The sequence below is a fragment of the Jaculus jaculus genome, chromosome 3 (genome assembly GCF_020740685.1).
Source record: "Jaculus jaculus isolate mJacJac1 chromosome 3, mJacJac1.mat.Y.cur, whole genome shotgun sequence".
Lineage (NCBI taxonomy): Eukaryota > Metazoa > Chordata > Mammalia > Rodentia > Dipodidae > Jaculus > Jaculus jaculus.
The window spans coordinates 2501-58311 of record NC_059104.1 but is presented as its reverse complement, the minus strand read 5'-3'; the positions used below and the strand labels follow the sequence as shown (position 1 = coordinate 58311).

Sequence of the window (55811 nt, the reverse complement as noted above, 5' to 3'; positions counted from 1 at the left end):
CATAGCAAGGAAACATTAGATCAGAGCAAAACTGAAACTCAACAGAGAAAAATATAAATCCTACAGCTCCATGTCCAGCATGTGTGGTACCTGATGGAACCAGTTTGTCTCCAAAGAGCTTAGGAGCCCTGCCCCTCAAGCTCTGCTGCCTGAAAGATATATAGCCATCCTTTTGTGCTGGCTCCATTTTGTACGTGCAACTTTCTGTGGCTGATGTCCCATGCTTTTGGCATCTCTACCATCTTGCTTTACAACTTAGGCTCCACCTTTACATCTTCACCCAGTAGCCTTTTAGGGACTCTGACCCTATGACACATTTCCTGCCCTTGGTGGCCCTATGAAACCATGGAAAGAAGACTCCATGGACCCCTCAATCTTGTATCCTTTATACCCACAAAACCATTACCACATGGATGACACTGCCAAGTTTTGCTGCCAGCTTGGATGAAACCTAGGTTTCTTGGACCACAGTTGTATGAGCCTCTGTCATCCAGGCCAAGTGTGGGATGAGAAGCGAGCCCCTTTAATGACATTCCCAGCTCAAGCACTCTTGTTTTATTAAATAAATTTGGATTTTTCACAAGCTGGGGGACTTCCATGAGTCTTTCAGGGCACCTTTTTCTGTTATCTCAGTGCAATGCAGGCGATTATCTTTAATGGTACTAATCTCTTTAACAAGTATACATGCTTTCTCAGCACCAACCTTGTTTGTAACTTTAAACTTCCTCTTTTCTACCGTCAGACAACATAGGACTTTGTTCTTCTTGTTCCTCTCTCACACTATAGACCTAAATCAGCAGTGAGTAGCAACTATATACAGCCTGAATATATCCTGTCTTGATATTTCTCCCATCAAGCAAATTAGGCTATTACTTTTGAATTCAGCTTCACTCAAGTTCTCAAGACAGAAGCAGAATGTGGTCAGATTCCTTGCCAGATATATCATGTAAATGGCTTCTAATTCAGTTCCCTTGTTTCTCTCTGAAACCTCATGAACCAGACCTCCACTGTCCACCTTTTTCTCAGCCTTTTGGTCCTCCAAACCACCACCAGAATGGCCCATTAAGCTCTGTTTACAGCATCCTAGGGCTTTTCTAACTCAAAGTTCCAAACTCTTTCATATTCTCTCTGCAAACCAGTTTCAATGACCTATGAACCACATGGTCAGGTTTATAACAATAAAGGCCCACTTCTTTTTATTTTATTTTTTTTTGGTTTTTCGAGGTAGGGTCTCAATCTAGCCCAGGCTGATCTGGAATTCACTATGGAGTCTCAGGGTGGCCTTGAACTCACAGCAGTCCTCCTACTTCTGCCTCCCGAGTGCTGGGATTAAAGGTGTGTGCCACCACGCCCGGCAAAGGCCCACTTCTTAGTATTACTTATTTTTATTATTGTTGTGACCAAATACCTGATTTTTAAAAAAGGTACTTAAGGGAGAAAAGTTTATTTTGGCTTATAATTTGAGGGAGTACAATCCATCATGATGTGGGGAAGGCATAGTGGCAGGGATAGTACAAAGCTGGTCACATTGCATCCACAGTTAGGAAACCAAGAGAGATGAATACAGATGCTCAGCTCACTTTCTCCTCTTTATTCTGTCTGGGATCTTAGCCCTTAAAAATGTTACTACCCACATTTAGGGTGGGTCTTCCTATTTCAGTTAACCTAATCAAGAAACTCCCTCATAGACATGCTCAGTTTTGCTTTCATGGTAATTCTAAATCTCATCAAACTTTCATGGTAATTCTAAATCCTATCAAGTTAATAAAATTAACTGCCATAGTGATGTTAGAATGAATTATATGCTGCTTTCCTTATCTAACCATGACACCCAAAGACTACGTAATGTTCTCTTATCCAAAACCTCAGCAACTTTGAAAACACATTATTGCAATTAAATGGGCTCCATAGTAGGCTGGAAAATGCCTCTAAATAATATCCACATGAAAATCACCAAAATCTATTAAAAAAAAAAAAGGACTAAGTAATCTGAGGGTACTGAGATGAGAAGATGTCCAAGGCTTGTACACAGAAACTGCTATTTTCAGTTTCATGTTTCCTCACAAGGGGAGACAGGCAAAAGGATGTGGCATTGTGCACATGGAGCAGAGAAGCTTGTGATACAGTCACAGTTGCAACAGTTTTTTGTTGTTCAGAACCCTGAATCTGTTCCTACACACAGCAGGTCTTAAAAATGCCTATTTTGCCAGGCATAGTGGCACATGCCTTTAATCCCAGTACTTGGGAGGCAGAGGTAGGAGGGTTGCTGTGAGTTTGAGGCCACCCTGAGACTATATAGTGAACTCCACGTCAGCCTGGACTACAGCAAAACTCTACCTGGAAAAAAAAAAAAAAAGAAAGAAAGAAAGAAAAGAAAAAATTGTCCTACTTTATGAATTGACCAAGGTATTCACTAGAACATTCCTGGTGATATCCCTGGATGAACAAGAACTCTGACCCCATGGTCACTAGGGAGGAATCCTTAGCACCACAGATAGAAGCTCCTCTGCCCTGAGGCTTTTTAGCACCTTCCACAGACTTCTGGTCAGGTCTCCCTGATCTACAACAACCCACATCTGGGCATATTCTCAGCTCCCTCATGATCCCCACTCAGGCCCCTAACTCAAAAAAACAAGAGTGGAAAGGAAAAGCTATGGGTACCAGGGACAACTTGTAGTTACTACAGACACCAACAGAATTCCCTCTTTTTGTCAGTCCAATACTTGCTGTGCTATTGCTTGTCCAGCAGGAAGTCTCTGTGGGATCCCCTCAGTTCTCTTGGAAGGGTTATTTCTTTTTTTTTTTTTTTTTTTTTGTTATATATATATGTATTTTTTTTTCAATGTGATCAATCTTTTTATTTTTTAATTTTTATTAACATTTTCCATGATTATAAAATATATCCCATGGTAATTCCCTCCCTCCCCAACCCCACACTTTCCCATTTGAAATTCCATTCTCCATCATATTGTCTCCCCATTACAATCATTGTAATTACATATATACAATATCAACCTATTAAGTATCCTCCTCCAGAAGGGTTATTTCTTGTTCCACATGGAGAGAAATGATCCATGACTTCCAGATTACCCTCTCAAAGAAGCACAGTCAGCTGAGTATAGACCTAGGGGCCTACTATGAAGGTCACAGAGTAAGAGCCTCTGAAACAAGTCCACAAGTAGCCTGGCCCAGCTGGGTCCCAGTTTGTGATTGGCCTGGCATGCCAAAAACCTCAGTAGCCCAAATAAATAATATTGTAACACTGTTTTTTAAAACTTCAAATGCAGGACTAGAGAGATGGCCTAGCAGTTAATGCACTTGCCTGTGAAGCCTAAGGACCCAGATTTGATTCTCTAGTACCCATGTAAGCCAGATGCACAAGGTGCATTTGCAGTGGCTAGAGGTCCTGGTGCACCCATTCTCTCTCTCTCTCTCTCAAGTAAATAAATATTTAAAAAAAAAAAAAACTTAGGGCTGAAAAAGTGGCTTAGCAGTTAAAGATGCTTCTTTGCAAAGCCTGATGACCTGTGTTCAGTTCCCCAGTACCCATGTAAAACCAGACATACAAATTGGCACAAGTGTTTGGAGTTTTTTTCAGTGCCAGGAGGCCTTAGTATGCCCATACTTATTTTCTCTCTCTCTCTCCCTTAAATAAGTAAATAATAAATTTGTTTATTTTGAAATATGTACTGTGACAGGCAACTATTACATACTTTTGTGTTTTAATGACAATTAGAAATAATGAATATTTAGCTGAATGCCAAATATGTATAAGTGAGAAACATTTGGTGAATATAGTTTTAGCTATTTTAATGAACACTGCACAATAGTATTTTAATAACTACTTCTTAGAAACGAGTAATCTCCAATTTGTACTTTCAATGGATATGTAGTTCCATGATACCCTCTGGCTGCTGAAAGCAATCCTGTCTGGAACAAATCCCATTACTGCTGGTAAGTAAATGCTGAGTGAGGATTGTTACAGGAAGAATCAGAAGTGAAGAGGGTAGCAGAGTGTTGGTGATATCACAAGTCACCAGGAAATGGTAAGTGGAGGCTTCCACATGCCCAACCCTCCACCTTGAGAACTAGGTTAAATTTGCTGGCTATACTAGAGATATCCCATGCTGGCACAAATTGTGTTTACAGACATACTCAGGATAAGAAAATCCCTGTGAGAGGAGGGACCACTCATCAGAACTGTTGGGGTGGCTTCTTGGTTTTCCCCTACTAGAGTTAAGCCTCTTTTGAGTTAATGCTAAGAAAATATGTAGGGACTACCTGCTGATAGAGCACAGAGCTCTGAGCCTGCCCTGGGCATGTGATGCACCTGGTTCTGTTTCAGTCCACTTTCTTACTGAGTCTGGAGAGACAGAAAGAATTAGGCCTTCTTTCCTGCACAATGGAATTTGTACTATATGACAAAAAAGCCCAATGGTGAGACACAGCACTGCATCAGAGCCACCAGTTAAAATTGCCTAGTCACTTTCTCTTAATCACCTTTCATCCCTGCCCTCATGTTTTGCAGAGAGATACTCCCCAAAAAGTCAGTTACAGGAATGGAGAGTTACTCAGTGGTTAAGGTGCTTGCCTGCAACAACCCAGGTTTGTTTCCCTAGTACCTATATGAAGCCAGATGCACAAAGTGATGCATGAATCTGGAGGTCATTCACAAAAGCTGGAGGCCCTAGTATGCCCACTCTCTGTATCTCTTCTCTCTATGTCTCTGTTTGCAAATAAATAAAAATATTTTTTAAAAGCCAGGTGTGGTGGCACACACCTTTAATCCTAGCACTTGGGAGGCAGAGGTAGGAGGATTGCTGTGAGTTTGAGGCCAGCCTGAGGTTACAGAGTGAATTCTAGGTCAGCCTGGGCTAGAGTGAAACCTTACCTTGAAAAACAAAAAAAGAGAAGTTGACTAAGATAAAGTCTTCCTCCTGGATTAGGAAATATTGCCTAGACTAGTTACCTAGCTTCTTGGTCCTTGCTTCTGTGGTTATAGCATAAATTGCATTGGTTCCATATCTGTGGAGTCAGATACTAACCACTCCCTGGAATGCAAACATCAGAACAGGACTCCAATCAGTAGTTTAACTAAGTCTTTTGCATGTGTATCTTTTGCATGTGTATATGCATGGTGTTCATGCATATGTGTATGCATGTGGAAGGAAGTTGATGTTGGGTCTCTTATTCTAGTGTACTCCACATTGCTTATTGAGATAGATAGCGTTTCTCACTGAATCTAGCACTTACTGATTCTGCTAGTCTACCTAGCCAATTTGCTCTGGGGATCTGCCAATCTCTACTTCTCAAGTATTGGATTTATAGGCTTATACCACCATGCCCAGTTATTTACATGGGTTTTGCAGATCTGAACTTGGGTTCTCATACTTATGCATCAAGCACTTTACTGACTGACTTGTTTCTCCAGCCCCAACTAAGGAATTTAATTGAATGGAATTCCTCTAGCTTGTTGATAAGTTAAAAAAAAAAAAAAAGTCATATAGTCCCAGTTTTTCTTTTGTTTGTTTGTTTTTCTTTTCAAGACAGGGTCTCATGTAATCCAGGCAGGCCTTGAACTTGTTATTTAACTAAGGATGACCATGAACTTCTACCTCTACCTCCCAAGTGCTTGGACTACAATCATTTTCTGTTGTACATTGTCATGTATTCTACCAACTGAACTACATCTTCAGCCCCCTAAATTTTTACTCTTCACTTATTATTTCTACTAGTAAGTATTTTATGACTACAATTCAATCAAAGCATAAGATAAGCCAGGCATGGTGGTGCACGCCTTTAATGACAATACTTGGGAGGGAGAGACAGGAGGATTGCCATGAGTTTGAGGCCACCCTAAGACTACATAGTGATTTCCAGGTCAGCCTGGGCTAGAGTGAGATCCTCCCTCTAAAATAAAAAAATAAAAAAAGCATAAGGTAATAATGGTGCCTAACTTACTCAGGGTGCTTAGCTCATTGGATGTTGTTTGCTATGTTCACAATGCTTTGTGCTCTCTTATGCAAGAGCAACCTTATGGTTGAGATGTCACAGTGCTTCCCATCTTACATCCAAATTCACATTCACACATGTGCACACATACCCAGAAAATGATGGAGGCAAGTTCACAAGGCTGTTTTAACTTAACAGTCACAGCTTTTAAAAACCAAATGTTTCCCTCAAGCATTAAAACTGTAAGTCCTTACCATTTCTAGGGCCTTACCTCAGTCCTAATGATAGCCAGGTGGTGCAAGTCCTTGCTGGGAGAGGGTGTCTGGCAACAGACCTCATACAGAATGTCAGGGCTCAGAGAAGTCATAGGCCCCTGTTAGTTCCACAGTCACTAGCAGTTTCCAAGGACAGTCCGTTTCTATGTTTATATTCCTGCTGTGTTGTGACCAGGAGTGACATTCTTGGGGTAGCTTGCATGAAGGACAGTGCCCTCTACTGCCCCTTCACAAGAGTTCAACAGTGTTGTTGAGAGGAGGATTGGTTTCAAAGTCATAGTAAGCTAGGCACACACAGAAAGTTCAGCTCTATCTGATGGTGAAAAGGGCTCCTGGGAACCTTTTACCTATCATTACTTTATTCAGCCAGTACTGACTGAGCACCTGTTATAAGCCAGGACACAAAAGAGTGGCTTATAGCCAAATGAAGGGATAAATAACTAAGTGAAGGTAAATACATGAAAGCTAGTATTATTTTTATAACTCTATATTTTATAATGTATATATTTTTGCATCTTGGATTAAGTCAATGCTTGGATTTTCTAGCTAGCTGGGTATTCTTAGCTGTATCAATTGATTTGATGTTATATATTTTCAAGGTAGGAGCTTAAGGTGTTAGGTGTGGCTCTTAAGACTCACAGAGCATCTACAAAGGTGCTCCTAGAGGTTGAGTTTCCCTGCTATGGGAGTATTCAAGTAGGCTGGGTGGAATAAAATACAGGTAGATTCTAAAAGTTAACTAAACACTGTACCCATTCAATCAAAAACAGCCCCAAGTATGTATGCCAGAATAGTTATTATAACAACCAGATCCTCTATCAACATAGAGATTAAGATTTCTGGTCTTTTGAGGGATCCAAGTCAGCTTGTGACCAAGTGAGACCCTTCCCTGGTGCAATCCCAGTTACCTTGGATGATTTTGGTCTCAGTCAAGTTGCTGCCTGGTCGTCAGGCTGCTGTTCTGATTTCTGGAGGTAGGCACTGGCTTTTCCTGTGGGGAAAACCAAGCCTGGTAACTGTGGCCCTGCAGATTAGCACCCCTGCTCCTGGAACTGTTGCTGCTAAAGCTGCCTCTGCTGCGTCTGTCAGCAGCTGAAGCTGCTGCTGCTGGGCCCACCGCTGCTGTTGCCTCTGCTGCTGCTGCTGAAGCTGCAGCTACTGGGTCCACTGCTGCTGCCTCTGAAGCTGCTGCTGCTGGGTCTGCCACTGCTGCCACTACTGGATCTGCTGCTGCTGGGGCCACTGTTACCAGTGCCGGAGCTGCTGATGTTGCTGCCGAACTCTGCTCCTGCTTGGGTCCCACTGTCGGCCCAAGTTGGTGTGGCAGGGTCCCGGGACCGCTGCTCTGTTTGCTGGAGCTGGGCTCAGGTGGTGGGGGAGGGGAGGGAGCCGCAGCTGCTCTGGTTCTCTCGCTGTTCCACGTGTTCTTCTACCTCATGGTCTGCTCCTCTGTTGCTCACTGCCACTCTCTCCCTTCACGTTTCCTGAGTTGCGGAGAGCGCCCGTGTGAGTGGAAGCTCCTGCACCTGGCTTTTCCTGCAGCTGGAGCCGAGCCTGGCAGCTTTCTGGTGCGCCGCCGCCACCGTGGTTGGCGGAGCTGCTGGGGCCACTTTTGCCGGCCTGTGCGGGCTCTGGATGCTCTGGATCTCTTCTACTTCTCCGCTGCTGCTTCAATTTCCTATACACCTCACTTTTAGTAAAAGTGTGTATTTTGCTGGGTTTTTTTGGTCTTTTTTCCCCCTAGGCTGCTTTGGCGTGGTACCTACGCTGCCATCTTAACCGGAAGTCTAACTCTATATTTTATTAACAGGCTTAATTTGCCGCGGACTGACTCTCGGGGAGATCAGGACCGAGGGAGAACAAGGGCGAAGGCTCAAGGAGAACTCGGGATTTGGCGAGGAAATGACAGACAGACACACTCTAAGTTGAATATGCTGCTGCGATTTACTAAAGTTTTCATTAAGGTTTTATACAGATTGAACAAGTGATCTTAAGAATTATTAATCTAAACAATCTTAAGTATTGTTCTACTCTACGCATACGTGTAGTGTTTATCAGGCAGGAAATGTACCCATTTTCTGAGAAGCATGTCTCGCACCATTGACCACAACATTATACGAACAGAAACTAGGGTAAAAGGTGTAAGGTGAATAACAGGTTACTTATTTCTTATACCCCAAGGACTGTATAAACACCAAGGCTTACGCTTCCTTGCTAAGCGTTCCCATAAATGGAAGAGAATGCCATAGCCTCCTTTTTTCTTCATAATTCACCCATCTATTACCGAATTCATCATATCCTCCCTCATAGGGGAGTGGAACTAAGTAGATTCCAGCTCTAGGAGTCCACCATCTGCCCTTGATCAAGTACTGAATATATCCCCCAGGAAGTTTCCTGGTAGGAATGCCTAAGTTTTATAACTCCTTATCTGTAGAACTGTCATGTTTCTAATGAACATTACCGATTAACATTTCTACTTTCACTTTCTCAGGATCAGTATTGTTCTAAAACATCATAAGCTGTTTCTACTCTACACCATCTAAAAACTGTTCTAGAGTTAATTTTTTATTCCTAGTAGAGTTATACATTTCCTCCATTGCCCTAATCATAGGAGGGGCACATTTAATACTCAAATTGTTTCTTGTACTCTGATTGCGTGCATGATTACTAATAAGTGTTGAATTAGCTGTTCTTAGACAAACAGCTAGAAGAAAGCAGGAAAGAAACAGAGCGCAGAAAACAGCACATTGGCGCCAGCAATCGGGTCTTTGTGACTTCTTATGGGCAGCAGGAACCATTACAGAAACTGACTGCCAAGGGGTCACCGGGGGCATCCCTCCGAGGAGTGCTGGCCCTCTGTCTTCAGCTCTCTTCCAGTGTAGAAGCATCTCTGCTTGCTACACAGGCGAGGTCGCCGTGGACGTAGCATTAATTCACTTTTATTTTTCTATATAAAAACCCTACGTGATATCCACAGCTGGAGCCTAGGTCTTCTGCACTGAGATTTCACAAGATGTCTATGGATTCCTGGTAGGGAGACTTGGTGATAAGTCTCTTTCCAGAGGCCAGGGGTCAGATAGATGTAGATCTTGGAGATAGCACCAAAGGTGGCCTTAGCAAAGTTGCCCAGGGTGGCAGTGTAGCACCTGGCTGAAGTGTAGCAAACATCAATACCAGTCATCAGCATCAGCTTCTTGGGCACAAGGACAGAGATAATACCAGTGCCCCTGTCACCTTACAGGGGACTAGAGGGGACTATGTAGGGCTTGCCCTTTTATTCCCCTAGTAGCTTCTTCAGACAGGACATGGAAAGCTTAGCCAAGATTATGGACCCTCTGATGGCAGTGGTTACCTCCTTGGAGCACTTAACACCCAGATCAATGACCACTGAAGTTCCCAATGGTGACAAAATAATTGAACCTAGTCAACTGTCCAGTGCCCAGATCTTCAAAACCTCATCCTTAAAGAACATCCCCAAGAAGAAGTCAATAAGCTTAGACTCCTTGATGGACAGAGAGAACAGGTAGAGTCCAGAGATTTGATCTTCATGTCCTTGACCAGGTGGCACTGCTTGGTAACAGGGATCCACTCCTTGTCTTTGGCTTTGCCTCCATGAGCCTGGGGCCTGACCATAGCCATGAAGCCCTCTGGGCCCTCCTGCTGCACCAGTATCATGGGCCATTTGGTATTTTCCCTAGAAGAAGTATAACACCATTTTTGTTTGCTACAGAATTTAAGAAATTGATACACTTAAGAACAATTATTTGGGGGTTGGAGAGGTGGCTCAGTGGTTAAAGGTGCTTGCTTGCAAAACCTAGCAGCCCAGATTTGATTTCCCAGTACCCACATAAAGCCAGATACACAAAGTGGCACATGTATCTGGAGTTAGTTTGCACTGGTAGGAGGCTCTGGCATGCCCATTCTCTCTCCCTCTTTTTCTCATTCTCTCCTTATCATCAATAAAATATAATCAATAATAAAAATTATTTTTTTCAAAAAAAATCAATTGTCTAAAAGTTGTAACTTTAACACACACACATTTGGTTTTCTACATAATTGTAGTGATTCTAATGTAAAATGTACTCCACAGCCTCATATGTCTGTGATTAATGTAATTGCTCATATTTAATCCAAGCTGATGGAACCTTTGGGAGCTGGAGTCTTGCTGGAGGAGGTGTATCACTGGGGATGGGCCTTGAGATTTTATAGTTCAGCCCAGCTTGCCAATGCTAGCCAGCTCACTTTTGCTGCTTCCTCCCTGCTGATATGTGATAATATGAACCACTTTCCTGCTCATGCTTTACTTTCCTACCATGATAAAACTTCCCTTTGAAACTGTAAGCTGGAAATAAATCCTTTCCTTCCAAAAGCTGATTTTGGTTCCATATTTTGTCCCAGAAATGAGAAGGTAACTGCAAAAGATGTGTTCTTGAGTTCAGTTGACAAGTATATTTTCTATTTTGGGTTTTCAAGGTAAGATCTCACTCTAGCCCTGGCAGACCTGGAATCCAATTCCACTCTGCAGTCTCTGGGTAGTCTTGAACTCACTGAGATCCTCCTCCCTCATCCTCCATAGTGCTGAGATTAAAGGTGTGTGCCACCATACCTAGCTGACAAGTAATTTTTTTTTTAATTGAAACCCCATTTTTTTTCTTCTATGTTCCTCAGGATTATTGGTCTGTAGTTTCCTTTTTTGTTCTTCTCTATCTGGATTTGCTATCAATGTAATTCTGGCTTAGTAGAAAAAATTTGGAAGCATTCTTTACTTTCTTTTTTTTTTTTTGAGGGTGGTGGGTTTGATGTAGGGTCTCACTCTAGCCCAAGCTGACCTGGAACTTACTGTGTACTCCCAGGGTGGCCTCAAATTCATAGCAAACCTCTTAACTCTGCCTCACAAATGCTGGGATTAAAGGCATGTACCACGAAGTGTGGCATATAAAACAAAATTTTGTGGAACAAAATGGAGATTTTGATAAGTTTTTCTTTAAAGGTCTGGTAGAAATCTGCTATGTATCCATGTGGACACAGACTTTAAAAGAAAATATGAACATTTAAAAGTTGCTACTTCAGGGCTGGAGAGATGGCTTAGCAGTTAAGCGCTTGCCTGTGAAGCCTAAGGACCCCGGTTCAAGGCTTGATTCCCCAGGACCCACGTTAGCCAGATGCACAAGGGGGCGCACGCGTCTGGAGTTCGTTTGCAGTGGCTGGAGGCCCTGGCAGGCCCATTCTCTCTTTATATTTCCCTTTTCTCTCTCTCTGTCTGTTGCTCTGAAATAAATAAAAAAATTATTTAAAAAATTGCTACTTCAGGGGCTGGAGAGATGGCTTAGCGTTTAAGTGCTTGCCTATGAAGCCTGAGGACCCCAGTTTGAGGATCCATTCGCGAGGGCCCACGTAAGCCAGGTGCACAAGGGGGCGCCAGCATCTGAAGTTCATCTGCAGAGGCTGGAGGCCCTGGCGCATCCATTCTCATCCTCTCTCTCTCCCTCTCCCTCTTCCTCTTTCTCTGTCTGTTGCTCTCAAATAAATAAATAAAAATAAATAAATTGCTACTTCAAGTTTGTTGCTTGTAATAGATCTGTTTAAATTATCTATCTTATCTTGAATTAACTTTGGTAGACCATGTATATCTGGAAACTCATCCATTTATTTTAGATTTTCCAACTTAGTGGAATATATTAAAGTATGTCTTTGTGATTTTCTCTGTTTCATTGGTATCTGTTGTAATAACTTCCCTTTCATTTCTAATCTTATTAATATGTGTCTTCTCTTTTTCTTTTGGATAATTTGTCTAAGGGGTTGTCAATCTCATTTATATTTTCCTTTTTTTTTAATTTTTATTAGCATTTTCCATGATTATAAAAAAAATCCCATGGTAATTCCCTCCCTTCCCCCCACACTTTCCCCGTTGAAATTCCATTCTCATTTATATTTTCAAAGAACCACCTCTTTGTTTCATAAATTCATTTTACTTTTTTGTTTCTATTTAATTGGTTTCTGACCTTATTTTAATTATAATTGTCTGTCTACTAATTTTGGGGTTGGTTTGTTCTTGTTGTATTTGGCTCTGCAGGTCCCACATAAGCCAGAGGCACAAGGTGACACAAGCACACAGGTCACACATGCGGACAAGATGGCACACACATCTGGAGTTCAATTACAGTGGCTAGAAGCCCTGACATGCCAGTTCTCTCTCTCTCTCATAAAAATATTACCAAAAAAAAAACCCAGCTATATTGATGGGCCTACCTTTATATGTGACTTGGTCCTTCTATCTTCCAGCTTTCAATGTATGTTCTTTGGTTTTTATATTAAGTGTTTTCATTGTTAAATGCCATGAGATAGTTTCTCCTGATTCTGTCCACTTTGTGTTTTATGTGCTTTTTGTACCTAGATGGGCCTTTCTCCCAAGATTTGGGGATTTTCTTCCATGTTTCTGTTTGTATTGAAAATATTTTCAATGCCTTTGGTGTGGACTTATTCTATGCCAGTAATTTGAAGATTTTATCTTTTTATTATGTCCCATACATGTTGTCTGTTCCACTCATACACTAAAAAATTTATCATTTGAAGTGGGCATGGTGGCACACACCTTTAATCCCAGCAAATGGGAGGCAGAGGTTGGAGGATTGCCATGAGATTGAGGCCAACCTGAGATTACATAGTGAATTCTAGGTCAGGTTGGGCTAGAGCAAGACTCTTACCTTTGAGAATATATATATAATTTGGGCTGGATAAATGGCTTAAGGTTAAGGCATTTACCTGTGAAGCCTAAGGACCCAGGTTCAATTCCCCAGTACCCATGTGTTGCAGTCAGCTTCACATTGCTGGCAGAAAGCACCCAACCGAAAGCAGCTTGTGGAAGGAAAGGGTTTATTTTGGCTTACAAACTTGAGGGGAAACTAATGGCATGACTAGAGGCTGGACATCACCTCCTGGCCAACATCAGGTGGACAATAGCAGCAGGACAGTGTGCCAAATACTGGCAAGGGGAAGCTGGCTGTAACACCTATAAGTCCACCTACAACAAAATACTGCCTCCAAGAGGCTCTAATTCCCAAATTGCCACCAGCTGGGGGCCTAGCATTTAGAACACATAAATTTATGGGGAACACCTGAATTAACCCACCACATTCTATCCCTGGCCCCTATAAACTGATAACTATACATGATGTAAAATGTAATGTAGTCTTTCTAGCTTTAAAAGCCCCCATACTTTTTTTTTTTAACTGACCCGTAATATCAAAAAGAAAACCCACAAAAACCTATAAAGGCACAGAATAAATATTCACACTGCAAAATATGGTATTGGGCATAGCAAAGAAATGTTGAGCCAATACAAAATTTAAAACAAACAGGGAAAACATCAAATTCTGTAGCTCCAAGTCTGATAACTCTAACCAGTGATAAGTCTCCAAGTCTGATAATTCTAACCAGTGACAAGTCTCTAGAGTTCCAATTCCATCCGTCCAGCTAGGCTGCTCATAGCCCCATGTATACTCCATCTCATGTCAGCTGCTCTCCTTGGCAACCATCCCATAGTCCTGGCATCTCCACTGGGTCTCCGCTGCAACCCACAGTTCATCCTCATGGCTCCATCAGACCTCCATGTAGGTAATCCAACAAGCCTGCTTCACACTGCCCATGGTCATTTCCAAAAAAAACAAAACCATGGTGCATATTCAATGATCCCCTCTCTCCTGCATTTGTTACACTCCATAGTACTAGGTGGGATACCAATTTGTTAATCCAGGAAGGAATAAAGCAGGCTTTAAAGAACAGAACACTCCTTCAGAATTCAGGTCTCTTCAAAAGAGTCTGTATTCTTCCTGTTGTCCCAGTGCAGATCATCTGGCCCAATCTCAATCGTTGTAATCTCTCAAACAATTACAGCAGAACTGGAAATAGCTTCTGCTCAAAGATTTCATTTCTTTCTGTGCCATATCCATCTGCTCATACCAGTCCATTTCTACACAATGCAACTCTACACAAGTTCTCAGGACAAGTGCATAACAGCAAGCCTCTGAGTACTTGATGACCCACCAAAGATTAGTGGTAAGATCCTACTGCTGAAGACACCAAATGCAGCTGACACATAAAATGGAATGACATGGCTGGAAGCTGGAAGAGAGTCAGTCCCCAGATAGTCAGTGCGTCTAGTGCCAGAAGGTGCTACATGGGTAACTGAGGGAAAATGACCAATATCTGTGCAAGCAATGCATGGTCTAACATACTTAGCAGCAATAACCTGTCATGATGCTCACACAAGTGCAATAGTGGCACACAGCCATGGTGGGAAACCAACTGCTATGGATTTGGCTAACTGATCCCTTCAGTGGAACGGGATTCATAGCTGGAGCTGGGAAACAAGTCAGAACCATATCCAAACATGAGCCCGCTCTCCATTATCAAGCTACCAGCAATCGTGAGCTACAAGAGGACCTACACCTATTAAATTCTCTATGAAAAAATAAGGGTTATCCCATTTGTCTGGTGCTAACTTTACTCTCTGTTGGAGAATATGCTTGTCTTTTTCAAATAAACACAGATCATAAGGAGAGAACCACCCCATCATACCTCAAAAGGGCCCCAGCTGAAACTAAGAATAATTGGTGAAACAAGCAAGGGTGCTGTTTTCTTGGTGAACCAGGTACCAATACAAGGGTGAAGGAGACTGACACAGAAAACAATCAACTCCTACCAAATCAAATATCCAGAGACCCAGAGGCCCCCAACACCTCATCACTGAAGCAGACCAAAAATGAAATCGCCGGGCGTGGTGGTGCACGCCTTTAATCCCAGCACTTGGGAGGCAGAGGTAGGAGGATCACCTTGAGTTCGAGGCCACCCTGAGACTACATAGTGAATTCCAGGTCAGCCTGGGCTAGAGTGAAACCCTACCTCGAAAAACAAAAAAAAACAAAAAACAAAAAACAACAAAAATGAAACCAACATGGCTCAGGGAAATTTTGCAGAAGAGGGGGCATAAAGAATGTCAGAGCCAACTGTTGGGTCATGATACACAGAGACATTTCTCCTACCCATAACTGTGGGCTAACTCCACAATGCATAATCCATATACCTCAACAAGGAGGGGCGAGGGGGTGGGGGTAGGACATGGATGAGGCTAACAATGGTACCAAATTGACTGTATTCACTGAGTATAAAACTAATTAATAAAAAAATTAAAAATGTCTTTAGCCCAGTCTGGACAAAGTTCTTTCTTCCCCTCTTAAGCTAAACCTCACAGTCCATAGTTCTTACTGCATTCAGGCCTTTCAACTCTGACTAGAATGATCCATTTACCTTGCTCTTGGTACCAATTTTACTCTTGCAATCAGCTTCATGTTGCTGGCAGAAAGCACCTGACTAAAAATAGCTTGTGGGAGGAAAGGATTTATTTTAGCTTACAAACTTTAGGGGAAACTCTGTGATGGAAGGGAAAACTGATGGCATGAGTGGACATAACCTCCTTGCCAACATCAGGTGGAAAGCAGGAGACTGTGCCAAATACTGGCAAGGGGAAGCTGGCTATAAAACCCATAAGCCTGCCCCCAACAATAAACTGCCTCCAGAGGCTTCAATTCCCAAATTGCCACCACTTGGGGACCTAGCATTTACTCCTCTATATTGAATTCTATTTTCATATCCTGAATTGTCTGTGTTTTATTTAGTTGTTTGTGTTATGTCAGACTTCATTAAGTAGTTTATTTTTATCCTCTTTGAATTTTTTGAGCATATTTATAATAGTTATTTTGAACTTTTTGTCTTAAGTCATCTAAGTTGTCATTGGGGGCCATAACTATGGGACTGGTGATTTTGGGAGAAGTTATATTGTCTTGCTGGTTCATATTGCTTGTATTTTTTTAAAATTTTGTTTATTTATTTATTTGAGAGCAACAGACACAGCGAGAAAGAGGCAGAGCGAGAGAGAGAGAGAATAGGCGCACCAGGGCCTCCGGCCACTGCAAACGAACTCCAGACGCGTGCGCCCCCTCGTGCATCTAGCTAACGTGGGTCCTGGGGAATCGAGCCTCAAACTGGGGTCCTTAGGCTTCACAGGCAAGCGCTTAACCGCTAAGCCATTTCTCCAGCCCTGCTTGTATTTTTTATTTTGCCATCTAGAATCTGTTTGTTGTTTGTGGATTTTGTTATGTGTTTCTGGTCCACTTGTATTGAGTGGGTGTTTAGATCTCTTACTGATACCCTGGCCTTGCTAGTTTTAGATCAGCTGAGTGATGCTTGCAGTTCAATCTTGGGAACCACTCATTATTGATTGATGAAGTGAGATACCTGAAGTTATCTGAGCTTGTCTAGCGAAAGCCCCAACTCCTGAATTCACTCTCTGTTCAAGTTGATAGAGAAGAGAGTGGATGGCCCAGATTGGTAGGGGTATAGCCTGTGACCTGAGGGGTGGGTGGTACTCTGTACTTGTTCTGGGAGATTGGGAGTTTGTGGGGGATGACCTGGGAAGCAATCAGATTCGCTTGAGTGGGCCATTAGCTGGCTCCGAGGGGGTAGTGGTGATGTGTCCTCTGACATGGGGAATGAGCTCTGTATGTTTTCTGAGATGCTAGAGGTTGGATTGTAACATGATGGTGGTGACAGTATGGCCTGTGACCTGGGAAGCATGTGGGGTGTGCAATTGGGTGGTAGTAGTGTGTATGTCACCCATTTCTAAAGAAATAAAATAATCATAATAGAATAGTATTAACAATTGTATGTTCTGAATTGTATGTCAATTGTGTGTTCTGAATGCTAGATTCCCAGCTGATGGAGATTTGGGAATCTCCTAGAGGCAGTATATTGTTGGGGGTGGGCTTATGGGTATTGTGGTAGTTTGAATAGAATAGATGGCCCCCAATATATTCAGTTGTTTATTTGTTTGTAGTTTGCATCTTTAGCTACCTGGCTGGAGGCAATGTCACTGGGTGGCTCTTAAGTTGTGGTGGTGGGTTTCAGGCTTCAATCTAAAGATATGCAAAGTATGCCTAGCTGGAGTTCCTGAAGTGTGCTGTGTGGCTTTTGACCTTTTGGCTGGTACCTCTCTCTCTGTCTGCTTGGGCCTGTGAAGGCAGGCCAGATTCTTCTGCCATTATGGAACTTCCCCTGGATCTGTAACCTTCAATAAATATCCCTTCCTCCATAACTGTGCCTGGTCTGAAAGTTCATCTCAGTGAACCTGAAGTTGTCTGCTATAGGTATTATACCCAGTTGCCCCTTGCCAGTGATTGGCATAGTATCCTGTTGCTGCTGCTCACCTTATGTTGGCCAGGGGTGATATCCACCCTCTTCTCATGCCATCATTTCCCCCTGCCATCATGGAGCTTCCCCTCAAGTCTGTAAGCCAAAATAAACCCTTTTTTTCCACAGGCTTCTCTTGGTTGGGTGATTTCTGCCAGAAATGTGAACCTGACTGCAACAGGGGTCAACCCCTTGAATCTACAAACCAATCAGGTCTTCCCCTTATATACCTGAGTCAGAGGAAAGAATACACTTTCAATTGACTATTAAGGCTTGTCCATGCTTAACTCTGCTCTCTCTCTGCCCTGTGATCTCTGCCTGGATCTTCATTGTTTCTTGGCCTAGGAAGTTTTCTGCTTACCATCTATCTGCTTTATGCTGTGGATAACTTCTCACTTTATTAATTTATTTATTTATGAAAGAGAGAGGGAGAGAGAATTGGTGTGCCACGGCATGTAACTGGATTACTTGGGTCCTGAGGAATTGAACCTGAGTCTTTTGGCTTTGCAGGCAAGTGACTTAACCACTAAGCCATCTCTCTATCTCATTTCTCACTTTAATTACATGCGTGATTTCTCTCCAATCTTTGAGTCGGCTACCTGTATAACTTCTCTAATTTATAGTAACTATGGGTGTAATTCTCTTTACTACTCATTTCTCATCTGAATTTCCTGGTCTCTGCTTTGGTATTCTCTCCTATTCTTAAACCATCACAATTTACTCTTAACTTTCTTCCATAGGGAGGCTCAGGGTGGATGCTTTCTAAACAAGTGTGTGTTTCTTCTAAATCTCCTGACATAAGCTCCAAGGTTCTGTCTTCCACATGCTTGTGGCTCCTGCTCCAGGTTCTTCAGAGACCCTAATTTCTTTTAAATAAACACAATTTGTGATTATTCCCTAAATAAACTCAATAATTGATAATTTATCCTTCTTGAATCCATTTTTATCAATTCTTTCTTAAAATAGGATAGGGACTCAAAATTGGGCCTCATAAATTTGGGAGACCCCCCTAATGAATCCCAAAGTCTTGAATCACCAAAACCATTCAATGGGGGAAAATAGTCTTTTCAAAAAAAAGGTGCTGGGAAAACTGTATAGCCACATGTAAAAGAGTGAAGTTGAACCCTTACCTACCATCATAAAACTTGATTCAGAGTGGATCAAAGAGATAAAGGGCTGGAAAGATGGCTTAGTGGTTAAGGTGCTTGCCTATGAACCCTAAGGACTCAGGTTCTATTCCTCAGTTCCCACATAAGCTAGATGTGCAAGGTGGCATATGCATCTGAAGCAGTGGCTGGAGATCCTGGCACCCCCATATTCATTCTTGCCCTCCCCCCTCTCATAAATAAATAAGAAAGTTTTTTTTAAAAAGGGTTAAAGGTATTATCAGGAAAAGGGTAAAGCTTTAGATTAGATCTGAGAATAAGTGTGTATGACTCCACAAGTACAGGAAAATAAATAAAACTGGCAGATTCAGGGCTGGAGAGATGGCTCAGCAGTTAAAGCACTAACCTGCAAAACTTAAGGGCTTGAGTTCAATTCCCCAGTACCCACATAATGCCAGGTATACAAGGTGGCATGTGTGTCTGGAGTTTTCAGTGGCTAGAGGTCCTGGCATACCCATTCTCTATCTTTCTCTCAAATAAATAAACACACAAATCAAATATTTTTTAATGGCAGATTTGTGTTTAAAGTGCTCTCTTAACAAGCCAGGCCATGTGGATCTGTAATCCCAGCACTTAAGAGGGCAGAAAGTCAACACCTTACAAACTGAGCTAGGCAAGCTGAATTGGTGAGCTCTGGGTTTAGATACCTTGTTTCAAAAAGGTGGAGAACAGTAGAGGAAGACACCCAACTTTGACCTCTAGCCTTCACATGCACAGGCCCACACCCATACAAAGATGTAAATAACTGTATAAAGTACTGTAAGCAAACCAGATTCACAATGTATCTGTAGTGGAAAAGAGGCTAGACTGATGCACTAAGTCACTGTAAGAGTTTAGTGCTGAAGAGCTGAACTTATCTCTCTCAGAAGCTAAAGGAATCCTGTCTGGGGGGACCCAGGGGGACCATAAGAGGGAAAGACTAAACTAAACTAAACTAAATTAAACTAAAATAGAGCTCCTGGTTAGGGTGACCCAACTACATGATTCATATGTATGTTAATTCATCTGTTTTTACAAATTGTTTTGAATCATAGAGACTGCACAAACTAACTGCTTCCCCTTTGCTCACTCACCTCTTCCCTCTGCTATGAAAACTATAAAATGAAAGTAAAAATCTCAGTTTAACAAGTCACTATGGGGAGCAATCCCAACTTCAGTCCTGGGGAAATAAACTCTACTTTCACTCATGCTGGCATTGGAGTGATCTTTTCCGAAAAGTTCCCCAACATTTTAAGCATTCAAACCAGAGCACATACATTTCTATTGGAATTTGTCTTATTTTTATTATGGGCATCTTGCCAACGGGCTCCCCAAGACTGTATGCAGCAGACTCCTAAATAAATAAATAAAATTACTGGGCTGGAGAGATGGCTCAGGTGTTAAGGTGCTTGCCTGAAAACCCTAATAACTAGTTCAACTCCCCAATGTCCACATAAAGTCGGATGCACAAAGTGGTACATGCATCTGGAGTTCATTTACAACGGCTCAAGGCCCTGGGCGTACATTCTCTCTAAATATATATCTATGTATCTCTCTCTCTATATATTTTAATTATTCATAAAAAAGGGGAAAATGGGGGAGATGAAAAGAAAGGAAGACGTGGAGACTGTAGCAAAAGTCCACAAGAGTTGAGTAACCCCTTAGGAAACACAGAGGAGCTCCCAACGCAGAACGTTCGTGGTCAGGCGCCAAAGGGTAAGCCGGAAGGATTTACGAGGTACTTCCGGGGCGGGCGCGCAGCACTTCCGGGCAGGCGCTGCTTCCAGTCGCCATTCCGGGAGGCGGCACCGGAGCCTCGGCGTTTCCCGCGGCGGGTCCTAGTTCCGCTCTCCACTCTGATGCTGGACGGTGAGGAGTGCCACCCGGGAGGCGCGCGGCCTCGGTCTAGAGGTCCGCGGATGCCGCGGGCCCGTTCGCCTTTTGCGTCAGTGCCCTGCCTGCGGCACTTAGCTCCCGGCGTCGCTGTTTAAAAGTCGGCCGGGCGGCTCGCAGGATGGGAGGGGCAACTGCGGACGGTGCACTGCCGAGTTGGGGCCGGGGTCCAGTGTCTCCCGCGGGCCGGAACGCTGGGGTGCGGGACGTTGGAGCGCTGGCTCCTTGCGGTGGTAATGTAGACCGGTGCGGGCCTAGTGGATCCTCCAAGTTTAAAATTCCAGTCACCTTGTGACCCAGGAATTACACCATACAAATTTGTATTTGTTTCATTGAGGACTCTCTGTTCAGTTCCTTAGCCCGCTTTTGGATTGGGTGATTCCTTCCACCGCATGTTAGTGATAGTTATAATGAACAAGATGTCAAGTTCCTACAGTCTAGTCGCAGTCTGAATGCTTGTCAGAGAAACGTGGGTGAGATGGTAAGGGTGCGAAGGGTCAAAGTCTACACTTAGCATAATTCCATACTGTACTTTGTAATGTGAAGTTAGACAGTGACACCATCTACTACAGGCTTTAGTTCTGTTTCAGTAAAGTTACTGTGTCCAGGTGTATTAGACTGGATCTATCATCATTGGAGGAGTCACTATGGTTAAAGAAAGACACAGTATTCTATTACAGGGGTCAGAATTGCACAGTTTTTGGTTACCTTTTTACTGTTTGTTTTTTTTTAAGGGTCAGCGTGTGTCCTACTCTAGGCTGTTTTCTGTGACTTATTCAAAAAACCATGTAACTGCTTGTCCTTTGAAGACCATTTTTGAGGTGTCTTGCAAGACAGCTGGTAAGTTTTTCAGGGAAAGCTGATGATTTTTGTTTCTTACCGACTCTGAACACATTTGTCCAGAATGTATAAGGTATTATTGTGGTAGTATTTTCTTTACGTGTGCTGTTTGCCTTTGGTACTTCTCATTTTTGCTGCCAAGCACGGTGATGCATGCTTGTATTTACTCCTATCACTTGGGTGACTGAGACTGTAGGAATGCTATGAGTTTGAGGCCAACCTGGGCTACACAGCCAAGACTCTGTCTCAAAAGAAAAAAAAAAAAAGCTGCTTAATTTTTAATGTTTAGGAAAATATTTTATGATTAAGATATTTAAAAGAGAGAGAGAGAGGGCTTAGTGGTTAAGGCACTTGCTTGCAAAGCTAAAGGACCCTGGTTCAATTCCCCAGGACACAGATAAAGCAGATGCACAAGGTGGCACATGTGTCTGGAGTTGGTTTGCAATGGCTAGAGGCCCTGGCATGCCTATTCTCTCTCTTCCGGCCCCCAGCCCACCCCCATCTCCAAAATAAAATAATAATAAAAAAGTTGGGCTGGAGAGATGGCTTAGTAGTTAAGATGCTTGCCTGCGAAGCTTGAGGATCCATATTCAACTCTCCAGGTCCCGCATAAAGCAGATGCACTAGGTGACACACATGGGCACAGAGTGGTGTGTACATCTGGAGTTTTTTTTTTTTTTTTTTTTTTTTTTTTTTTGGTTTTTCGAGGTAGGGTCTCACTCTGGTCCAGGCTGACCTGGAATTAACTCTGTCATCTCAGGGTGGCCTTGAACTCATGGCAATCCTCCTACCTCTGCCTCCCGAGTGCTGGGATTAAAGGCGTGCACCACCACGCCCGGCTCTGTCTGGAGTTTTGTTAGAGTGGGTGGAGGCCCTATCATGCCAATTCTCTCCCCCTCTCCCCAGTACTCATGTAAAAACAAATGCACAAAGTGGTACATGCATCTAGAGATCGTTTACAGTGTGGCAGGAGACCCTGGTGTGCCCGTTCTCTTTGTGTCTGCTTCTTTCTCTCCCTTTCCATCTCTTATAAAGGTGATATATTTGGTATTAAAAATTTGGCTAGTTTTTTAAAATTTATTTTATTATTATTATTTTATTTATTAGAGAGAGAGAGAGAGACAGATAGAGAATGTGTGCATCAGAGCTTTCAGCCACTGTAAACAAACTCCAGATGCATATGCCACCTTGTGCATCTGGCTTACATGGGTCCTGGAGAATTGAACCTGGGTCCTTTGGCTTTGCAGGCAAGCACCTTAGTCACTAAGCCATCTCTCCACCCTAGGCTACTTTTCTACCTCTTTTTTGTTGTTGTTTGTTTTTTTAAGGTAGGCACTCATTCTAGCCCAGACTGACCTGGAACTCACTCTGTAGTTACAGGCTGGTCTTGAACTCATGGCGCTCTTCCTACTTCTGCTTCCCAAATGCTGGGATAAAGGTGTGCACCACCACACCCAGCATTTTCTACCTCTTTGTGCCAGGTGGATTAAAGATGAATAGTGTGGCTGGTGGAATAGCTCATTTGTGAAGCACTTAACTAGCATATACAAGGCTTTGTGTTCAATTCCTAGGACCCCAAAACTCCTAGCAACTAAAACATTGTCAGCAAACCAAAGAATACAAATGTTAGAACAGAATGAAATGTCCCAGTATGGTGACATATGCCTTTAATCCCAGCACTCAGGAGGCTGAGGTAGGAGGATCACTGTGAGTTCAAGGTCAGCCTGGGCTACACAGTGAGTTCCAGGTCAGCCTAGGCTAGAGTGAAACCCTATCTCACAAAAACGACAACAACAACAAAAAAATTAACTTGGAAAGTAGAGGTAGGAGGGTCACCGTGAGCTAGAGGCCACCCTGGGACTACATTGTGAATTCCAGGTCAGCCTGGACTAGAGCAAGATCCTGCCTAGAAGTGCAAAAAACAAGAAAAGAAAAATGGACAAGAAAATGAACTAGTACCTCATTTTTTTCAAAAGACAAAGCTAAGAAGGGAAATTATTCAGTCTTTCTCAAGAAGAAAAGCACATTAAAGCCATACATGGTGATATATAACTGTAATCCTAGCATCCAAGAGACTGAAGCAGGAATGATTGCTCTGCATTTGAGGCCAGCCTGCGTTAAAAAGTGGATTCCAGGCCAGCCAGAGCTACGCCCCCAATAGCAACAACAACAAAACTTTAAACATTAGTAGTTAACACCTAAGTTTAGCAAGGATTTGGAATTTATCCAGTTGTGTTTGGGAGTTTTCTTCTTATACACCATTGGTATGTAGTATAATAATTGCAAATGCAAATACCCAGTGAACCAAGTAAGCTACTTCTAGAAAGCTCCCTGCAGAAGTACTCTCACACACAGTACGAGGGAATTTTGTGCTTAATCTATATGTAACAATGCCCTAGAATAATTTTTTTTCAAATTTTTATTAACAACTTCCATGATTATTAAAAAAATATCCCATAGTAATACCCTCCCACCCCCCACTTTCTCCTTTGAAACTCCATTCTCCATCATATTCCTTCCCCATCTCAATCAGTCTCTCCCTTAATTTTGATGTCATGATCTTTTCCTCCTGTTATGATAGTCTTGTGTAGGTAGTATCAGGCACTATGAAGTCATGGATATCGAGGCCAATTTTTTTGTCTGGAGGGAGCATATTGTAAGGAGTCCTACCTTTCCTTTGGCTCTTATTTTCTTTCCGCCACCTCTTCCGCATTAGACCCTGAGCCTTGCAAGGTGTGATGGAGATATTACAGTATTGAGCACTGCAGTCACTTCTTTCCAGCACCATGATACCTTCTGAGTCTTCCCAAGGTCACTGCCACCTGAAAAGAGAAGATTCTCTATGACAAAAGTGAGAGTAGCATTAATATAAGGGTATGAACATTAAGAGAAGTGCTTACTGGGCAGTTTGATAAGCATAGTATATACATTTAGCCAGACAACAGCAGATGTTACACCCCTAGGGCTCATGACTATCCCCGTTTTAAGTTTTTAGCATCATAAATGTATTCCCTCCCATGGAGTGGGCCTCCAATCCAATTAGAGGGCAGTTGGTTTCCACTATGATAGATGTGCCACTATTGCACCCATTGGCTCATTTGGCCTGGCTGGCCAAATATAAGGCTTGCAGTGTCCACTGTTGAGTATCTTCACTGGTGATTTCTCTCCCATTGAACTGCATGCAGAATGCCTTCTTCCAGCTTTCTGTCAGCTGGTCTACATGGAGGAGGTTATTGGCTCAGTTCCAGCAGGATTTCTCAGTGGCCTTGCAGCCCAAGTATGTGGAATCTTCAGCAATAGGGTCTTACCATCTATTCCTGGTGGGAAACCAAGGGCCTTGGCAATGGCCTATAATGTTTTGGGGGCATCAGGGATCTCCCTGGCCAACAACTCACTGGAAGATATCCCATCTCTGACACTGAAAATTTTCAAGCAGTGATCTACAGCTCCTGAGTGTTCCATTGTCCAAAAACGTCAGATTCCATATTTATTTATATCCTGTTAGATTTTGATTAGCCCTCCCTCCACCTTTCCTATACTCGATCTCTTCTCCTGACCTCACTTTAGGCCTTTTCACCCCCATTAATCTACCTAGAATAATTCTTATAGCAGATAATCAAATATTTCTAGTATGAGCTATTTATGTAAACTGAAATGGATTTGTATAGCTAGAACATTTTCTCAGTGACACTGGGTTTGGTGAAGAAAACGCATAAAATTTTAAAAAGTCCTTTGTTTTGACATCTGTGTTCTAGCTTCAAGGCTGCCCTCTTTCTGAGTCACTTTTTTTTTTTTTTTCTTGGTTTTTGGAGGTAGGGTCTCACTGTAGCTCAGGCTGACCTGGAATTCATTATGTAGTCTCAGGGTGGCCGAAAACTCATGGCGATCCTCCTACCTTTGCCTCCTGAGTGCTGGGATTAAAGGCATGTACCACCATGCCCAGCTGATTAGAGTCACTTTAAAAAAAAATTATTTGAGAGAGAGGGATGGAGGGATAGTGAGCATGCCAGGGCCTCCAGCCACTGCAGATGAACTCCAGACTCATGTGCTTGCCCCACCTTGTGCATCTGGCTTATGTGGGAACTGGGGAATTGGACCTGGGTCCTTATGCTTTGCAGGCAAACACCTTGACTGCTAAGCCATTTCTGCAGCCTTCTCTGTCAGCATGTTGCACCCCATCCTTGGAGAACTCTGGCAAGTCTTGTGCAGACATAGCTTCTACAGCCTTTCTCCACTGTTCTCCACATTTAGTCTTAGGATGGATAAAACCTTATAAAAAATGGTAATACTAAGTCAAACCAGGATCAAGTTAAAAAATATCTTCCTTTTTATAGTTAGACTTAATTATTACTTACTTCTTTACACGGATGATAGAGGAGAGCAAAATAAATAAATAAATAAATAAAAGACATCGAAATAGAATAGGGACTTAACTGGAGAAGAGATACACTGAAAGGGGAGCAAGGGACAGGAGACAAAAGGTAATGGGAGGAGAGTATGATCAAAATGTATCATATATGAAAAACTTAGAAATCTTTTTTTGAGATGTAAAGCATATGCCATCCTTGACTTAACATGAAGCCACTTATGTACAGCATTTTATTCAAAATGGTGTCTCATGGAAGTAACTTCTACTTTGTTGCAGCAGTATTAAAAGTCTTTAAGGAGCACAGTGACATAAAGAAGATGGAGGTGTTTCAGGAATTACACAAACCATCAGCAAGCCTGGAGTGTGACCACTGTGGTTTCAGAGGCACTGATTATGAAAATGTACAGATCCACGTGGGCACTATCCATCCTGAATTCTGTGATGACATGGACACTGGGGGGCTGGGTAAGATGATTTTTTACCAGAAGAGTGCAAAGCTCTTTCATTGCCACAGGTGCTTCTTTACCAGCAAGATGTACTCCAATGTGTACTACCACATTACGTCCAAACATGCGGCCCCAGAGAAGTGGAGTGATAAGCCAAAAAACCAGCTGAACAAAGAGGTAGAGCCTGGGAAAAGCCCATCTCTTCCTGAGCACCAGAACACATCTAACCCAGCAGAACTGAGGTCTGCCCCAGCCCTCACCATAGAAACTCAGAAACTTGGTCCAGGTTTGTCTCCAGAGTCACCAAGTCTTGTTTCCCTGGAACCTCCAAGTGCTGGCCCTGTTGTTTCTCCTGAGCTTCAGACCCCTTGTATACCTGCTGAACCTTCAAAATCTGGCCCCGTTTCTTCCCCTGAATGTCCAGAGACAGCCCCTGTGGTTTCTGAGCTACAGAAACCTGACCCAGTCTCTTCTCCAGAGCCACAGAAGCCCGTGCCTTTGTCTCCGGAGCAAGTGAAGGCTCCCCTTGCTAGCCCGAAACCCCAGAAGCACTCTCCCTTTGCAGACACAGGCCCCCCCACTTCAGCCTTGTCCCCAGAGTCACCAGTTCTGGCTACTTCTCCTGAGCCTTGGGGGCCATCCCCAACTGCATCTCCAGAGTCTCGGAAGCCAACACGGACTCTCTCTCCAGAGCCAAGGAAACCATCCCCATCAGAGTCTCCTGAACCTTGGAAGTCATTCCCAGCCATTTCTCCAGAGCCCCGCAGACCAGCCCCAGCTGTATCACCAGGCTCCTGGAAGCCAGGGCCACCTGGTTCCCCTAGACCTTGGAAATCCAGTCCTTCAGTGACATCAGGACCTTGGAAGTCAACTAAGCCTGCTCCATCTGTGTCTCCTGGACCTTGGAAACCAATTCCTTCTGTATCACCTGGACCTTGGAAACCAACTCCATCTGTGTCCCCTGCATCCTGGAAATCTTCATCTGGTTCCTGGAAAACTCCCCCCACATCTCCAGAGTCATGGAAGTCTGGCCCTCCAGAGCTTCGAAAGACAGCTCCTACCTTGTCACCTGAACATTGGAAGGTAGTGCCCCCTGTGTCTCCTGAGCTTCGCAGACCAGGCCCACCACTCTCCCCAGAGATTCGTAGTCCAGCAGGTTCTCCAGAACTCAGGAAGCCTTCCGGGTCCCCAGACCGTTGGAAGCTATCTCCTGATCAGCGCAAAACTGCTTCACTTGATTTTTCTGAGTCCCAGAAAGGTTCCAGTGGTGGCTCTCCTGATCACTGGAAGTCTTCCTTTATCGTGGAGCCTCAGAAACCTAATGTCTTCCCTGAGACCCGGAAACCAGGTCCTTCTGGGCCATCTGAGTCCCCCAAGGTGGCCTCAGATATCTGGAAGCCTGTCCTCTCTATTGATGAACCTAGGAAGTCCACATTGTTTCCTGAGCCCACCAAAACAGTTCCTCCCGCTTCTCCTGAGTCACGGAAACGCATTCTTTTCCCAGAGCCCCGGAAGCATGCGCTTTTCTCTGAGCTTCCCAAGTCTGCTGTGTTCTCAGAGTCTCAAAAGGCCATTGAGCTTGGTGATGTGCTACAGGTGGAAGCCATAGATGATGCAAAGTGTGATTCTCTGGTCCAGGAAGAGCTGCTGTCTACACCTAAGAGACTCTTAGAAGATTCTTTATTTCCTTCCTCGAAGAAGCTTAAGAAGGACAGCCAAGAAAACTCAGATGCAGAACTCAGTAGCAGTGAGTACATTAGAACAGATTTAGACAACATAGATATTAAGGGTCAAGAGTCGAGCAGTGATCAAGAGCAGGTGGATGTGGAATCTATTGATTTTAGCAAAGAGAACAAAATGGACATGAGTAGTCCAGAGCAATCCAAAAGTGTGCTACAGTTCACTGAAGAAAAGGAAGCATTCATCTCCGAAGAAGAGATTGCGAAATACATGAAGCGTGGAAAAGGGAAATACTATTGTAAAATTTGTTGCTGTCGTGCTATGAAAAAAGGTGCTGTGTTGCATCACTTGGTTAATAAGCACAATGTTCATAGCCCATACAAATGCACAATTTGTGGAAAGGCATTTCTTTTGGAATCTCTCCTTAAAAATCATGTAGCAGCCCATGGGCAAAGTTTACTTAAATGTCCACGTTGTAATTTTGAATCAAATTTTCCAAGAGGCTTTAAGAAACATTTAACTCATTGTCAAAGCCGGCATAATGAAGAGGCAAATAAGAAGTTGATGGAAGCTCTTGAATCACCTTTGGAGGAGCCACAGTTGTGATCTTCAAACACAGCAGTCAGCAGTTGTTCTACAACATTGTTTGCCAAATCTGTAGCTTGTTAAGTAGCCTAGTTGGGTTAGTAGGTATGTGTTATGTATTCTGTTTAATTGTCTTAATAGTGTTATAAAGAATAAGCACTTGGTTATTTTTCCATGGTCTCTTTGTTTATGTGGCTGGCTCTTATAAGTCAATACATTTTTACTGTATATTCCAGATGAATACAACTTCCCAATTCTTTTAAGCATATCATATTTTAGTAATAATCCAAGGGTGTAGGCATTCCGTTTAATAAGAACAAATTTTAAACATCTGTCTGTGTGTGTGTGAGAGAGAGCGAGATTGCAGATCATAGTGATTAGGTGGAAGGCTCAATGGTAGAACACTTGTCTAGCATGCATAAATCCCGGGGTTTAATCCCCAGTGCCTCAAAAAGAAAAATAAAAAAATTGGAATGTTTAAGAATTAGGTAAGAAAACTAAATTGGGGGAAAATTGTATTACCTTAAATGTATCAGTCATGAGTTTTTTTTACGGTCGATGTACAATTAGTTTACAAATCAGTAATAGTTCTAGATGCTCACTATTATGTTATGGAAAGTTGGAGACTCAAGATCACTGGTTTTCTGCTGACAGGAGAGTTGAGTGGGTATTTGAAGCAGTTTTCTATTTTCTGCAGGAGGCTAAAATGGCCAGTGTGATCAAGGTCACATTTGTCCTTTCCAATGGAGTCTTCCATGTAGTATCTTACCCTTCACTTTTCTGCCAGATCACAATTAAAAATGATCCTTAATTGCCAAATGTGTTAAGAGTTTGTACTTCTACTCCTGGTCCTTAAATTTTCCTGTTTGGGCTCAAGATCAGAGAGCTTACGACCAGAGTAATAGGGAGGAGCTGAAAAGTCTTCCATATTCACAGTAAAAAGTTTTATATAGAGAGCCAGTGTGTTAGTTCATACCTATAGTCCCAGCTGCTTGAGAGACTGAGGTAGGAGCATTGCTTGAGCCTAGGAGTTCAAGATGATCCTGGGAAGCATAGTAAAACCTTGTTAATTAAAAAAAAAAAAAAAAAAAAACAAAAAAAAACCTTACAGACATTTCTGTTGGTGAAGTATTTTAATTTTTTCTTAGTTTTGTCACTGTAAATACCTTGTACTTGTTCATGGATTATTCTAAGGTATTTTGTTAAGTATGCATTAACTAAATTAAAAAGACTTTTCATGTCAACATCTTGTGTGCTTTCTATGGTAATTGCATTAGTGTGCCTTCTGTTCCTGTGGCACATATGTGACAGATTTAAATAGAAAAGGTTTATTTTGGTTCAACCCATGGTTGGGTGGCTCTGTTAAATTTATACCTTTAGCAAGGCAGGAAGGGCATGGTGGAGGTGCTGCTCACCTCATGGTGGTAGGAAGCAGAGAAGAGTAATAGGAAGGGATCAGGGCCAAGATAACAGCCCTTAAAGACATGCCTTCAGTGATCCTGCTTCTTGAACAGGGCTCCATCTTCCACAGTTCCACCAACTACCAATAGTCTGAACATTGCCCTGCTCAGAGCTCTAATCCTATCGGAAATGCCCTAAAACACACCAGAGGTGTGCTTTACTAATGTCCTAGGTGTCTTAATCTATTTAAGTTGACAAGATTGCAGTAATTTTCCATTTCTCCCTATTCCCATTTGTTTTCAGCATTTTCCATTTGTTTTATGTATTGAACAGTATATTCTAAGATGTGTTTTCTCTGAGCTCTGTGATTAGTTAAATTTGGAAACATCTTTGGCACTTTTGGAAATCTTTTCATGCACAGTAGCATATTAAAGATTTTGATTCCCATGATTGCTGCCTTGCCTGCCTCATTTCAAGTGTGTTTATGGAGGTGGTTTCTAATGCATAGCCAGGATTGAGACGCTGGGTGGGATTTACTGTTTGGCTCTAAAGCCTTAACACTGTTATGCCATTGTTCTTACTTCTTAGAGCTTGATAGCTTGCTATAATTTAACATGGTTTTGCTTCCTGTATAGTAGCATCTCATCAGTATGACCAGCTCAGAACATCTGAACATTTTTTATAAAGTTTTTATTTATTTGAGAGAAAGGGAGAAAATGAGTACACCCCAGATGCATGTACCACGTTGTGCATTTGGCTTATTACATGGGTCCTGGGCGAATTGAACCTGGGCAAACGCCTTAACCGCTAAGCCATCTCTCCAGCCCCTTTTTCTTTTTACTTTTTAAGGTAGGGTGTCACACTAGCCCAGGCTGATCTGGAATTTACTGTGTAGTCTCAGGGTGGACTCGAACTCATGGTGATCCTCCTACCTCTGCCTCCCAAGTGCTGGGATTAAAGGTGTGTATCACCACGCCCAGCAAACGTGCTTTTTTCTTTTTGATTTTTGTTTATTTTTATTTGAGAGTGACAGAGAATGGGGGAGAGAGAATGGGTGCACCAGGGCCTCCAGCCACTGCAAATGAACTCGATGCATGTGCCACCTTGTGCATCTGGCTTACTTGGGTACTGGGGAATGGAGCCTCGAATCGGGGTCCTTTGGCTTCACAGGCAAGCACTTAACCACTAAGCCATCTTTCCAGCCTGTGATTTAATATTTTTGGGTCATGATCTGTCCATAGCAGGTGTTGCTTTTTAATATAGCTGTGGGTTCTGACTCGTGGGAGAAGCCCAAGAAAGATACTTATCAGATAGGATCTGGAAGAAATTACAAGATTTGCAGTTTACTTGGTTGAATCAGCCCCAGATTAAAAACAAAAAATCCTGATGGTACGTACCTTCAACATAGCAGCTACTATTTGTATTTTTTGATCTCGTGGTGTATGCTTCTTGTCATCAGAAGTTCTCCAGAATTTTTTTTTTGTGGGGGGGAAGACTAATTAAGAAACTTCATTACAAAAAATGCACACAGCCAATGACCTCAAGTACATTTTTGGCAAGAACGGACACACAGAAGACAGAATCATTGCTACATCACAGCCTTGTTCTTTTCCAAAGATGAAGTATCATTCAGGAACAGGCTAAGAGCAGGTACTATACTATCCTTTAAACTTCAGAGGGCTGGAAGAATGGCTTAGCAATTAAAGTGCTTGCCTGCAAAGCCTAAAGACCTAGGTTTGATTCCCCAGTACCCATGTAAGCCAGATGCACAAGATGGTACATGTGTCTGGAGTTCACTTGCAGTGGCTGAAGGACCTAGCATGCCCATTCCCTTTCAAATAAATACATGGATAAAATATTTTTTTTGAAATGTAATAAGTGCTGAAGAGATTGCTCAGCAGTTAAAACTCTTGTCTGCAAAGCCTAATGACCTGGGTTCGATTTCCTAGTACCCACATAAAGCCATATGCAATGGCACATGCATCTGGAGTTCCTTTGTGGTAGGTGGAGGTTCTGTCATACTTATTCTCTCTGCTTGCAAATAAATGAAGGTATTTTTTTTAAGTAATGGGTTGGCATTACACAAGTATACTGCATGTCCAGAAACCATGGTAGCCTAAACCTGTGGTGCTAACATTATGACATACATAGCATTGGATAAGCTAAAGTATCATCATCCTTTGATGTCTTAGGACAAAAAGCTTTTCAAGTCAAGCATGGTGGTGCATGCCTTTAGTCCCAGCACTTGGTAGACAGAGGTAGGAGGATTACTGTGAATTCAAGGCCACCCTGAGACTACATAGTGAATTCTAGGTCAGCCTAGGCCAGAGTGAGACTCCACCTTGAAAAACCTAAAAAGGGGGTGGGGATAGAGAGATAGCTTAGCGGTTAAGGTGTTTGCCTGCAAAGCCAAATGACCTACGTTCGATTACCCAGGACCCACCTTAGCCACATGCACAAGGGGGCACACATATCTGGAGTTCATTTGCAGTGGCTGGAGACCCTAGCGCGCCGGTTATTTCTCCCCCTTTTTCTGTTAAGTAAATAAGCTTCTCTGTAGTCATCTTGTTGCAAGCAGCTAATGGGCCATGCAGCTTCAACCTGTGCCTTTCTAGACTTGTCTGCTTATCAGACATCACTTAGACAAACTTACCATTTCTGCATGGCACAGCCTGAGAGATGCTCCTTTGTTACCCATGAGTGGCATGTCCAGTTCAAGCAGAATAAGTTATGAGCACCAGCAGTTAGTAAGAACATGCTCTCTAGGAGCTGGAAAGATGGCTTAACATAGCAGTTTAAGGTGCTTGCCTGTGAAGCCAAAGGACCCAGGTTCAATTCCCAAGGATCCATGTAAGCCAGATGCACAAGGTGGCACATGAGTCTGGAGTTTTGTTTGCAGTGGGTAGACACCCTGGTGTGCCCATTCTTTCTCTATCTGCTTCTCTTTTTTTCTTCTCTCTCACACTCAAACAAAATTTTAAAAAGAACCCTTCAAAAATTTTTTAAAAACCTGCTCCCCTCTGAACATGGCTCAAGCTTCTTTTCCATGGCTCCCAAGTCACTTCAATCTAATATGGCAAGGGCCAAGGGCATGGACAGGCAGGAATAATCCTGAAACAAGAGCCTCTGGGTAAACTTCATCAGCAAGGGATTTTAATGAGTGGGAGAATTGGAGAGGCAGGACCAACAATTCAGACATTAGGGGGCAGCTACAGTAATCTCAGGCTGTGTACCCATGAATGAGTTCCATCCATCTAGAACCTGACAGGATGGAGAGGACATCTCTAGAATTGCAAGGTCCCAAATACTGAAAGTTAAAACCTGCTTTCTCATCTCTATCACACCTTCCAAGGCTTAGGGTCCATTGTGGAAAAGGTGGCAGGAAGAATGTAAGAGCCAAGAAAAGGTAGGACTCCTTACAAGGCACTTTTTCATACACAAAATGGCCCGGTATTTTATGACCTCACAGTGTTGGGCACTACCTACAATAAGACCAGTACAATAGAAGGAAAAGATGATATCAAAATAAAAGAGACTGAAAGCAGGCGTGGTGGCGCATCCCTTTAATCCCAGCACTAATTTTTTAGTTTTATAAATATTACCACAATTGAAAAGTATATATGTTCAGTGAAAAAGAAAAAAAAAGGAAGAGGAGGAGGGGAGAAGATTATTCCAGAGCTAAGGAAGAAAAAGAATGAGGAATGGCTGGTATTAGGCATGATGGTCTCATAGCTTTAAAAATCAAGCCGGGCATGGTGGCACATGACTTTAATCCCAGCACTTGGGAGTCAGAGGTAGGAGGATCACCATGAGTTCAAGGCCACCCTGAGACTACATAGTGAATTCCAGGTCAGCCTGGGCTAGAGTGAGACCCTACCCCAAAAAACCAAAATAAATAAATAAATAGGTAAAAATAAAGAGACTGATTGAGAGGGGGAGGGGTTATGATGGGAGTGGAGTTGTAAAGGGGAAAAGTGAGGGGGAGGGAATTATAGTTTATCGTCTATAATTATGGAAGTTGTCAATAAAAAAAAAACCGGGCTGGAGAGATGGCTTAGCGGTTAAGCGCTTGCCTGTGAAGCCTAAGGACCCCGGTTCGAGGCTCGGTTCCCCAGGTCCCACGTTAGCCAGATGCACAAGGGGGCGCACGCGTCTGGAGTTCGTTTGCAGAGGCTGGAATCCCTGGCGCGCCCATTCTCTCTCTCTCCCTCTATCTATCTTTCTCTCTGTGTCTGTCGCTCTCAAATAAATAAATAAATAAAAATTAAAAAAAAAATATTAAAAAAAAAACCAAAAAAAAAAACCAGAAACTGCTTTCTCAGAAACCACCACCAAACCAACACATACTTCCTAGCCTTAAGCATACCTACTTAATGCTGAGCAATATTACCCCTCAGACACATGGTCCTCTCCTTCATTACTGCCTTTAACTGAAAAGTCACTACCCTCAGCCCAACACAGACAAAAATGTTCTATCACTAAATAAACCATGCTTCCAGTTTACATCTCTCAGGCTGAGCTGGGTGAGCTCCCAAGGTGGGTAGACTCTTCACGGTCCACAATGCAGCTAGCTAAAGGGATTCCATCCGCCCACTCAGGTGACCCAAGGTGCTTACCTCCAAACTTAGCTGGGGTTGGGTTTTTTGACTTAAGGACCAAAAAATAGACAATGTCCCCTACCCCACCACCCCCTACCTATATACATACCCAGGGGTCCAGGAGGCAGAATCAGAGGTGTAAGGCCTATCCTGAGCACCAAGTAATTCCACATCTCATTGCATGTACTGGGGGACGAGGGTGAAAGGTTGGATGCTGTGTCACGTGGCACTCTAGAGGTTTCTGTTCTCTAGCAACTATTTGGCCAACCCCACATTGCAACTACTCCCTTCCTAAGCACTGGCCTTTGCGCACGTGTGCAGGTGGTTAACCCTCATCTCCATCATTCCACTTACACTTCATAATGCCAGACACAAAGAAGACCAGGCAGTAGTTTCAAGCAGCTCCTTCTTCAGTTCAGTCTTAAGCTGTAAAAGGAAAGTTAGCTCATTTATAGAGGATCGTCTCCAAACACAGGGCTGGAAGGCCATCTCACCGAAGATTGTGGTAAATGTAGGCTTCAGCATACAGAACAGTTTTAAAAATGTAATACTGCTTATTTAACTTCAAACACATCTCAGCATTCTAAACATACAAAAAATAACACAATGTTGCAAATTGTGTTGAAGTGCAGAGGGCCCTCAAACTTTCAATGATGCAGTAGTTCTTTTGCTTTGCTGACAAAGATGAGTTCTAGTTCAGAAACGAAGTTTGAAAGTCTACTGCACTGAAATAAAAGAATAACTGCAAACACTTCTTCTCATGCCAACTGACCCCACCCCCCTTTTCCACAACTAAGAATGTCAGCAGAATGCTGTCACTATATACAAAACAAGACAACCTGAAGCTAAATGGATGCTCACTGCAGTATCAACAGGTCCAGCCTCACAGTGCATGCCCTGAGCTACAAGCCCCTCAAGAAGGCATCTCCCCCCCATTCTCCACGCCACACAAGGAGCATCAAGAGTTTGTCTCCGTTGTTTTGTTCTCTTTACAAACTATAGAGATGTACAGTTGACAACTCAGGATTTCTAGCCAATAGCCATAGAGCTACCATCACCTTACAAGTTGAAAACAAAATGCCAGAAACATCTCCAAATGCCTTGTCACCCCAACAGCAAAGTGCACAGAGTGAGAACATGAGAGTGTCTTTTCATCTTAAAAATGCTTGGAAGCATGTACAACTTTGGTACAGTTTCAGGGTGCTCCGAACACCCATGGCCACTTCACGTAAACCGCTGACACTTTGAGAGACTACAGTATGATCGTGATCAAGTTTTGTGATTAAACCGAATGAGGGCAATAGACACGGCTCCAAGGAGAGATGTGTCAGTCACGGCGCTCCCTACTCTTAAGGCATTCACAAAGGGACAGATAAGCAGTTTATTCATCCTCCTCTTCATCTTCCTCTTCCATCTTTTTCTGGGCAACTTTGGCAGGACCCTTGGCGCCATCAAACTTCCCTTTGGACTTATAGCCTGCAACATCCTTGTCATACGTGACCTTCAGCTTGGCTGCCTTGCTGACCTACGGTTGCTTCTCACTGTCACTCAAGTTATTCCACATCTCCCCCAGCTTCTGGGTGACATCTCCAATAGAAATGCCAGGGTTATATGTGGATACTAGCTACAGATGATTGGGCTTCTGCGTGAGAATGAAAATACTTAGTAGCAGAGGCCAGTAAGTTAAAAAGGAGACATAAAGGGAAGAGAAAGGAAGGGAGGAGGGTACTTAATAGGTTGATATTATATATATGTAAGTACAATGATTGTGATGGGGAGTTAATATGATGGAGAATGGAATTTCAAAGGGGAAAGTGGGGGGGGGGAGGGAGGGAATTATCATGGGATTTTTTTATAATCATAGAAAATGCTAATAAAAATTTAAAAACAAGAACCATTTATCCTATAACCTCTTAGCATTAGTTACTTTTGGAAATGCTGACACAAGTGGCTCCATTTTGTTGCCTTTGAGATAGTGTCTCCCTATGAAGCCCAAGTTAGCCTCAAACTCACAATCTTCTTGTTTCAGCCTTCCAAATGCTGACTATTGGCTGATATCTGGGTTCCATGGGCACCTCTAGAAGGTTCTGGGTTCTTGTGTCCCACATTAAGAAACCAGACAGAGATGCATGGATAGTAGCAGGAAGGGGGCAGTTTATTGGAAGAAGATAAACTTCCAAGAAGAAGCAGGTCAGAGCACAGCAAATGACTGCGTAGAGAATAGGAGCTTGTCTATCCCGTAGTGCAGGCTTTGGGGGTCACTCATGTGGAGTGGGCTTTCACACCTATTCTGTTACATGCAGCTCTACATATAGCTTCATGCATCATGTCTCATTAGCATCTTAACTCCCCATGCAGGAGAGTGAGTTTTAGTATCACAATGAGTCACCTTCAGACACTGGAGTACCTCTGCTCCTGTGCCAGTGGCTGGCCGTAGTTCTTCTCCACCAGGGGACTTCCAACTTTCCTCTCTAACAACTGTTTCTTTCCTGCCTCACTGCGATCAAACACATGTGCCACCACACCAAAGCTGACTCCATTCTTACTCTGACAGCGTTCCCCTTATCCTTGAACAATTGTCTCTGACTAACCACCTGGTGGGTTGCTCTTGATTGTCCCTTGTGCTGAGATGAGATCTTGCTTGGCTAGCTTGATCTGATCCCATGTTGCAGGTGGCAAATGACAGTTACTGGCAAGAAAACCCCTTTGTGGGGGATCAAGTTCAAGAAGGACTGGAGTTCTTTCTCAAGTCTGTCTACCCTGCTAGTGATGTACTACTACCTCTGAAAACATTTGCTTTGTTCTTTTGTGAGAAGTTGGACTTCTGTACACAACTATTAGAAACTTTTACAAGAATACAAAAAGAGGAAATATTTAAAGAAAAACTAGCTTTAAAAGTAATACTTGGGCTGGGTAAATGGCTTAGCGGCTAAGGCATTTGCCTGCAAAGCCTAAGGACCCAGGTTCGATTCCCCAGGGCCCACGTAAGCCAGCTGCACAAGGGGGGGTGCATGTGTCTGAAGTTCGTTTGCAGTGGCTGGAGGCCCCAGCATGCCCATTCTCTCTATCTATCTTCCTCTTCCTCTCTTTCTCAAATAAATAAATAAATAAAATCTATTTTACCCCCCCCCAAAAAAAGAAATGCCAGGGTTTGTGGACTTGATCTTGGGATGGAATTCTCAACAGAATAAAAAAAATCCAGACGGTGGTCTTTTGGGGGCATTGGGGTCCTTTTTCTTCTTGCCTCCTTTAGCTGGTCCTTAGTATTTCATTTCTCGATCATAGCGCACTTTATCTGTCTTCACCATTTCATCAAACTTGGATTTTTCCTTGCTGGACATTGTCTTCCACCTCTCAGAACACTTCTTGGAAAACTCTGCAAAATTGACAGGGACCTCTGGGTTTTTCTTCTTATATTCTTCTCTGCAAGTCTGCACAAAGAAGGCATAGGCAGACATCTTGCCCTTTGGCTTCTTGGGGTCACCTTTAGCCATCCTGACTGTACTGTTCACTCCCCTGGGCGGTGCAGGGCATGACGCACGGCTCAGCACTCCCCAGCCTCACACTAGCTGACTCTGCGAAAGCCACCAGTTCTCTAGATTTTTGTTTTCAATCCACAAGTATTTTCCAACAGTGACTCATTAGGTTATAGTTAGAAGTCAGCACTGGTACTTTACTTCCTAGAGGCTCCAGGACAGAACCAGTTTGTTCTCTGCCTTTTCTAGTTTCTAGGGGCCTGCATACCTCAGCATCTGGTTCTCTCATGCCATAGGCCATGTACTCTCAAGTTCCTGATGGCCTCTCTGGGTTAGGTATGGAAAGGACCATGAGTGAAAACCCTTGAACACTTAGGGAACCCTGCCTTGGTTTTTAGCCTTATCTATCATGAAGGTGGAGGATATGTTTAATCAGTTATTTCTGGTCTCCTTGTACTTGGAGGAATATGGAGTCAGTAGGCACCTCTGAAGATCCCTCAGAGCTGGTTTTAAGGTGTGCAGCACATTTGTCCCCTGGGTATCTTACTAGCATTGTGACTCATGAGTGGATCTCCATTTCCCTCTGTGGGTCTGTTGAGTTCCCACAGACAAGCAGATGAGAGACAGGGTTACATTGGCCACCTGCGCAGTTTCTGGTAGTACATGTTCCCTGGGTGGGTGGGGGTGGTTTCTGGCTTTTCCCTATCAGCACAGAGCTCCTCTTGGAGGTCAGGGCAAGCAGACCCTGCTCTTCTTCAGGGTCTCTTGGTGTGTCCCAAAGTTTCCCTCTACCCTATGAGCCAGGATATCCCCTTCATACCATGGCTTCAGCTTATTATATAGAAAAATCTTTTTCTTTTTTAATAGGGAGTTAAAGATTACCCAAAAATGTAATTTGAAATTTAAAATTGGTACGATGAATGCAAGGTCACGGAGAGATGGCTCAGTGGTTAAAGGTGCTTACTTGCAAAGCCTGATAGGCCCGGGTTCAGTTCCCCAGTACCTATGTAAAGCCAGATGCACAAATTGGTGCATGCATCTGCATCTGGAGTTCATTTGTGTGGCAGGAGGCCCTGGTGTGGCCATACACTCTGCCTCTTTGTCTCTTTCAACTAAATAAAAATATTAAACAAACACTAACTAAATTCTATCTAATTAAGAATTGAACACAAGGGATGGGGAGATGGGCCTTGCTTGCAAAACCTACCCTTCCAGATTCAATTTTCTAGTACCCACATAAAGCCAGCTACACAAAGTGGCACATAAGTCTGGAGTTCATTAGTCCTGGCAAGGCCCTGGTGCACCCATTGCATCTGTCTCTCTCTCACAAATAATACACACACAAATTCTTTTAAAGTTTGAGACAAAGGCAGACAAAGGGAGCACACCAGGGCTTCCCACCACTGCAAACTAACGCCATATGCCACTTTGTGTAGCTGGCTTTATGTGGGTACTAGGGAATCAAACTCAGTTCTTTAGGCTTTGCAGGCAAGTGCTTTAACCACTGAACCATCTCTCCAGGCCTAAAGTTTCTTTAAATAATCATTCTTTTTTCATCACCAACCTGAGATGCTGTCATTCCTGAATCAGTGAAGGCAAACACTGAACCATTACTGACAGTAACATAATTTGTTCCAGCATTTACATTTTAATGTTGGGCACTAACAACACATATACTGAGGAATGAATCATAGTTTTGCCTTCACAGAGCTTCCCACCTAGAGGAGGAGTGTATCATGTACCAAAGATCAAAGTTAGTTAGGTGTGGTGGTGCATACCTTTAATCTCAGCACTCCAGAGGCCATGAGTTTGAGGCCACCCTGAGACTATATAGTGAATTCCAGATCAGCCTGGGCTAGAGCAAGACCCTACCTAGAAAAACAAAAAACAACAACAAAAAAAAAAAAAAAAAAAAGATTGAAGCTAAGTAACAAAAATGCTGGAACTGTAAAGATTAGAGGACAAGAAATTTTATATATAAACACACACACACATACACAAAATTTGCTGTGATAGTTTATATTGATTGCCAACCTGAATGGACCTAGAATCACTTGTGAGGGTTTATCTTGAATAGGTTAATAGATGGAACAATGGCCTTGATCAGAAGCACCTGAAATGAAGACAATATACTGTTGCTTTTTCTACTTTTATTTATGAATAACAGAACTCCTCTCATAGACACAAACACTGACATTTTAAGGGGTCCACTAACAATAACAACAAAAGTGACACTTTGATTAACACCAGTCTGTATAGCTCATATTCAGGAACCACTGTACATACGGTCTTGAATAGGATATTTCACCTCAAAGACAGGAAATAAGTCCTTGATCTGGAGGGCACAACTACCCACAAGGCAGAAAGTACCACCTTCAATCTTCAGCATCATCAAACTGTCCTGTTTCAAAGACCATCTTAGAATAATGGGGTATCAGTGGAGGTGGATGGTGCCAACTGGGATCATACATCATATCTCCTTGAGGGACACAGCACACCCAAGGTTTGATTTCTTGAGAAATGCTCCCCTGAATGTCATCGGCATCTGCAGATAGTTCCAAAAGACAGATAAAAGAAAGGAAGGAAGGTAAAGATGGACTGTACAAGAAAAAACTGTCTAGGGGAAAGAAACTTGCACTTATATTGTGATATAAAAAGCAGCTGTCACAAATGTCAGACCTGGAACAAAGATAAGGCTGAACTCATACGTGTAGTTTTTCTTCCATATTATTTTCCTTTAGGGGTAGTCTGTGGGGGGGGGGGGTATGAAAAATTCTACTTAAGACCTCAGAAACTCCCTACGTACCATAAGGATTCCCTTGGTCTGCTTTCAACTCCAAGTCCCAGTCCTCATTAAAAAGATGAGCAGCCTGTTCCATAGACCGACAGTGTGTTCCTTCTGGCAGCTTCCAGGCATTCAGTTCCCCATCAGCCTCTTCTTCCTCCACAGCAAAGCCTTCCTCTTCAGAACATGGGCCCTCACCATGAGAAGGAATGTCATTAGGAATGCCCTGGGATCCGCTGGCTAAGAAGTTAAGGAAAAGAAGGTCTTACAATTGGTAAAATGCACAGGTCTGCTTATGTGCCTGGAAAACTCTTGACATTCATTGAAAGGACAATGTTCAGTTTGTTTTAGAAACAGGAGTTTTTGATAATTTCATGTCAATAAGATTTTTGTCTTAGGCAAAAACATTAAATGGCAGACCCTGTTGTTCACATAAAAGAATATCTCATAGTTGAAATTTTCAAGTGGCTTACATATGATCAAGCCCAAGGGCCTCTGGCAAATGATGCACTTTTAAAACCCATACTGCCCTTTTCAATTTCTTCGGAGCATATTAGTGGTGAGTGCAGGTGCAGATGGAGTAGGGAAACAGGTAGAGAAGAGCTGGGCCTATCCAGTCCTCTATATTGTTCCTGAATTCAGGGAATCCTTACAAAAATGTAACAAAACCTGGGAAAGGGCAATAGACTTCCAAAGCATAGGGTACTATGGTAGGAAAGGAATCAGTCTAAAAACATCCATGTTTTTAATACTGTAATAACAGCTGTAAGCAATAAAGTAACAGTTCAGAGCATGGGGTTTCAATGCAGAGAACTAGAGTTTACATCTGTTCTGCCAACAATTAAGTATGCACAAGGTACACAACCAAAAGAATTAACAATAATATCAGATAAAACAAGAATGTTCACTGCATCATGATTCAGTCAGCAAATATGTCCATCAACAAAATGCAGTATATCTAATGGTGGGACTGTGCAGCCGCACAAAGGAATGAAGTGTTGATGCATACATGCTACAATGCAGTTAATGGCCAGAGTGATGGCTCAGTAGTTAAAGTGCTTGTCTGCAAAACCTAATGACCCAGATTCAAGTCCTCAGTACCCACATAAAGCCAGATGTAGAAAGTGGCACAAGGATATGGAGTTCATTTGCAGTGCCTGGAGGTCCTGACACACCCATGTTCTCTCTCCTCCGCTTGCAAATAAATAAGTATAGAGTTGTTGGGCATGGTGGTACATGGATCCCAGTGAGTTGGAGGCCACCCTGAGACTAATTCCAGGTCAGCAAGACCCTACCTCAAAACACCAAAAAAAAATTTATTTTACACACACACACACACACACACACACACATACAGAGAGAGAGAATGTGTGTGTGTTTGTGTGAAAAGGAGCCAGACACAAGAGACCAAGCACTGTAATACTCTTATTTATAGTCAATTCCCATTTGTCCACTTAGAACAGTTAGGAGCATTGGAAGCAAAGAATAGAGTGTGTCTATTTAATAGGTATGGGGTGATGAATATATTATGGAACTAGATAGTTATGATAGCTGGGGAACACTGTCAATGCTAAATGCCACCGAACTGTATGCTCTAACATCAGTAAGTAGTAAAGTACATATCTTTTACCACATTTAAAGAAAAACTTTGTGGACTGGAGAGATGGTCTAGTGGTTAAGGTGTTTGCCTGTGAGGCCAAACACCAGGTTTGATTCCCTAGGACCCATGTAAGCCAGATGTACAAGGTGGCACATGCATCTGAAATTCATCTGCTGTGGCCTGAGGCCCTGGTGCACCCATCCCTCTCCCCAGCCTCTTTCTTGCAAATGAATAAATAAAAAACTTAAAAAATAAAAAGGACTTTATTAAGTGCCTTGGTTTCCCCACCTGTAAAATAGGTATCAGGTTGTTGTGAGAATTTATTTTTGATGAAAAAGGAAAAAAAATATTTGAAGTGGTGCATGACACAGTTGAGTACTCAGAATCTGTCAGCTGCCATGATCACACCATTTTGTGCTTGACTCATATCAGCCCTGTCTAGTAATATTCTGTAGTAGGTGTTCAATAGTGCTAGCCCCATGAAATGTGAACTAAAAAAAAAAAAAAGAGCCAAATTTCTTTTTTTTTTTGAGGTAGGGTCTCACTCTAGGATGACCTGAAATTTACTATACAGTCTCAGGGTGGCCTTGAACTTAAAATAACCCACCTACCTCTGCCTCTGAGTGCTGGGATTAAAAGTATGCACTACCATGCCTGGCTCCAAATTTCTTGTTGTATTAAATTATAATCAACATGGCATCAGTGGCTATTGTATCTAGACCCTCTCACTCAATCCTCAAATGCTTTTAAGACAGGTGTCATAAGCCTCATTTTAAAGATGAAGAAAGGCTACTTATCTAAAACTACAAAACACAAGGCCAGGACTCTATGACCTGGAGCTGGAACTGAACCAACTTTTAGTGGATTCACAGTTTATATGTTCTTTGCTGTCTCAAGCTATTCCTCTAAGTAGAAAGGATGCTTTGGACATAAACAAAATCCAGGAGTTCCTTGGAGCTTTCAAATGAAGGCTCCATTGAAATACTGGGCAGAGAAGGTGACTCACTGTCAAAAAAAAAAAAAAAAAACTGGCTAGCAAGAAAAGATACACAAGACATAGGGTCTGTCCTGCCTGTTCCTCCATGTCTTCCAACATCCACCCCAGTTTCCACCATCTACTTGCCTAGTCGATCCATGGCTATCTCGGTCTCTTTTTCATAACCAGAGAAGTCTGCTGTGGCAAAGCAAGCCTGTAGAAAAACAATTACCAGGAACGTGGGTATATGGGGCATGCCCAACAAAAAGCCATGATTAGCAGCTCTAAATCCACCCTTCCAAATTGCCTTTCAGAGGTAAGGCTTGCCTCTACCTGTGAAACTGAGCAAGGCTACAGGGGGCAGGGCTTCACTCATTTCCACTCCTGTAGGCATCAGCCCAGCAGTACTTCTCCACGCAAAACAGTAGGGAATAGTTTCTTGCAATGACTTCTAAGTCAGCTGCCAATTTTGCCAACACTGGTAGAGTCAGCTTTGTCTCTGGCTCTCATTTCAGAGGTCTGGGTGTCAGGATTTCTTCAAGTTCCAAGATCTTGTCACCTGAAACAGCTTCCTGTTCCCAAGGATTGGAATTTCAGCTCTGTTGACCTTTTTCTCTAAATTTATACATTATAATCACTCTAAGTTCATCACTTTGTTTCCTTAGCCACAGGGCAGGAGCTCTTTCCAGAAGCTGTTGCTTCTACATATACTTTTACCTTTTAAGTTATTCAATAACTTTCTATGTAACCACTCCTAACTCAATGATACATAGGGGGGTCACGGAATTAAATCTTTGCGTTACATGCTGAAAGGAATTACTCTAATCCTTATGGTCAACCGGATACTTCTCTGCCCCATTACTTAAAATTTACCAAACCCTATCACCTCCAAGATCTTTGTTTAATGGAACCAGCAATGTCTATAGCCTGAATGATTAGACCCGATTCAATTCTAGCACTGCCCTTCATTCAAGGTGTGACCTCTAGAAATGGAGGTAAGTGTTCTGATCTTGTATAGGGCTTTTTATAACATAACATTTATGAAAACATCTAATTTGGGTTGGGGATGCAGCTCAACTGGAAGAGTGCTTACCTAGCAAGCACAAACTTCTGGGCTCAGTCTCCAGCATCACCTAAAACGGGGTGTGGCAACACATGCCTAGAATCCCAACACTTAGAAGGTATAACCAGAAGGATCAGATATTCAAGGTCATCCTTGACTACATAGTGCGTTCTCAAGAAAAGAAAAGAAAAAGAAAAAAGGAGGGAAAACACCTACTGTTGTGGGAATGTAACATTTATGAATTTAAATTCACTTTTTTTTTCTATATCTAAATTGAACCTGGCATTCATCTCAGCAACATTTAGTCATGCCTAGGCTTAATGACTCAATTCCTTCTACCTTGGTCAGTGACAACCGCTGTTTACTGCTGCCCACTAAAGGGTTGGACTTCTCACCTGAACCTTCTTGTCATCTCTCCACCCACCTACCTTGACTTACCAGACTTACAAAGGGTAGTCACTGCTTTCTCAAAACCTTCAACAGGCTGGGCGTGGTGTAGCACACCTTTAATCCCAGCAGTAGGGAGGCAGAGTTAGAAGGATCACTGTAAATTGGAGGCCAGCCTGAGACTACATAGTGAATTCCAGGTCAGCCTGGGCTACATCAAGACCCTACCCTGAAACAAAACAAAACAACAAACCTTCAACAGTCCTCCCCACTGCCTTGATACAAATTCAACCAGGCCAGTCACATGACTCTTCTCCCATCAACCTACTGAGCACAGTCCCCTTCCTGTAAAAAGCATGCTGTGGGACCCAATCTCAAAGTCTATTTGCCCACTACTTTCTGATACCAGGCCTTTGTTGGGCCCCACCCTCTTACCTGGAAGAGGAAGTACCTGGGCCCTGACTAAATCAACTAATTTTCTTTGCACAACTATGGCAATATATATATATATATATATATATATATATATATATATATATATATATATATATATATATATATATATATATATATATATCTTGGGGCAAGTATCATCTTTGATGCTTACTATCTATTCACCAAGTTTTATTAAGTTAAGTAACTGTGCCCAGTTACAACGCCGGGTGCTTGGATAGTCGTAAACGCAGGATTTTATCGTCAAAGAGGTCAGTAAGTAGAGACTGACGCTTAACAAGGGCAGGTGCTGACTGTAATAGTTGAAAAGCCAGGTGATGTCTGGTGTGTTTTTGACAAGAAGTTTCTGGAAGCCCTGTGTCAAACAGGGCCTTTTGGTTTTATTAAACAGAAGGCGCAGGTGACACTGGCATCCTAGATTAGCGACACATCTCTACCAAAAGTCAGAGATCCTGAATGTACAAGTCCTCTGCTCCGCCCTTACCTGGCTTAACTCTTGGCCACTGGCTTCACCTTCCATTCGCACGAAAAGGCGTCTGGGGCCTTGGCCCTACCCGCCCTCTCCAAGGTTCGCCCCGCGCACTCCCGTCGTTATCCACAGTTCCAGGGCCGCAGCGCGCAAGCCCCGCAACGGCCCACCCCCCGCCTCGCCTCACCTTCCGCGAGCTCGGCAGCGAAGGGCCCTGCGGCGGCCCCGCGGCCTCCCGAGCCGCGTCCCCCGCCGCCAGAGGGTCCATGCCCCGCCGCCCGCGGCCCGGCCTCCGGATGCGCTCGGCCACGTGACGGCGACTCGCTGCAGAGGGCCAATGGCCGCGGCGCTCGCGGCGAGGGGGCGGGGCATGCTCATCCCAGCCCCGCCAGCCCACGGGGTCCTATCTGCAGCTCACGTGACTCGCTTGCTTATGGCTCGCGCCCCACCTTCCCTAAGTCTAACCCCCAGCAATTGCTGCTGTAAAACCCTAGGCTGGGCCCTGGAGTGCCTGAGGACCGCTGTCCCTTCCCGACCTCGTAGGGCCCTTCCTGTTGCAGGATTAATTGACTGGCTTTATTTAAGGCACGGTTGTCAACAGTTAATGCTGTTAAGGCTCCGATCACTTCCCCTTCTAACCCTACACCGTTTATTCTAGAATTCTACAACTGGACTGTAACTTTTCTATCAAAGGGCAACAATTCAGTAACCTGGAGAGTCACCACCTAGAGTTAATAATCATTTAAAAAATTCCTCCAGGGGGGAGGGAGGGTAATACCATGGGATTTTTTTTTTTTATAATCATGGAAAAGTTAATAAAAATTAAAAAAAAAAAAACAAAGTTACTCCAGGGCTGGAGAGATGGCTTAGCGGTCAAGGCGCTTGCCTGCAAAGCTTAAATGCTCATTTTCGGACTCTCAGACCCACAAAGTGGAGCAAGGGCACAAAGTCGCACATGCGCACAAGGGGGCCCACACTTTCAGAGTTCAATTGCAGTGGTTGGAGGCCTTGGCATGCAAATTCTCTCTCATTAAAAAAAAAAAAAAAAAAAAGTTACTGCATTAAGAACCAGGATAGATGATCAAAGTTTGATACCACATACCCTTTATGCTCACTCAGTAGAGACTTGGAGTACACAAAACCTTGTGTCTATGATCTGGTTATATAAAGCATCACGGTTTGTGGGGTGAACAACCAGGCTGCAAAAAGCAACCTTCCCTGCCAGCACTGTCTAAACTCTAGTAACAAACTTGTTCAAGGTGTGGTAATCACGAAAGCTGGGATTTCTTCCTGACCAAATCACCTCATGACAGTCTTGTGGCATACTAGAGCACCTCTTTCTTCATCTCCCTTTAAAGCACGTGCTGTGTGCAAATGGCATTAGGCACATAAATGTAGGGTAAAGTTGACACATAATATTCATGCGTTTTCTTCTTTTTTCTCTATGTAGAATTTTTTTTTCTTTTTTTTTTTTTTATGGTAGGATCTAACGCTAGCTCAGGCTGACCTGAAATTCACTATGTAGTCTTAGGCTGGCCTCCAACTCACAGTGATCCTCCTATCTCAGTCTCGCAAGTGTTGGGATTAAAGGTGTGCGCCACCACACCTAGGTTCTATGTAGACTTTTTATGCAGAAAGCAATGCGACAAGTTAATGTGCGTTCGCTTCTGCTGACCTATGAGTCAATTTCGTCAAATCTGACCTACTCTAGGTCAGCACTGCCAAAAAGAATCTTCTGCAATGGTGGAAATAAAAGTTGGAGTCAAGCTGGAGAGATGGCTTAGCAGCTAAGGCACTTGCTTTTGAAGCCTAAGGACCCAAGTTCACTTCCCCAGCTCCCACTTAAGCTAGATTCACGAGTTTGGAGTTCATTTGCAGTGGCTAGAGGCCCTGTTGTGCCCATTCTATCTCTCCCTTTCATAAATAAATAAATAAAAACAATTTTTATAAAAAGTTGGCTGGGCGGTGGTGGCACATACATTTAATCCCAGCACTCGGGAGGCAGAGGTAGGAGGATTACCAAGACATCCTGAGACTACATAGTGAATTCCAGGTCAGCCTGGGGTAGATCTTACCTCGGAAAAAAAAAAAAAAAAAAAAAAAGCTGGACTCTGTGCTGTCCACTTTGGTAACTATGTATATGGTCATTGAACATTTGAATCATAACCATTGTGGCTACCACAACTACTAATGCAACTGTAGGTGAACTAGTTAGACATATTTTCATAATGTGAAACAGGAAGAACTGATGTAATAACCCCAATGTGATTCACCTTCATAGCCTTGCCACCTCTATATAGCCTATGGGCAACACGTGTCTCTTTCCTAAAAGACTAAGGCCATGTGAGATTTTGAAAGTTAAACTTCCCAGGGTTTAGGAGAGAGGGAACAGAGGAAAGTTTTCTTATTCTAAAGCAAATGGCAAGCAAGAATCAGCAGAGGCCAAATTGTGTTAGAATAGTCAACTGAATTGCTGAATTGCCTTCAGCAAGACAAAGCATTTCCAAGTCTTTTATTGATTGTTTTTCTGAGGCACGGTCTCACTACAGCCCAGGCTAACCTGGAACTCACTCTGTAGCTCCAGGCTGGCCTTGAACTCATGGTAATCCTCCTACCTCAGCTTCCTGAGTGGTGGGAATAAAGGCATACACTACCATGCCCAGCTTCAAGGCATTTTAAAACAACAGAAAATTCCATGAGGATCAAAAATAACTAAATAAAAAAAAAATACCAGGGAGGGAATTACCATGGGATATATTTTATAATCATGGAAAATGTTAATAAAAATTTTTTAAAAATACCATAAAAGAAGGAGATAGGAATAATGAAATTACTTGTAACAAATGAAAGACAAACAGAAGATTTATGTACTAATTCCTGTCCAATGTTTCCTCCTAAGAAATTAACAATGTAAATTCCCAAAGATTTACAAGAATCTTTGCCAATGGCATTTTTTTTGGTGTGTGGTTTTTCAAGATAGGGTCACACTCTAGCCCAGGCTAATCTGGAAGTCAGCATGCAGTCTCAGGGTAACCTGGAATTCATGGCAATCCTACCTCTGTTTCCCAAGTGCTGGAATTGAAGGCATGCCACACCATGCCCGGCTACCAATAGCATTTATAATAAGTTTTTTTTTTTTTAATGGCTGAACATGGTGGCCAAGGATATGAAAGAAGAGAACAGATTAGAAGAAACTATGAAAAAAACAAGTCAACTAGATGCCATGCTGAATTAAGAAACAAATATTAACAAGAAAACTGGTAAGATTCTATAGGATCAGTAATTTGGTAGTATTATACCTATGTTAATTTCCTGAGTCTGCTTATTGGACTTTGGTCATGTAAACATTAATGTTCCAGGAAGCAGTTGAAGAATAAATAGAATTCTTAATTTTTTTTTCATTTTTTTTTCAAGGTAGGGTCTCGCTCTAGCCCAGGCTGACCTGGAATTCACTATGGAGTTTCAGGGTGGCCTCAAACTCACAGCGATCCTCCTACCTCTGCCTCCGGAGTGCTGGGATTAAAGAATTTTTTTCTTTATAATTCTTCTATCAGTATAAATGTAATTAAAAATAGTTAGCCGGGTGTAGTGGTACATGCCTTTAATCCCAGCACCCAAGAGGCAGAGGTAGGAGGATTGCCATGAGTTCAAGGCCACCTTGAGACTACATAGTGAATTCCAGGTCAGCCTGGGCTAGAGTGAGACCCTACCTCAGAAAACAAAACAAACAAACAAACAAAAACAAACTAGTGATTCTCATATGCAACCAAGTTTCAGAACTCAGGCTTTGAATGTGGTGAACCCTCAAAAACAAACAAACAGACAAAAAAAAAAAAACAAACCCTCAAAGCTGTTACTATATCTGGCTACAATGTCATGCATGACCAACCAGTTTTGTCTCTAGAGAAATGTTATGTATTTTTTTTTTAAAAAAATGTTTAACTGACTTGCTATGTCTTTCCAGATAGTGAACATACTGAAACATAACATAGTCTTGAAAAATATTATTAGTCAAGGAAACTTTTGCATGTTTTAGCAGTAAGATTTTTTTTTCTAGGCAACAAGGGAAAAAACGAACAGTCCCTGCATTCCTACTGCATTTTCACATCAAGAATGTCAGTGATCTTCACCCTTTCTCTAAAGCCCAAGTTTTTTTTCAAATCACTGTTGTGATTTTATTTTAATGAGTAGTCTGGGATGGGTATTAAGTCTGATTTGTCATAAATGAAGAAAACCATCCTCACAACAATAGTATTTGTTAAAGTCATTGGGCATTCTCTAGATCACAGTGGTTATCTTAGCTTTACTGGCATGAAGGAAAGAAGAGATCAGGATGAGAAACTTTTGTGTGTTTTCAAGGCCCCAATTTAGAAGTTTAGATTGTTTCTCTTAAGTAGAACATGTTGAGTGGAGCATTAATAATTTGTTGTGTGTATAAAACCACAAGGAAGTTGAAGAAAGAGAGAGACCACTGCCATCATTTCCCTATTTGCAGGACATTAATCTTGACCTGTACAGGATACCTGCTCCATTTGTAAACACAGATAATGTAGAATAACGGGATTTAATTTTATAACTGCTTCAAGTTCTTCTGCAAAGAGGATCTCCAATTTAAAAAGTGGTGGTTTTAGGGTGGGTTAGGGTTAGGGATTAGAAGTTAGGGTTAGGTTTAGGGGTTAGTGTTAGGGTTAGGGTTGGTTAGGGTTAGGGCTAGTGGCTAGGGTTAGGAGTTAGGGTTAGGGTTAGGGTTAGGGTTAGGGTTAGGGTTAGGTTTAGGGTTAGGGTTAGGGTGAGGGTGAGGGTGAGGGTTAGAGTTTGGGGGCAGGGATTTGGGGAAACATTTTGAAATCCACATGACCACAGGGCCTTTCCTGGCCCAGTAAGCAAAGGCACAGGAGCATTTCTGAGCCTTCTTTCCTAGAAGTATGTAACAACTGAGAGATTCTACATGACACCAGAAGATCGGCTTTGGACATCTTCAAAACTTACTTTTGGTCAAAGTTGGTACTTTACAATGTGGGTTGTTCTACATATGTAATATGATGGACTGCAAAAGATCAACCAAGATACATGTTTCTGTAGTTGTGTTTATTGGAAGGCTTAAGGTAGAACATGACAGGAACTATCCAAAGAGGTGAAGAGATGGATATAATATCATAACAGGACAGAAACTGGGGAAAGAGGTGAAGGGATGCATGTACCTTCAGAATGTGACAGAAACTGGGAAGACAGATGAAGGGATGGGTGTAATGTAAAAATGGGGTAGGAACTTGGTATAAAGGTAAAGGGGTGGCAACAAAATTGTACTGAGTAGCCTGTGTATCAAGGAACTCTACATAATTGTCACCATGTCACAAAACCACTGGGTTTATTTTCCATATGATAACATTGAGGCTAGGAGAAGTTAAATGCTAAAGGATAAGAACATAAGAGGGGAAGCTATACTAGGGGCAGATGCTTGTAAACCTGAGCACATTATCTTACTTACTGAGAATGCATTCAGATACCAATTCATCCTTTCTCTAGCATATATTAATGTGACCACCTGTTCTGAGCAGGTGGTTTTCCTCTTTGGCTCTTGATTATCTTGTATGTAAGATGAGAATATTCATGAGAGAAGTCTTTTGTACATTCAAAGGAAATGAGTTGTATTGACATTAAAACCATGGTGAATAACAGAATGGAATATGAAAAAAAATAGTAATACAAAAACAAAAGTACTTCTGAGTATTCTGGGAAGCATTGAGTGCACCAAAGTCCACATTTCTGATATTTCCAAAAGGAAATCCCAATGCTAAAAAGTCAAGCATACTCAGGAATTCTGGAAGTCTGGTTAATTAGTATTGGATCCTGGATCCCTTTCAGGATCTCACAGTTCTTCAGGCTTGATTCCACCAAACACACGGCTCTTGTCCAAGTATGGCATTTGTACTAGAAAACAAAAATTAAAGAATTATAATATTCAAGGAAGAGCTAAACTGTGTCTTACTGGTACTGTTTTGCCTAGTTTACATAACACTCTTTTTCTAAAACCATCACAAAAAAGTATGTAAATGATCCACATACTGTCAAAGGACTACCTGTAATTTGAGAAGATGCTTCTAGATTCTATCATGATCATCATTTCTTTTTATTTCCAGTTAGCATGATTTCTTTAATATGACCTTTTTCACATAATCCACATGTGAAAAGGCTGTAGGTTCAATTCCAGCACCACAACAGTTTTGAATATCCTGTTAGTGGTTGCTTAAAAGGACTAAAGCCTCAGCCTCAGCCTCAGCCATCCTCATTTGACTTGATTTTGAAATGGGATTTTACCCTGAAACACAGGCTAGCTTTGAACTTGTGGCAATTCTCCTGCATCAGCCTCCCTGAGAGCTGGGATGACACACATGATCTACCCTCTGTAGCTCAGAGGATTTTTTCGAAGCAACATTTGACAAAAAAATCTTTTGAGAAACCCTCAAAGCCATCCAGATAAGCTGCTCTTGATTTTATTCAGAGAAACTATATAAGGAAAACACATTTATTTGTTACTCAGAAAGAGATAACTAACAGGGAAGATGAGCCTGGTGGTGCTGGTCTGTAATCCCAGATACTCAGGAAAGTTGCAAGTTGAAGACCTGCCAGGAGTATAGAGTCCAAGTTTAGCCACGCTTATTTATTAGGATCCTGTCACAAAATCTAAAAAGTCACTTAGTCACAGCACCTGCCTCTCATACTCATGCAGGCTAAGTTAATTAAACACAGTCAGCCACATACAAAACAAAAGTAGGAAAGAGAGTAGTTTGGAAGAAGAAAGGTTTTAGTGGAATAAAAGAGGGTAATTGGGGGTTAATAAGATCAAAACACATATATATGAATGAAATTGTCAAAAATAAAAACAAAAGTCAAAATAGAGCTCAGAATATAGCACAGTGGTACAGCACTTGACTAGCAAGCAGGATGTCCTAAATTCAATTCTCATTACCCTGAACATCCCCTGTGGAAATCCTGCAGTCTTCTGCCAATGGACATTGATTATTCAATGACTGACTTTCTTCCTTAGTAGGACCTTGGCTAACCACAATATATTCTGGTTCCACAAGTTTCCTTCATCTCTCTCTTATTTTTTGTCATGTGTATGTGTATGTTCTAGCCTCAAGATGCACATGAACACACATGTATATGTTCATGTGCATGTGCATCTGGAGACCAGAAGTGAATGATGGGTGTCTCCTTCGATTCTTCTCCACCTTACTTTTGGAAACAATGCCACTCACTGAACCTAGAGTGCACTTATCAGCTATAGTAGTTAGCCATCAGGCCTTAAGCTCCTCCTGTCTGCCTCTCCAAAGCTGGGATTGTATAGAGTTGTGTAGCCACATCTGTCCTGTTGGAATGTTGGTATTATGAAACTAAACTCGGGTCCTCATTCTTACGTATGAAGTACTTTACCTCCACAGCTATCCCCACAACCCCACCTTCATCCCTGTTTTTTTTTTTTTTACTTTTATTTTTAACATTATTACTTAAAAATTGAACCCAGGGGCTCACATATGCTAGCCAGCTCTTTCTCATTCAGATAGTGTCAGAGACCATGACCTGGCCTGAGGACAAAAGAGAACTAGCAGCTCTCATGCAGCCCCTCCCCCGAGAACAAACAGCTGCTCTGGGAGATGTCACAAGAGAGATTCCAGAAATACCACAAGATGCTCCAGAAGATTATGGCCAGGTGGCCCTACTTCCTCCTTCCTTGTACCCCCTCCCCCTTTTTTCCCTCCTTATTGCCCTACCTGCTGGTTGATTATAAAAGAGCTAAAAAATCTAACATTAAACGAGACCTTGACAAATCCTCCGCTTGGTCTCCTTCTTCTTTCCCGCCCATTCTTTCAGGTTGCAGCCCTCCTCGACCACCCTATGTTAGATTGGTCATGCGGGTCGGGGGCAAGATAGGGCTGGAAACACAGATTTTACATCAGCCTCAAAACAAGGATACTTTTGAAATAAGAACATTATAATGTTTTAGTCCTTTTAAGCAACCACTAACAGGATATTCAAAACTGTTGTGGTGCTGGAATTGAACCTACAGCCTTTTTACAAGCTAGGAAGCACCTCTACCACCAGTCTGGTATTTGCAGCCCTAAATTTATATTGCATGCTTACTCATTAGCAATTACCCAGTCATATTTTTTGACACTGGAGACTAAACCCAGAGCCTTGTGCTCTGCCACAATCATCCCCAAAGCCTCTATTCATATTAAGATCTGCATTAGCTCTGACTTGCAGAATGATGTCAATGTTTTTCCCAAACACATCATTAAAACCCCAAGAATAGTAACTATGAGCTAATACTAGTCTGGCATCTTCCTTTTACCACAGATGTATCTGCATAGTTAGTGAGGGTTCCTGACACCACCATGTAACAAGTACCTTGTAAATAAACTGCAATCAAGGCAGTTTTAGAAAAAGCACAAGAAGCAAACAATCTTTATATTGAAAAATCCTATTAAAATCTTACAGTTACACATGGAAAGATATGATTACAATTGGGTGAAGAGAATTCCATCATAAAACTTCCACGCATGTCAGCTAATACTAAAGTCCATTTCTGAGAACATGACATGCCACAGAACTGATAGGAATGGATGATGGACAAAGAGTTTGCCTCTCCATCCTCGTCCTCTCAAACCGAATCTACACTAAGCTTTATAGTCCTCCACTAATTCATCCATGTGCTTACAGATCTGAGAAAACTTTTCTTCCTCCATCCCCTCACCTATATATCTATAAAGAAAGGCACATTTGTCATCATCTCTGTCCTCAAGGGCCTCAGGAAACTCCATCCTCTATCCCCTCACCCACAAATCAGTGAACAAAGGCACACTTGGCTGACATACTGCAGCACTGAAAAGAATGGGTAATTAGTATTCATCCCCTTCTAGTGACAAGTCTAAGTGAGCAGTTCATGGAAGTGGACTCAGACAGTCCCGACGATTTTCAATGCTCTGAATGGTTGATATGTGACGCAGGCTCTCCTGCTCCATCAGCTGGCTTGGTGCTTGGGGAGGCCCTCCTCCTGCAGCCAATTAAAGGACACTTTGGGGAGCTGTCTCTTTCCCAGAGAAACACACCCTCCATGCCCTGCTCCTTCATATTTCACACAATCCCATTCCAGTAGGCACTTGTAAGTTGCTCAACTTCAACAAGAACGACTCGGGCTGGCCCATGGCCGTGCGTTGGCCATCTTTGTGAATTCTATAAATCTGACCCTTTATTTGAAGAGAGCCAATTCTCTAACATAGGGTGATAGCATTCACTCTCACCCTAGGTTAGAGAATCGGGAGCTTTAAGGCCAGAGAGAAGGCCACGAAGAGGCAGGTGCTCTCAGTGTACTAGGGAAAGGAGGCCTCTGGCAGACATGTGACTCAAACCGTCACATCCACATGGGACATGCAGAGCTTCCAGGTAAAGTGAGACCTACCATGGTCCTTTGCCGCTCTCTAGCAGGAGGACCGACGTCTTTTTGAGGCAGTAGACACACAGGAGTCTCTCGAAAATCGGACTGACATCAAACCCTTAGGCAGGTATTGACATTCTTTATGCCTTTGAGGCTTGGCAAAATTGCTGAGCCCATTCCAGAAAGAATGAGGTGTGTCGGGGTCCAAACGTGTATTTGGAGGCTTTGGGTGCCCACTTGCAGGCTCTGGAGGACCATCCTGACCCGACAATGGAAGCAGGTGGAATGAAGGAGCAGAAGGGTAAGAACTGGAAGATCATGGATGTGCCCCGCATTCATTGAATCACGCTCACACATATCAAGGGAAAGACGGTAAGTACGAAACACACGGTCCACTGTGAACACAGTGACAATCTGTTGTGGCCTTCCATGCTCCTCACAATCATGAGAAGTTCCCAGGTGACGTAGAAGTAAAAGAGCAGGCATGGCTATGCTTGATGGTGACATTGCAGAGGACACTGCACACCAGCGTCTCTAGTTATCCAAACAGGTTCCTGTCTTTGGCACTGCAATGACATCTTTACTTGCCAGAACATGATAACAATGTCTTTGGGTCAAATGGAAGTCACGTACCGTACATATCTCTCCCTGGGATATCCCTGTCGAAGGACACACATTTAGGCCATTTTGTATCCTTTGACCCAACTTGCCTAGTTTCATTGCATCTCCGATTTT

General features: G+C 42.7%; 2 protein-coding genes and 1 pseudogene across 3 annotated transcripts; 1 reads left to right on the top strand and 2 right to left on the bottom strand.

The window, feature by feature from the left end:
• The first annotated feature begins 20373 nt into the window (after nt 1-20373).
• Nucleotides 20374-30280, top strand: Champ1 (chromosome alignment maintaining phosphoprotein 1). Of its 2 annotated transcripts, none has more exons than XM_004663432.2 (3): nt 20374-20485; nt 21244-21349; nt 25998-30280. In XM_004663432.2, exon 3 carries the CDS (start codon nt 26036-26038, stop codon nt 28448-28450), a length of 2415 nt encoding a protein of 804 aa, XP_004663489.2. In that variant the 5' UTR covers nt 20374-20485; nt 21244-21349; nt 25998-26035; the 3' UTR covers nt 28451-30280. The 2 variants fall into 2 exon arrangements, with proteins under 2 accessions (XP_004663489.2, XP_045001707.1); XM_045145772.1 differs by having other exon boundaries at nt 25995-30280.
• A 5529-nt stretch (nt 30281-35809) lies between these two features.
• On the bottom strand, nt 35810-37931 carry LOC123459536 (annotated as a pseudogene).
• Nucleotides 37932-40039: 2108 nt separating this feature from the next.
• On the bottom strand, nt 40040-45905 carry Coprs (coordinator of PRMT5 and differentiation stimulator). Its single transcript, XM_045145745.1, has 4 exons — nt 45825-45905; nt 43413-43479; nt 40711-40929; nt 40040-40449 (listed from the first exon to the last, which is right to left on the bottom strand). Exons 1-4 carry the CDS (start codon nt 45903-45905, stop codon nt 40280-40282), a joined length of 537 nt encoding a protein of 178 aa, XP_045001680.1. The 3' UTR covers nt 40040-40279.
• Nucleotides 45906-55811: the final 9906 nt, after the last annotated feature.

Coding starts and splice junctions, on each gene's coding strand:
- Coprs (XM_045145745.1), bottom strand. CDS start 45,905: ATGGACCCTCTGGCGGCGGGGGACGCGGCTCGGGAGGCCGCGGGGCCG. Junction 43,480..45,824: donor CGCTGCCGAGCTCGCGGAAG/GTGAGGCGAGGC, acceptor GTTTTTCTACAG/GCTTGCTTTGCCACAGCAGA. Junction 40,450..40,710: donor AGACCAAGGGAATCCTTATG/GTACGTAGGGAG, acceptor AACTATCTGCAG/ATGCCGATGACATTCAGGGG.
- Champ1 (XM_004663432.2), top strand. CDS start 26,036: ATGGAGGTGTTTCAGGAATTACACAAACCATCAGCAAGCCTGGAGTGT.